This window comes from Sylvia atricapilla, chromosome 8, assembly GCF_009819655.1.
Source record: "Sylvia atricapilla isolate bSylAtr1 chromosome 8, bSylAtr1.pri, whole genome shotgun sequence".
Classification (NCBI taxonomy): Eukaryota; Metazoa; Chordata; class Aves; order Passeriformes; family Sylviidae; genus Sylvia; species Sylvia atricapilla.
The window spans coordinates 19634536-19695483 of NC_089147.1; the positions used below are offsets into that span (position 1 = coordinate 19634536).

The following is a 60948-nucleotide window of genomic DNA, read 5'->3' on the forward strand; positions in this document are numbered from 1 at the left end:
TTTCATCCAGAGTGGAACATCAAGTTCTCCTAGCTGCAATCTAGGCAGGTAGGACAACATGCACAGCCACAAATCAGCCAGGGGAGAGGGGACATAGGCTGTGAGTAGTCCCAGGCAATGTATGTTACAGTGTTCACTAAATGCTGCTTGTGTTTCAGATACATGATGGTGGATAGTGCAGATGATCAGAAAACGCATCGGCCAGCTCCACCCAAAGAGGTAAGCAGGCCCAGCTGTAGAGCAGTTTGAATGTCCCAAGGTTGGGAAAAAAAAAAAAAAAAAAAAAAAAAGGCTGCAAGTCCAAAAAAAACAACAAGGTGGACCAAAGGCAGGTCCATTCATAGAACCTGTCAGTCAAAGAGAGAAGATTAGCTGAGCTAAGGTCCTGCAGGGACTGTCCGTTCTAACCTTTCCTGACTACCATGGCTCTTGCTCCCTCCCATCAGAGAGCACCCTTCCCAGTTTTGGCCAAGATTCCCAACACAGACAATGGCAAAGCAGCCAACCCACCGACCTCCCATAGTGCAGCTCTGCTTTAGCTTGCCCCCTCCATTTCTCTATCAGTGTGGCTGTGCATCCACTTGGTGTTACTGTCTTTCCTCTCCAGGCTCCCAAGAAGCTGATCCGCTATATTGATAACCAGGTGGTGAGCACAAAAGGAGAGAGGTACAAAGACATCAAGAAGCCTGAGAGTGAGGAGATGAAGAGAACCTACATCAGCCTAAAACCAGCCAGGAAGTACAAGTTCCACTGACAACCAGGTCCTCCTGCTCTTCAGGCTTCCACCTCACTGCTCGGCATGGCAGGATGGATGTATGGTGCTAGGAATGAGGCAACTCCACCTGCCGCTAACTTGAACTAACCTGGAATCCAGGACATTGCTTTCAGCTTCCTTTCAACTAACCTGTCTGAGGAGACTTCACTCCTTGTGTGGCTATCCCTCTGCCCCCAGACGCATACTGCAGTGGCTCTCCAGGACCCAGGCATTCTCTGCTATTCCTTGCATGGGACATTTTTAGATCTAAGATGTGGCATGAGCTTTTGCAGCAACCTTTTTAACAAGTCTTTGTGCACTGTTGCTTTAAGTGCCAGTATTAATAAAGATGATGTGAGTTGGTGTGTAGTTCAGCCAGAGCACACACATGCTTTACAATACTGCCTTCAGTCCTTCTGAGGGCCAAAGACAGGAGCAGGGTCCTCTCTTCCTCTAATTACTCTCTTCATCATGTTCTCAAGATGCAGCTCCTGTTTGATTAACTGCCTAGTGGATAAAAGGGCTTAGGCTCAACTCCAGAACTAGGCTCTCCCTGCCAACACAATCTACAGCTCTTTCCATAAACTCCAGCTGATAGCAGAGTCAGTGCTCCTGCCATTTCTCACCACTGCTGAGAGCCAAAGCTCCAGCCACACAACAGGGAGCAAAAGACAGTAGCAGGCCTGGGCACTACTAAAATGTTAAGTCAGATGCTGGAAGAAACAAATGACAATGACCAACTGCTTTCAGTGACAGCATAGCTAGGTTTGGCATTTTTCTCTTGGTCAAACTGCCATTAGGAGCATGTACCCCCTGAAAACAACTCCCACCTTGCTGCAGCCTAAACCAGCACATTGGCCTGGGCAGACACACTGCCTGCATTTGGGCCATGCTAGTCCTTCGGTGCCAGGCTGGCCAGTGGCTGTGGGCTGGAGCTAGGCTCACTGCCCTCCTCCCAGAACCCAGAGGGGCCTGCCCTCTCCCAAGAGGAGGGCTGGTAGCTATTCTTTCTGCTCCAGCTGGTCCGGTTTGTTCCACTGCTCAGCTGGCATGCCCTGCACACCCACCCCAGGGGACAGTCCCCAGGAAACACTCCCCTGCTTTCTGGACAGCTGCCGCCTAAAGATTTAAAATATAACAAATAATAAATCCTATCTATTGGCTGGCCTGACCAAGGCCTGTTCAGCACCATGGCGTTCCTGCAAATCACTCGCTCTTTCCACGCCACTGCAGAGGGAGCTACTTTCCCCAGAGGCACCAGTGAAGTCCACTTATGAGCACTCAGTGGCTGCTAAACAGCCCCGGAGGAAAGAGTGAGCCCCACTCAAGCCAGCCTCACCAACGGGACTGACCTCTCCCTCTGCACGTCTCCACAGCAGCCAGTTCCGGCATCCTTCTGGGATCCCAGCATTTTGTCAGTCCCCCCCTCCCCAGCAGCAGCAGTTCTAGATCTGAAGGTTGATGAAAGGGGCGAAGCCAACCACATCTTGCAGCAGAACAAGAGCCCTCTGCAGCGGAGGCTCCACATCCAGCTCCACCCCACGGCTTCGGAGGATGCTCAAGCTGGACTCTGCCACGTTGTGGCAATGCTTGACCTTCAGCGAGCGCAGTTTGGGACAGTACTCAGCCAGGACCCTGCCAAGAAAGAGAGCACATGCAAGCTGCAAGTCAGGACTCCTAAGTGCACTCATGCTCTTCTCTACTCCCAGCAGACTGCGCCATATATACACTATCCTTTGGGGACAGCACCATGGTGGTATGAGATAAAGTCAAAGGACATCTGGATCCCAGACCTACCTGCCATGATATGCTGGGAAATTTGTTGTCAATAGCACACAGTGCCTCCCCTGAAGGGCCTGCTAGTGGCTTCTCTCCCAGACTAAGCTCTCATTGCTTTCAGCATGATGAAATCTGACTTTCCTCTCTGGTTCTCTTCCTCTCCCCATCCCAGATACCTGCCATCCACACCCTGGCTCCCCACACTGCTCAGTACCTGATGGAGTCATTCTTGACTCGCAGACACCCCGTAAGGTCCAAGTGCTCCAGCTCTGGGCAGCACTTGGCAGTCTCCTCGACTGCCACATTGCCCACATTGGCATTGACAGCCAGTGACAGAGACTTGAGCCTGCCGCACTTCTGCACCAGGTAGCAGATGGCCTCGTCCTTCAGCTGGCGACAGGCCGTCAGGTCCACAGCCTCCAGCGCCTTGCAGTGGTCAGCCAGGCTGCGCAGGGACAGGCTGTCCACCCACTCACAGTGAGCCAGAGAGAGCTGGCGCAGGTTGGGGCAGCTCAGTGAGATGGCCACGAGCGCGTGGCGGCTGAGCTGGGCGCAGCCCTTCAGCTGGATCTGGTGCAGGTGGTGGTTCTGCCCAATGACTGGGAGCAGATCCTGGTCCGTCAGCCAGTCGGAGCAGTTCTGGAGTGCCAGCTGCTGCAGAACTTCGTTGTCCTTCAACAGGTTAACAAAAGCGGCTCGAGGGATGGCAGGTCCAATCTGCATGGGGAACCCAGGAAGAATGAGGCATCCCCCCAGGGCTTCAGATAAGCCTCATCCTCACCAAATACTCTCTTCCCTGCTCTCTTCTTCTGAGACAATAGTGACCAAAGCCATCCCCTGTCCTCATCCCAGGAAAAACCCTACCCATCAGACTGTGCTCACCTCATGCCAAGGCTACTTGCCACAAGCTAGATGATTCTGTGGTTTCTCCATCCCACATCATCACTCCTCCATTTATATACTCATGATGAGCTCCACACCTCTGCTCTCCAAAAATCTCTCTGCTAGACCACTCTGTGTCCTCACAGAATGGCAGTTACTCAAATCTTTCCCAGGCAGTGGCTCCCAGGAATAGCACAAACTTTCCCTGAAGATCATGCACAGAGTTATCTCCCGACAGGTCCAACCTACTGCACAACCTTAGTAAGGACATGCTACTCCAAAACTTGTTTCTGCCAACCAGTGCCCCATAATGGCCTGGGTGGAGTTTCCACGCTTACTCCTCCCAGGGCCTCTTACTCAAGCGACTGGCATTGCTTGGCCCTGAGTCACTGCCTCTCCTCCCTAAGCCCATCTGTCCAGTTTGACACCTAAACCATTAGCCCAAGCTCCTGAGCAGAAACATTCCTTGCCAAGGGTTTCTTCTCCCCACATAGATGCTCGTCTGTTAGTTCCAGAGCAGTAGGACATCCGTGTCCTCCCCCAGCCTCAGAGCCATCCAATACCTGGCTTGAGTCAAAGCAGCGCATGTTGGCCAGGTACAGCTGGATGAGAGACTGGAATGACTTGCTGACCCTCTGCAAGCTCAGGAGTTGCTGCAGCGGCAGATGACAGAGGATATGTGGAACCAAGATGTCTTCCCAGGGCAGGTCCAGGAGGCATCCCCTGGTCGGGGTCACACTCATCATCAGTCACCAGAGAGCCAGGCTACTACAGGAGCCAGGCAAGATCAGCTCACACCTACTGCCGAGTGCCTCTAGGAGGAACAGCAAGAAAGACTCAGACCCAGCAACATTTTCCACAATCAGCCCACAGAGAACAGCCCCTTGGCTAGGCACATCAGCAGGGCACATGCCTGCTGCCTGCATCACCACCTCCCTAGCCCGGGACGTTCACTGCTCAGGCATCCGAGTCTACCTGCCCGCAGTACCCTCCAGGAGAGCCTGGGTGCGGCTTTCCATCAGCTGCTGAAGCAGGCCCTGTCCCTCAGCGAAGCAGCAAGAAGCTGCTGCAGCGTTACCGCACCAGTCGCACAGTAGCTCTGCCCAGCATTCATGTCCGACCATCGCTCTACCTCTCAGCCACTCCCAGCATCCAGTGCTGGGCCACCCGGGCACCCTGCAAGGGGGAGAGATCAGGCACTTGCTCCTTCCCGCGAGGGGAAACAAGGCTCCGGGCTGCCCCCAGGGAATCTCCCTCCGAGGAGTGGGCGCTCAGCATCTCTGCGAAGACGAGGCCTCGGGCCGGGAGGGGGCAGAGGGGTCCCGGCAGCCCGAAGCCCCCCGAGCTGCGGCTAGAAAACAGCAGCAGAGCCCACACCCGGGAGGGTCCTCATCCGAAACCATTCCTGCCCCACCGCCCTAAGGGGCCTCGCTCGGCCCCAGAGTCGCCCCCGGGCTGCCCCGCCGCCGCAGCGGAGCGGCCGCGAAAGCGCCGCCGGGACCAGCACACCGCCGCGCTGCCCGCCGCAGCGCGCCGTGGCGAGGCGGCAGGGCGGCCCGGGGCGGCCCAGCCCTGCCCCGGCCCCCCGGTACCTGCGGCCCCGCCGGGGCTGCCCCGGCCGCTCCATCCGGCGCCGCACCCGCCCTGGACACCGGCGGCCGCTCGTGACGTCACGGCGGCGGGCGGAAGTGCACGCGCCCCGCCACCCCACCTTCGGCCCCGCCCCCCGGCCGCGCCCCGGCGGCGGAGCGCCGCAGGGACCGGCCCACAGGCCCCGGGAGGGCCCGGGCCGCGGCGGCGAGTGCCGGGCGGGACAGCGGGCCACGCCGGTCACAGGTCCCACTGCAGCGACTCCCGCAGGTTGCTCCCAGCGGCGCGGCGCGCACACCGGCCCTGGTGCCCCAGCTCACGGGGCGGACCCGCTCCCCCGTGCACAGCGCCTGTCCCAGTTCCTCAGTTATCCCAGATTGCCAGTGCACGCCGGATCCCCGTGGCCCCAGTTCCCCGGCGTACTCCGGTGGCTGCAGCCCCGCAGCTATCCCTGTTCCCTAGTGCACACCGCCTGTCCCAGTTCCTCACTTATCCCGTTTCCCCAGCGCACACGAGATCCCAGCGCACGCTAGCTGCTCCAGTTCCCCACGGCCCCAGTTCCCCGGCGCACACCGGTTGCTCAGTCCCGGAGCTACCTAGGTTCCCGAGCGCACACCAGCCGCTGCCATTCCCCACGGCCCCAGTTCCCGGGTGCACACCGGCCGCAGCCGTTCCCGGTGGCCCCGGTTCCCGGCGCACACCCCGGCCCCGGCGGGCGGCCGCGCATGCGCAGCGCGGCGCCGCTGTCCGTTCAGCACCACGCGGAGCCGGGGCCCGCTGCTGCCGGTGAGCGACGGCCCCGCCACCCCCCGCAGCCACCTGCCGGCTCCGCAGCTCTCCCAGCGGGCAGTTCCGGCCTTGGGATCCCTGGGAAAGGCCAATCCCGGGGGCTCACAGTTCTCACAGCACCCCCGACCGCCAGCCACTGGGCCCCGCTCCTCCGCCGGTACGGGGCCGTCCCCGGCCCAGAGCTGCCCGCGGCCCGCCGCTCCCAGCCCGCATACTCCCACGCTGCCAACCGGCTCCTCCGCCGGTGCCCCACCTGCCTCCGCAGCCCCGAGGGCAGAGCGGGATCCTTTCCCCTTGCCCGCGGCCCCCGCGGAGAGGCGGCCCGGGCTCCTGTCCGCGCAGTTGCCATAACGACCCCGCAGAAACGGACGCTGCTCCTTCCTCCCCGCTGTCGGTTTGCGGAGCGGCCATCGGCGGGCACCCGGTCCGGGTTGGTGCGGCACTCGCTCCCCGCACCTCGGAGCCGGCACAGGGCGTGCGACTCCATCTCTGTCTCGGGTCTGAGACCTGCTGACTTGTGCAGCATCAAGCTGCTGATTACTGCGGGCATAGAAACCATAAAAAATCCACCTGGCAAAAGAGCAGGGCCCACAAACAGTAAATAAGTCCCAAATCCCTGGTCTCAAATTCCCTGGAAAGCAATGACCCATCTGTCCACCCAGCTTTGCTCATTTCCTCAAAATGTAGAATCTGGTTTGTGGAAAAGTCTTGTTTCCTCTGGGGGAAATTATCCACTCTGTCTGCCCCAGGACACATAGCACCAGCTCCTCGAGGATTCCAGTGGCTCTCTGAGTTAGCACAGTGCATTTCTCATTTAAAGGACGAGTGATGCAGAGTTTAAAATTTTCTGTTGTAGTTAAGAATGCCCCTGGCCATGTCCTGGGACAGCTTTTTCTTTCCCTGTGATGTTAGCACTCTGTTCTTGACTTCCTGCTGTGAAATAGAAAAGTGCAGAGTCCCTTAATATGTAGAAGCACTGGGTTTATGGGCAGGAGTGATGAAAACTGGATATGAGACTAGTTAGGGCCACTAAGATTTATAAGTGCCCCAACAGCCTGACAGCTGTTTGCCTGTGAGGGGTTTGGCCAGTTGGCTGGCTACAGCTACTGAGATGTATGTACAAGGTACTAGAAATTATGGATACTTTCCAGCTGTGAAATGTTCATAATGTTCTCTTTTTTATTCACAGGTTGTTTGCAGATGCAGAAAGAGCATCAGAGACTGGTAGTGTATTGTAGAGGTGTGTGCTGAGACCCAGATTTACGCCATCAAGATGTTCAGTGAAGCCAGCAACCTAGGTCTACACCAATGGTAAGGATCCCAAACCAGTACTGGTTTTGTGCTCATGTTGATCAAGTTTTCCTATATGCAGAGCAGCTGTGAAATGGCTGTACAGCACTGCAGTACAGGGCTTGAGGGCCTGTTATCCACTGTAGCTTTGTGGTGAAGGGACAGATCAAAGCAGACAAGCTTGAAAAACCAGAGCTTTGTTCTGCTCTGCTCAATCAAGATTTGCAGCGAGCTTCTGCCTTTCTGTTGGAATATATTCTGCCAAAGTTGGGTCTGCATTCTTCTTGAGAGGTGGCTGTAAGTCTCCTTTATATGCTTCAGTTGGATGCCCATTTTTAGTTGATCGATAATAGCTCAAACAGGTCTGCCAAAATGTCTTTCTGAGTTGGGCCTGGTGAATGCTGGGCTGTGACACCTGCAGTTCTTGCAGGACAGCTGGAGGAGTGTATTGCACATGCACCTTCAACATGCAGGGGACGCTGTTCAGTTCCCTGGTGCTCCTGTTATCCCAGTGGCGACTGATGTCCTGTGGGGGAAAACAGGGTTACTGCGTCAGGCCTTGAGCTGATCCATAGTAATGAGAGACCAAACTGAGCCCCAGGGGGAGGAAGCAGATTAGCTCACAACAACTGCTGCTGCAGCAGCTTTCCTGTATATTCCTTGGAAGCATACGGTGCTGGCAGCTTGCAGAGCCAGAGCATGGCATCTTCACCCTTATTAATATCCCCTGAAGTGAACAGAGACTTCAGCCAACTCCACTGCTACAAGGTGGTGCTGATGCACAGCTGTACTTCTGAAGAGTCTAGAGAAGCAGTTTGGTCATCACTTCACCCTTTAGGAAGTGGAGATGAGATTTAGGAAACTGGACCCTGAAGGAGGGGAAGTTTCATGGTTAGAATAGCCCCCAGAGATGCTCCTGATTTGGTAGCTATAATTGGCAAGTCTCCTCCACTTATGCCTTTTGACTTGCAGTGAAAATTCAGTTATTTCCATGTCAGAGGTGTATTCAGAGGTGGGCTGAGTTTCTGCAAGCCTGCTGGGGTTTCCAGAAGCTAGTGCTGTCCAAGGGTACAACTTATTTTTAGGAGATCAATATGATGCCAAGCCAACATTATTCCAGTGTTCTAGGATATGTCACCTCGTATGATGGCTTGGCACCTTGCTGGCTAAACATCTGTAGATGTAAACATCTTACAAAGACTTTGGGGCCATTTTCTTTATAGTTTTCTGCTACCCCCACTGCAGTATTCGCTCCTCCAAGATGTGAGACCTAGGTGAATGCAGTGCCACAGAAGTTCAGTAAAGCCTCTCAACACTGTTTTTTCTTGGACTCTCACCAGGGTCTTTCAAAGGGTCTGGCTCCATCTTTTCTCTGGCTGCAGGGTAAGTCTGACAGCCTCCATCACACTCACGGTTGGAGTGGACCACAGCTGGACTTCTTGGTTGCATGGGAGAAGGTATTGAGCTCACAGGGTAAGCTCTGCTGTCAGTCAGTGCTGAGACTGCACAGTGTAACCAGAAGCCATTTCTAAGCTGGTGAAACAAGAACACATGGTGACTTCTGTTCAACCCTTCCCTATACATACCACCTTCCTACTTCTTATTCAGAAAAGAATTTGACTATACAGTCAGGGCTAAAAAAAAATAAATACAAATAAAGCAAGACCAAGTTCTGCAAGTCAAGGCTGAAAGAAGATTATGCATGAGAAGCTCCCAGCTAAACGGAAATACAGGGCTGTTCTGCAGCATCCCACTCATGAATCGCCTGCATTCAAGCTTTCAGTGTGTCCTTTGCATTTGTCTCCACACATTTCCATGACAGCCATTTTTCTCAGTTTTCTGGATATATTTGTAATTACTCCTCTATAACTGACCTTCAAGGCCTTTTTACACAATCCTGTATGTGACTCTGTTCTTCCTGTGCTTCATCAGATTGTGTGCCTGGGGCTTACTGTCTCTTTTCTGCAAAAAATACTCTGTATTCGTTGCACTCACTTCCCTTTACACCCTTTCACCTTTCCCTATGTGAATCTTGCATCTGAAGGTATGGGGAGGGGATCACATTTTATTGCTGCATAGATTAACTGAAGAGCAGTCTGAAGATCTGTGCTGCAGCACAAGCCTTTCCTTGGAGGCTACACCAGAGTACGGGTGATTTGGGTTGTTTCAGACTAAATTTGTCCCTTTGTTGCAGTGACTCACCGTGGTGAGGTAGGTCTGGTGAATGACCTGCTGGCACCCAGGAAGCTCTGTCTTCACTGGAGAGCCTACCCAGCCACTCAGAAATCCCTTGCTTTCCTTCAAGATCATCTTTGCCTGAGCATCTTTTTACCAAGAGATACTCCCACACAATTGTTCCCCTAACTGCTGTGTAGGGAGATTATTTATGGCTCAAGCTGTGCTGAGGCCCCACCTCCCACATCCCCAGGACAGGTTTTATCATGCTGTCATTTCTGCCTTCATCTTGACAGAGCAATGCTGGTGGAGGAAGCCCATTCCCTGTGCGGGTGCTGCCTGGCACTGGAGCAGAGTCTGAGAGGATTTCTGTAATAGCTGGTGTGCCTGGGGCATTACAGAAATATTTTGTTACAGATCATTCTGAAGCCCAGCACACAGCATTTGCTACCACTTCTTTACAACTCCACTCTTCCAGGCCCCTGTTCCGCCTGCAAGAGGGAGCAGCACAAGGTAGGGAGCTGGGACACTGGCCAGGGCCCTGGCAGACAGGCAGGCAGCAGCTATCCCTCATGTAGACTGTAGTCTGCATGGGCTCTCCTCTCTGGTAAGACATTTTGCAGTCTGTATCCTCTTCTAGAATGTCTTTCACCCTGAAAAAAATCCTGCCATGGTCCCACATGAGTGTCCCACGCAAAGGAGCTGCAAGAGACAAAGGACACTACAAGTTTGCTCTCCTCTGTTCCAGCTTTGGGTGGACGGGGCTTCAGGAAGGTCTCCAGAACTGTCTTTTTGCCCCGACTAAGCTGCCAAACAGCATTTCTATAGGACTGTCCAAGGGAGGGTATTTTCTCCATTTATCTTTAACCGCAAGCCTAGTGGAATAATAGATAAATGCATCAGCCCATTAAAGACTTGGCTTGTTCTGCAATGGCATTTTTAATATATGACTAGGATGTGGTTTGGTGTTGGCACTGGAGGTAGAAGGCATTAATTAGAGCCATGTAGTTATGCCTAGGCCCTGAGGGAACTCATGCAACCTAATTGGTTGCCCTGGAGCCCTCAATGCAAAAGTGAGTTTCCCTTGCTTTCATTGGGACTCATCACCTTGTGGCTGGTGTTCCTATTTCCATGATGCTTCCAGTCATTTGGGTGAGAAGAGCCCATCTGCTGATGGAGTGACTGTCACCCTCCTTGCAGACCTACAATGTGCCCTGAGGCTACAGTATAGCCCCAGTGATTCTGGCAGCAGTGAGGCAGAATATGCCCTTGTACCCTTTGCAATACCTTTAGCACAAAGCACACCAGAGAGGAAATGGCTTTGACAGCCCCCCCTAAGCTCTGAGAAGCAGCCCTGGGGTGCAACACAATGTCTATCCCAAGTGGAGCTGGAGCTGCAGCTGCAGCACCTTTCTAGAGACTGATTCATGTGCCTTAGGGCAAGCTGAGCATGAGTGTCTCCTGGAGCCACCTGGGGGAAAGAGCTCTTGTCTAACCCCTCTTCACCCAAGTTTCACCTAGATCTGTACAGTTGTTCAGACACTATGACATGGCAAGTTGATCTCTTTCAAGCTGGAAGTTCATCGTTATGCTGCCCTGATGGTACCCAGACCCTTCTGCTTTTGGGAGGGAAAACTGTATTGTAGACTTAGGAAGATGACCAAGGACATTGCTGGCAATATTTAGAAAACTCCTGGAAGCTCCCTGTTGGAGGACCTGGGAGGTTGAAAGGGATAGCATGGAGTTGAGTGGATTCTCATACAGGAAGGACATGGTACCTGCAGGCAAGGACTGGAGGTCCTGAAGTACCCAAACAAAAACAAAGAGGGTTCCAAGTGCACTGCACTCCCTCTCTAGCTAAGCCCACTAGACTGGTGCTTGGAGGTGAAGTGTGGGGTGAACCTTTTCCCCCTTCTGTCATCTGCCAGAGGGGTTTTCTGCTCCCTCTTGTCCTTCATCAGCTGGAGAGGGATTCACAGCAGGAGGGATCAGGAGGGCCACAGCTAAATCCTGAAAAATCCTGATCCAAGTGAGGCTTATGTCAGTGCTGGCCAGACCCATGTATGTGGACACATCTTTCATGAGTTTTAGGGCTGTGGGAAGATGAGTGAGATATAGAGCAGGACACAGTAGGGAGAGCAACAGCTACTGCTACAACAGGGAGAACATTTCTGTTTTGGACAGAAATGTGTTTTCTGTGAATGGTCTGGATCTCCAGTCAGGGTGGTAGGAAAAGACCTCTCTCTTACCTTCTGCAGCTCTCAGCAGGGCTGCCTGCAGGTGCTTGGATGGCACAGACATGCCTTGTCCTGGTATGGACACACTGGGAAAGCTCTGAGCTCTTCCACTTGGTTAAATTTGTCACTCTGGCTGTGGCTTAGAGAAAAGCCTTCCCCCTCCCCGCCCTCCTGCCATCAAGAAGCTGCTGAAGGAATCAGGTCGTTGATCCTTCAGTAGTGAGGCCCCTAATTAGCCCAGCTTCTTGGAGTCTGCCAGAAAAGCCGGCTGTGTGTAAGGCAGCTGGGTCCCACAGTCCTCAGTGTGGGGGAGAGAGGCCCTTCACAGGCAGGAGCCTGGAGAAGGAAAGGGAAAATGGCAGCACTTTGATGCATTAAATATGAGGAAAACCTGCCCCCCGCCTGATGCTTTTTCCCAATGCCTGGGAGGACAGAAGGAGACCCACTTTCTGGGTGACAGTGGGGGCAGGTAAGCTTGGAGCTGGGCTTGCTGCAGTCAGGGAAAGCAGCAAGGAGAGGCAGCTCTTCCCAAATTCTCTTGCAGACACGATGTGCACATGAAGCTCCAGCTCCCCTGGGCTTCTTGTCTCACACACATTTAATAATGATTGCTGGGCTAGGTAATAAAGTGCTGTTTAATAGCAAATCGATCTGGCAACCTGTAAGGGCACAAAGTGCTGGCTGCCAGTCCCAGTGGCTGCCACATGCAGACCCAGTGCTCTGGCAGCATAAGGCCCTGAAGCCCTGCCACAGCAGCCCTCACCTTGGTACCCAGCTGTCCATATGAGCTCTACTCACATGTGCCACTGGTGCCAGTGGAGTCCCCATGCCTAGGCAGGAGACAAAGGATAGGCAATTTCTCACCCCCTTGTATCTAGAAGTGGTTTCCTGAGATTCATGTGGCATTTACCATCTTTGGGGTGCCTAGTGACACCATGATATCAAGTTCCTGGTGGCCTGAGACACCTTGGCACCCACGGCTGTAGTGTGTGTAGGGTGATGACCTTTGGAGAGATAAGTCCCTGGCACAGAGCCTGTGCTCTAAGGCAAGGACTTGCTGATGTTGTTTGGTAGCCTGGACCACACAGCAGATTTTGTCTTCTCAACCTCGTGGTTCTTAAGCAATGGTGGGGCACAGGGGAGGCCTGTACCCTTTGGCATAGGGCACAACACACAGGCCGTGCATGGTCATGCATGACACGTGCCAGTGGTCACATAGGAACTCGCATGCAGCTGAGCACGGACAGGCCGTTCATGTTGATGTGCACGCTGAAGAACGGAGAAACGCACGCCAGGACACGGGGACTGAGGTGTGGCATTGGAACAGGCACATCGGCATCCGCGGTGGCTCTGCCAGTGCTGCCAGCGCACAGGTTCGCACTGGCACAGGGGCTGTGACACCGGGACCCGAGCATGTGCAGGGTGCCACGCGGCCGGGGGACCGACCGAGCCGCCCACACGCGGGAACGCGGACCCCGGTGTGAATTCGGCCGCTCCTCGTGTGCCGGTGCCACCGAAAGGGGCGGGGCGCGGCGCGGCGGGGGTTTTCCATTGGCTGCCGTGGCTGTCAGCGGGGCGGAGTGACGGGCCCGGGCCGGGATTAGCGCGGCAGGGAGCGGCGGGTTGCGGCCGGCGGCATCGTGCTGCACGGTACCGTACCGGACTGTGCTGTACTGTACCGTACCGTACCATACCGTACTGTACCGCACCGTGCCGCGCTCGACAGGGCGGGCCGGGCCGGGCCGGGCCGGGCCGTGCCGGCAGCGGCGCGGAGGAGTGGCGCGTAGGATGCGGTGGCGGCGGCACTGCCGGTGAGACGCGGGGAGCGGAGCGGAGCGGGGCGGGGCGCGGCGGGGACCGGAGGCCGAAACGGGGTGTCGGGCGAGCGGGGAAAGTTGCAGCAGTTGTTGCAGGGACCCGGGCGGCTCTGAGCCCTCCTGGAGGCGGTGACCGGCGGGCGGCGGCACGGGGCTGCGGTGGCACCCGGCGGGGCCGAGATCCACTCCGGTGCGGCGGGACGGGCGCGGGGCCGATGCTCAGGCAGGGAGATCGCGGCGGGAGGCTCCGCCGGCCCCCCTGGCCGGGGGCGCTCCCTCCTCATCCGGATGGATGTCACATCCACTCAGGGCTGATCCCGCCAAGACGGGAGGTGCCGGGTGAGGGAAGCCGAGCAGGGGGGGCCGGGTAGTGAAGAGCATGTTCAGCCTCAGCTCCAAGGTGGGGACACGTCCGCTGCCTAGACACCACACCAGAAAGAGGTCACCGGTTTGCCTCAGGGCCTCCAGACATCCCACTTCGGTCATCACTTCATCCTCTCAGACTGCTCTGTGTCCTTCTGGAGGGCAGAATCATCTCCCAGGGGCCGTCCTGCCATAACCCTCTCAGGTAGCCCCAGAGCCACAGCCTGGTTTTCCCCGTTCCCTGCCATGGGTTCCATGTCCAGCACACAAATACGGCCCATCGTGTGAATTTAAGCCCAGCCCTGCACCTTTTGCCTCTCTCCCTTCTCTATCCCGTTCTTTGCCCAATCTCTTCTCATCCTCCCCCAGCTCCTACGCCTTGTCCCCACACTCCCGTGGCGTGGGTGTGTGCTTCCCCCGCAGCTTAAGCAGTTCCTGCTGCCTGCTGCTACTTTGCTCCGCATCACCCCATTCCGCCAGGCAAGTGCTTGCATGGGGAGCAGCCATCCCCTGTTGCACTGGGTATGGCTCAAAGCAATGCCCAAGAAGCATCCCTGGACATTCTTTTGGCCGCTAAGAAGAGACAGCCAGGAGGAGCAAGTTTCCTGTGAGATGTTTTATTGATAAAATTTAATCCCCCAATGATGAGCAGCCCCTGGCTATCACACTGCAGATCCTGAGTTTTTCTCTTTGAATGCATGCCCAGGGTTGCCCAGGCAGACACCCTGTGAGATTTTCTTTGCAGGACTTCTCCTGCCTTTAGGCAGAGGGACCAGCAAGTCTTTCTCCAGCCCACCAGTGCTTTACAGCCCAACCCATTCATCACAGTGATTTAAGGAGCATCCGTTTGATTCACAATTGAAATCAGCAAGCAGGAAGCTGCAACTCATTCCATCACTGGGTTTTCATCTCAGTTGCATTTTGCTTTTTACCTTTCATTAATAAAGAAAAGCTTATTCCACTGCATGCTGTAGTCATCCAGCTTTGGTGGGTCAAAGGCAGGCATGGCCTTTACTCTGTATTTGATAATTCTGTTTTAGTAATCAGGAGGACATTCTGCTTATCCCATTTATTCCAGTAAAAACTCACATGTTTTGAGATAGACTGTTTTTTGTAGATTTGTTATGTTACAGTGAAAGCAAACTAATCCTAGAGATAAGTTTTTTCCTTGGCATATGTGTCAGTCTGCATTGAGATAAAAAGAAGAATTAATTTGTAAGCCCCACATCTTTATTATTTAGCAGTTAACTTCAGCAAACCAGAATGTGAACACAACCATAACAGGAGAAAAATATTGTAAAAACAGTACATGATAAATTAATCAGGAGAATAAAATTTGCAGTGAGTCAATTAGAGATTGCAGTTGCTCAGCAGGACAGATTTTTTCAGCAGTCTGATAGTGCAGATAAATGGGCGCCTACCCACAGGTGTGGTTTGGGTTATTTCATTAATAGTTTTGTCTGTGCATCTCTGGAGCCTAAACACTTGAAAATTCAGCCCCACTTCTTTTAGGAATTTAGTCCTGTCTGGTTTGCACTTGGAAACAGGGAGAAGAAAATCATGCTTTCCTGTTTGCAGCTGGCATATGGTTTCTCACTTTCAAATGATCAAAGTGAGGGGCTCAGTATCTTAGCATCTGTCAGAAGGCACAAGCAGCCAAGGCAAAGTCTTCTCTGCATATTAGGAATTGGAAGAAGCTCAGGAAGGATAAGGACAAGTTTTAGCTCCACTGGGAGAAAGAAAAATGTCAGCAGCCCTGCCAGTGCGGTTGGTGGGGGCTCTGTGTCCTGCCTTTCCTGTAGCCACCCACCTGCTGCTGTGGGGTGGCTGGTCTCATCTCCAGGTAATATGGTCTCTGGGCAAAGACAGGCAGGCGAGTGAGCTATGTGCAGGACAGGCTTGCTCTGTTCCCCCAGGCTGGGATTGTCTGTTACCACTGCTTTTTCAATCTACTGGTGTTGACAGCTCTGTCTGCACCATCACTAGTGGCTGCGACATGTACTGCTGTGACACAGTTTAAACCCAGGCTGACCTCTAAACAGAGTGGCTCCTTGCCCTTGCTGCTCATATTAAACTCCTTGAGTAAGTATAATTGGAGGATGTCTCGGTGATACAGTAGATACTTTTTTTTCTCCCCTTACTTTAGTAGGCTGTAGGCTGTGGGTAGTAAATATATTCAGCCTAAAGCAGGATGAATGAAACCTGTTTTATAATGCATTCTTTCACAATGTCTGGGGTGCTGAACTGTGGGGAAAGTGCCTGAGCATCCTGGCATCCTGGGGAGAAAGCAAACACTCTGGGTACCTGGGGACCAAGTAAAGGGCTGCCAGCATCCCTGCAGTGGTGCTGGTGTGATGCCCTTGATGAACCTTGCCTCCTTCTTACAGCAAGGGGGGATTTGCTGGGGGTTGTCTCACCTAGAGCATATCTTTCTTCTGCCAGGAGGGCAGGGCACCTTTGACCTGTTGTCCTCATGGCCCTTCTTCTTCCCTTCCCTAACCAGCCCCTTGCCCTTGTTTCAGGGCTGCCTGAGGATGCATCGCCTCTTTCCTCAGACATCTCGGGGGTGCTGGGAACCTGCCTTGTTGTGCCTGTGCCGCCCTGCTGGGCTCCGGACCTGACACCTCTGTGCCCTCTTCTGGCACGATGGCCCAAGCAGGGGCACCTGTCTATTTCCACGCCGAGGAGGGCTGCGCTGCCTCCCCCCCGCCCTTTGCCCACAGGGTGAACCGGCGGCCCTGGCTGGCGGGGGGAAGCCCCGAGGTGGGGCGGTGCAGCCCCCCACCCTGCCTCAGCCCCAACCTCAACGCCGGCCGCCTCCACCTGCTGCGCAAGGGCCTGGCGCCCGACGCCCGCCGCTGCCCGCTCGGCCTCTACAGCAGCACGGGCTCCTTGGCCCGCCGGCCCGCTGAGGCAGCGCCCTTCGGCGGCGGGAGCTGTCCAGGCACGGGGCGGCTGACCGCCCCCTGCACCCCGCGGTGGGGCCGGCCCGGCCCAGCTGTCGCCTCTCTGGGCAGCCGCAGTCCGCCGGCCCCAGAGGGACGCAGCTCCGTGGTCACCTTCCGCTTCATTGAGAAGGCCAGCGTGCGGACGCTGGGTTGCCCGACAACCCCCCATCTCCGCTGGGAGAACGGCCCCTACAGCCTCAGCCGCAGTCTGGAGCTCGGTGGGGACGTGGGATCCCCCGCGCCCCAGCCTTTGCCTCAGGAGCGGCTCCTGCGCACGCTGAAGCTGGAGGCCTCCGCGTCTGACCCGCTCCTGGCCGGGGGCAGGACCCCAGCGGGGACATGTCCCTGTGGGAAGGAGCCCTGTGCCCTGGACACCAGCTGCCTCTGCCGATCCCTATCCAATGGGCTGCCAGAGGAGTTCCCCACCTTCACCAGGAGTCCCCTGAAGCCAGAGCCTCGACATCAGGTAGGTATCAGAGTCTCGCACACTGGACACGGGCTCTGCCCTGAGGGTGCATTGCCCACTCATTTCTCTCCTCTCTGCAGGGCAGCACCTGGCTGTATCCCCGGCAGAGCTCTGCCCATGCCCAGCGCATTGCCAAGGCCAAGTGGGAATTCTTCTATGGCTCCTCAGATACCCCAAAGGCAGGTAAGAAGTTGCAGGCCGATGCCATCGGGTTGGCCCACCCCTTCTTTTAGGTCTGTATTGTTGGCCGGACTCACACTGGGGCTGCCCATCCCTTGGGTCTTCTCAGTGCCCAACAAAGAACTGAGATTTCCCCAAGACTGATCAGCCTATGTCCTCCTGGGGTCAGATCGTGCGTGTACCAACCTCCCTGTGAAGTCCTCTGTGACCATGCAGGAGAGATGACAAAGAGCCCCTGGCTGCCTCTGCAGAAAATCTTTTGGGTTTAGATGGGGTCTCAGGACTGGCTGGAGATGCACTAGCTGGAAACCTGTCTCTGCTTCTCACACTCTTTCCTCCTTGTGCCACCTCTTCAGTTTTCCCCTGTATCCCTCAACATGGTAGAGTCGTGTTCCTGGAGGTGTTCAGGAAACAACTGGAATGGCACTTAGTGCTATGGTTTTGTTGACATGGTGGTACTTGGTCAAAAGTTGGACTTGACAGTCTTGGAGGTCTTTTTCAAGCTTATATGCTTCCATGACATGTGACCATATTCTCGGGTGGGGGTGTGGGGTGGGAGGGAGTGTGTGTGTGTGTGATGCTGCAGGAGCAGCTCCTCAGAGCTCCCCATTGCAGCTCCCTGTAGCTCTGAACACTTGGGCCTTCCCTGCAGGCTCCTCTGCCCCCGACTCCACTCCCCTGGCTGAACTCCCCCAGAAGTCTGTCTCCCCACTGCCGACCGAGCCACCAGCATTGGTACCTGAGCACAGCCTGAGCCATGTGGAGGTGGAGATAGAAGTGTCTCCTTTGAGCAGCCAAAAGTCTGGCTCCTGTGAAACTGGAATTATAAGGAGGACAGTGAAGTACTCTGAGACAGACCTGGACACTGTGCCACTGAGGTGCTATCGTGAAACCAATATCGATGATATCCTGGCCGAGAAGGAGGAGGTGGATTCAGCAATTGAAAGCCAGAAGGACAGTGAGAGCAACCCAAGTTTTGTGGGCACACCAGGCAGGAGGAACAGCACACCAGAGGAGCCACCCGCCCCAGGCAGCAGCTGCTCCAAGGATGGGCTGAAGGACAGGGATGTGGATGAGGACGATGAGGTGTTTGAGGCGATGAGGAAGGAAAACAGGGAAAGGTGAGGCTCCGTGTGCAAGGGCAGAAAGCTCTTCTCAGCTTCCTTATTGTACCCTGCATGGCAAAACAAGCTCTGCTGAAATGTCTGAGACGAAAATCCCAGTAGCAACGTGCAAGCTGTGCATGGGGGTGAAATGGGGTCCTGGGGCTGGGGGCAGGACTGGGAGAGGGTCCTCACTGCCCTATGGAAAGAGTAAGCCAGCACAGGGGATCCAGTGCTGGGCACTGGGCTGTGGGCCTCAGTTGCCTGAGGTGAGCCAGGTGTTGGGGTGGCCAGTGTCAGGACCCCAGAGCACAAGTTATGTCCTGGAGCTACTCTGGGCAGCCAGGTGCTGCTTGGCTGTCCTTCTCCCCACAGATGACTGTGCTTCATCAGCGAGAGCAGTTCCATTTTTCTCAGCCTCATTAGGTATTTGCCATGTTCGGAAAAGCTTAGAGGATACATTGGGATCAAAAAAGCATTTTGTTGCCTTCTGTGTCATTTTTCACATGTGTGACAAAACACCCTGTGCTGGGAGGCTGATGGAGTGGGTGGCACTAATATTACCATTCAATTGTGCACCCATGGGCTGGAAGTGTGCTCCCAGCTGCCCCGGGCCAAGCACTGACAATTAGCACATGTGAGATGACATTTTGGCTTGGCAGCATGAAACTCTGCCCATGGAGGTTCTGTTGGAGTGGTAGTTTGACCATGAGGAGTGATGGGCATCATCAGGTCCAGAGCACTGTGTAGGACAGCCACCTGGAGGGGGAAGGCACTGTGCAGGCATGTTCTGACATGTGTATTCTCAAGAGTCTTGAGTGAGGTGAGGAGGTTCAGCATCATCAGCAAACCCTCCACAGGAGTAACCACAGGTCTCATCTGGGAAGCACAAAACCAGGGTGATGCTGGGATGCCACGTGGCAGCATGAACTCACCTAGCTGTGCAGAAGGTAGGTGGGGAGCATTTAGGTGGAAGAAAAGAAAAGGGAGGTTTTGATGTCAGCAGAAGTTAAAAATAATGAAAAACATACATTAATAATACATTAATACAGTAGTGCCCCTGCACTGGGAAGGAAAAGAATGAAGGTGCTGAGCTAACAAGGAGGGAAGGCATGCATCTCAAGGGGAGCTGAACTCCTGTCGGTTTGTCCAGCCCTTGCATCTCCTTTGGAGGGGACAAATATGTGCCAGCCACCCTGTTCTCAAAAATGTGGGTTCTAGAGAAAAGCTGAAAATATGCCGTTTGTAATGTGGGGGTTTTTCTTCCAAATTAATGTTTGAGTAAGGTATAAATTTATTGTAAGTTCTTCAATTTGCTGTAACAATTTTTTTGCATAGTATTATTTTGTTTCCAAATATCTTTGAGGCCACTGTGAGTTGTATGAGCTGTAAGCCTAGACCTATTTTTGGTCCTTTGAGACACCATACTGTAGCTCCCCAGCCAGTGCTGAAAGCTTGGATGTGTAAACAACCACTGTTGCTCCTAAAAGATGGCACTCCCAGTGTAATTACCAAAGTGTATATGCAGGTGTCATGTCCATTTAGCATGGCTTCTTGGTAGACCAGTTGTTTTTTTCCCCTGCAGCCCCCTGAATATTTCCTTGGTAAGTGCAGACCCTGTAGACAGTGTCCTGAAAATCACAAGGCTCAAATTGCAAGCTTGTTCAGTCCCTGCATCACAGCCCTGGGTTTTTGCTTACACGTTGTTTTGAGCTCTGCAGCTGCAGTCCTTATCCCTGTTTAACAGTCACCAGTATTGATGTTTTCTTCTTCAAGCTTTCTGCTTTGCCTGCTCACAGGAGGGGTGAAGCTGGGGGGATGAAGAAGCCACCCTGGGTTCCTGGACATGACACCATTCTGCTGCTGCAGGAGCTGCTGAACCCCAGGCCTGTCCTGGTTGCTGGGAAGGACCAACCCCAAAAAAACCACTGAAGTGCCTTTGGATGCTGATTTTCAGCTTTTAGACATGTATGTCCCTTTGAAAATCTAGCTTAAGGGTTTAGTACCCTCTGCAAGGGGGACTTCGGGTTGGTACTACCTTGTTGTGCTTCATATTCTGGCCAAAGTTCAGAATCTTCTTTTGATTTACTCTCCCAAAATAAGAGAGGATACTAACAGAAGAGAAAAAAAACACCCCCAAAACAAACAAACAAACAAACAAACAAAAACCCACAAAAAAAACCAAACCACAACAACAACAAACCAAATAAAAACACCCAAATCAAACAAGACATGAAAAGCAATGGAAGAAATGTTGTCTTCTTCCAGCAAATCTCCTTTCTGAATATATTCAGAGTTATATCTACTGACTCTAATGACTAGTCTGAGCTTTTACTGTCTTTATTCCTATTAGTCCCAGAGAGCTGAGACCCGTCAGCGAGAGCAGGCTCAATTCCCTTCCTCCCTGAGCATCAGCAGACATGATTGCTAAGCTATAGAAAGAGACTCGTTTGGCCCTCAGCATGAGTGCCTTGGGGTGATAAGAGAGAAGAGGCTTTGCTAGGGAATGCCCTGCTCCCCTGAGAGCACAGGCGGCTGATGGGAGGCAGTGATGCCTTTTCTCCCTGCAAGCCTTGCCTAGAAAAGCCCTTAGATCTGCTGCTTGGGAAGCCTTTCCAGAGCCTTTGTGCTTGCTGCTTGTTGGCAAGGAAATAGCCACAGGGCAAGCCTTGTTGAGGATTAGAAAAATGGTGATGGTCTGAATCTCATCAATTGCTTAAGCATGTGCTTAACCTGTATCAAGCCTCTGATGTGTTGTCCCAGAGCCCAAAGTGGCCATAGAGCCACAGCTCGGGCTGATGCTCCTGGATGGAGCACCAGGCTTGGGCTGCAGAGAGGGTGCTCAGGGTGATGCTGGCAGGGGCCTGGCAATGAGCAGGGGAGGTGCCCGCAGCTCCTGTGGATGGGCAGGGGACAGAATGATGGCGTGGATGTGGCAGGGGAGTGTGGACAGTCAGGGGAGACTGCAGTGCCTGTGGTCAGTAGCTGTGCCTAAGCATGGGACAGACTGAGGACACTGAGCCCTAAGAGCAGGCTGCTGCCACACTGGAGGAATACTGCAAAGGAGCCTGGGAGGCTGCAAGGAGCTGCTGAGACAGGTCTGTACAAGAGCTTTGTTCAGAGAGGAATAAAGCTACAGGCTGGTGGACAGTGCTGAACAGTCTCACTTTCTCTGAGCTGAGCTGGGATCCTCACACAGCAGCTGCTATGCCTATGCAGGCTGGAGGAGCCTGGAGCTGGAGGAATGGGGCATGGCTGAGTCAGGGGTCTGGAGGGTCACAGGAGCATGTAGCAGAGAGTTAAAACCACTGAGGGCCAGAGGAGAGATTTTCCTGTCTTCTTCCCCACTGCCAGGGATGGCATGTCTCTGCAGCACCATGTCTCTGCAGGCAGCAAGAGTGGGGCGACCCCCTTCCCCTCCATCAGCCGTCAGATGCATCAGAAACCCAGTTGTTCAGATCCCATACCCAGAGCCTTGCCTGAGGCACTGTTGGCTCCCAGATCTGTTTCCCTTCCACGTCTGCCTGGAACTCTGCTAAGGAAGGCTCACTGCCTCTTCTGCACCAGCTTAAGGCTGGAAACCTTTGCGTTCCTGCTGCCTGTCACCCTTGCACAGATGCTCGATTACAGCTTCTGCATGTCCCTCTGTCCTCTGCTGCTCTCAGCTGGGAAACAAGATTCCAGGATTTGGAATTTTGATCACAAAAATGAGCCCACCTGGAAACAAGATTCCTTCCAAAATGCCCTGGCCAATCTGCTAGCATTGTCTTTCCTGGCACAGTTTTCACCCTCCTCATGGAATCAAGGTGCAAAATGGTCAGCAGCATTAGCTTGGTTTAGCAGCATGTGTCTGGGCAGGAAGAATGGAAAATTCACATTTGCATCTATAAAGCACATCTGGAGTTATTAAAGAGGTCTTTTCTGCCTTGTCCTCACCAAAAGCCACTTCAGAAATGGCTGCTCCTACAGGAATTGTAAGAGCATCACGTGGTGCTGCAGAGCCGAGGAAACACTGGTGGATGGGTGAGACCAGCCTGCACTCTGCCTTGTGTACCTGTGTCTGGCTTCACTGCACTCCCCTTGAAACCAGCTGGCACTCTAGGGGAGTCAAGCTGCCAGCTCTTGGCCTGCTGAAGTAATTGGGGTGAGATTTTTGAGTGGCATGTGAAGGCTAATGAGTGAAAATAATTTAGTGTGTGTTACAGCAACGCATCTTCTGAGCCCTCTGTAGGAAGCTGTTTGTTCATAACAAATGTTATGACAGGCTGGAGCAGTTCCTCTCCTTTAATCAGAGAAAAGAGTGGCATAACAAGTGCTTCTCTGCTGCTTCAATAAAATGATAGCAGCTTATGAGTAAAGTAGGCTTTTAGGGCTGTGTTTGCGCTTGTACTGCTGAAGCATTTCTGTTCTCTGGGTTGGAAACATCCATGTTGTCACATGCTTAGGTAGGTGGGCAGGCTGTACTTCACCTCATTTACAGGACAAAACACTCAGGGCTTCAGGGTTTAGAAACTTCTGTGTTGGGCTGGATCCAGACCAGCACTGGAGACAGGCTGGGCCTTTCTGTGGGGCTGATCCCTGACAAGATGATGAGCTAGGACCAGTCATGGCCTCTAGGGCATGGGTCAGCTCACATTCCCAAGCCCAGAGAGGGTGTGAGGCTCCCTCTGTGCTGTCTGGGGAAACCTGGAGCTTAATATCACTTTATGCTCAGTCACACATGTCTCCTGGGACTCAACATCACCTTGTGGAAACAGCCAGCAGACCTCGCAGGTGAGTGTTGGTCATGCTCGGAGCATAGTACTCAGTGACCACAGATGCAGTGTTCATTGAGGACAGTCATGCTGTCCTGAGCAGCTACAGGAGGAGTCTTCTTGGGGATAGAAGCTCTGAAGGCTCATGAAAAATTCAGCCACTTCAGATTTGATTGGAAATGGAGATGAACCACATCCTGCTTCTCGTACTTGAGCCCTTTATTGGATCTAAGCTCAAGTCAAGTGATTGGGAGCAGTAGCCATCTCATAAGCTTCTTATGAGGATGAGCCACTAAAGGAACAAAAGTCTGTGGCGCATTAAAGGAGAAGCATATGTCTGGAGGGAGGCCAGCCTAGTCCTGCTTCCCATGGTGTCTTGGGCAGGCGAGACATTTCCTTGGTGGTCTACAGATGTTCAGAAGAGATTTCTACCCTTCTCAGTTCCCTTATGAAGCAGTGTGTGGGCTTTTGTTTGGGAGTTTTGATTGCTTGCCCTTCAATGATTAGTTCTTCTCACTTTCTTTCCCTCTAGGATCGTGGACCGAGACACACAGGGTATGCTCAAGTCTCCAGTGCCCTTCCTTCTAGGGCACAGCCTCTCCAAGGATGGCATGGACTCTTTCAGCAAGCATTTTGAGAACATCATGGAGTCCCATCGAGCCAAAGGCACATCTTACACCAGCCTGGACTCCATTGACATCCTTTCTTCCCCAGCCCGTACCCATGGGACCTTTTTCACTTTTGACCTCCCAACCCTCACCCCAGAAATACAGGGAAAAATCCGAGACAGCGCCAAGGTGATTGAGGAGAACTTTGCTCCTCTGGCTCACTTAGAGCCAGACTCTGGGACCAGTTCAGCCACAGATGCCCCCTGGACAGAGAGGGAGGAGGAACGGGGGAGACGAAGGAGGGGTACTCGGCACAGCCCTTGCCACTCAGAGGACAGCTTTGGCACTCCCTTGGCCTCCAACACAAGGTGAGTGACCCAAGTTGCTTGCTATCCAGCTAGGCCATTAAGGCTTGATGTGGAGTCTGATGCTGTGAGGTCTGGTTTGCAGCCAGAGCCTAACTTGTGTTGCTGGGGAAGGATCAGGACTGTGTGTGCTAGATTTTCTAGGCAGTGGCTGATCAGGCCAGTGATCACCGTGGTGTTGTGGTAGGTGTATTGATGGGAACACAATTCCTTTTTCATCTTTGCTGGCTTTGTAGGTACTGGAGGACTGTGAAGTTTCCTTCAGCCAAGCAAGCAGGGGATGCCAGAGCTTCAATCCTGTGGTGGTTTTCATTGCAAGGCAGTCCAGAATCTATGATGGTATGGGGAGAGGCCAGTCGGAAGTTGACTACCAGTAGAAATTTGACGTTTCCCTGCTGGGGACTTTGTCTCTTGTCACCTGCACCACAGCCACTTGTTTCTTACAGACAGAAGTTCCACAGACTTGTGCCTGTTCTGTCTTCCTGAACCTCCTCAGCCTTGTTCATGTTGGAAGATGGAGGGCAGAGATGAGCGTCCTGAATCCCTCATCCACTTTCCAGGCTTTGGTATTTTCCACACCAAACCTGTCACTTCTGGTCACAGTCTGTGCCATCTTTGTAGGCTCAGCTTGGGATGGCCAGGTGGAGATCTATGCTCTGTGTCTTCTCTGGTGTCTGCAGTCAAGAGAGGGGGGTGGGATATTGCATCAGTTCTGTGGCCCTTGGGTCAGTCCAAGGGCTTTTTGGGGCAGAGGTGAGCTGGGTTAGGCCTTCCCTTTCTTTGGGACACTGAAGCCAGAAACGCGGTAGCACAGATGTCTGACAAGATTAGTGCAGTAAAAAACTGTGTCTGGGAGGCACATGGCAGTGAAGGGTGACAGTATCCAGCCATGATCAGTGCTTTCTGCAGGAAGAATTGGCTTCCTATTCCGTGTGCCAAGGCAAGAGACTGAGACACAGCACTCTGGAGAAACCAAAAGAACAGTATCTGACTAACTGTCCATGGGATGCCATTGTATCACAGCACAGCAATGCAGGGGCACAGTCAGGTGTGAGGGTGCAGAGACACAGCTGGCAGCAGGAGCAGCAATGAGGTGCTTTACAGAGATTATTCGTCACTGGTTTGTTGCCAGTGGAGCACAGAGCACACTGGCAGTGCCGAGGACACTGGCACTGTACTCGCCTCCTAGCTCAGATTTCAGAGCAGAGGTGCAACACAGGCTGTGGAGAAATGTTGTATATCCCCCAAGCTGCCCCAGATCTTTGCTGAGCCTCTTGTCATCTCCTCTTCCAGAAGGAGTACCTCTGCTTTGGTGACAGAGGAGCACAGGGGAAATGCAACTGCAGCCCCCACTGTGCTCCCTGGCTTGGGGACCCCAAGACCTCGGCTTCCCATGGCACCATGACTGCCAGTCTCACCTTCTGTTACACATGCATGCAGAGTCCCAGGCAACTACCTTTCCCTGCTTAGAAACTATTCTGTTGGTTATCAGTAGGTCCCTGCACAGCACTTCTTTTTGTCCAGTTCAGGCCCTGTTTCTTGCCCATGTCCTGGACTGTTCTCATCTGCCATGCTGCCCTGCAGCAGGTGAGCAGGTGCCCTGGCTCCAGTGGTGGCCTGAAGCAGAGACTGCAGGAAAGACAGTGACAAATGAGGTGTGGAGGAGCAGGGTCCTGTTGCAGGCCCCCAGCAGGGAGCAGTCCAGTTCTCTGCTCCCCAGTATGGAGTGAGTCTCCCCTCATAGTCCCACAGACAATAGTGGACAGAGAGGCAAGTGTGGTTGGAATCTGCCATCTGGTGCAGGAAAAAGGAGTGGAGATTGGGGCTGGAAGCAGGAACTAGGTTGGGAAGCAGGGAAGGCATGTGGCACCAGGGTCTGAGACAGCCCATCCTCTGCAGGATCAGTCCTCAGGAGGCAGGGGTTTCTGGCAAGAGAGAGGTCGAAGAAGTTTCCTCTTCCCCATCACTGGTGCTACCAACTTTCTAGACTCTCAGTGGAGTGGACCATGAAGCTGAAGATCCCCAAGTAGTTTGAGGAAGAAGTGGCTGGGCTGATTGCTCAAAGGTTTTCATGAACTGGAACCAGCAGATCCTGATGCCTGGCAGGGTTGATCTTATCGAGCAGAGCTTATCCTTTTAATTCTTCCACTAAGGGGTATTTAATGGAAATTGATGGGGAAAGGAGCTAAGGAACATCTGCAGTCACTCTGGTGCATCATCACCTGTGCCAGCAGGGCCAGAGCACAGCATTCACCACTGTCCACGGTCACAAGCAGTACAGAGTGACTGCCGCCACAGGTAGACTGGGGACCCCTGGCAGGGGGATTCTGTGGTGGAGACTATGCTTTACACTGTCTGGCAGTCTCAAGGTTGGCAGAGGTGGCCTCAGGCTGCAGGGTGTGATTGGTGATGAACACCAGTGGGTCTAGACCTGCATGTGCTACCTTGTGGCTGTCCTTGTGTCCCCAAAAGCTTTAGTACTAACTGTTGCAATAGTTGGGGTCAGCATCTGGGCTGGAGACAGCCTTGCAGCCTGTGACTTCCCACCTCCCTCAGTGGCAGGAATGGCCAATCAGTGATGCCTCTGCATTGCTGGGCTGATGTGGTGCCCCCCACAGCTAGTGGCCTTGGGTCATGCAGCCTTGTTGGTTGTTCCAAGGCTCTGGTGTACCTCAACACATAATAGTTAAGACCACGTTTTTATCTTGGCCTTTTTATCTTGTATGTGGGAAGTATGTCTAAGTGCAGACCTACAAAGGCCTCTCCTGGGCTGAATGCATCTACTCCAGCAGGCCTGGTTAAAAGGGACTGAGCAGAGACTGAAGTCCCTCCCTGTCGTGCCCACAGCAGTGACATCCCAGCATAAGCTCTGTTAGTAGGTGATCACCTGATTTGGGCAGGAGGTGAAAGTGTGTAGCTCCCTTGCCCTCAGTGGGCAGAGAGCTGCAGTTAAAGCAGGTTGTCCCTGTGGCTGTGACAGACCTCTGCAGAGCATGTGTGGAGGCAGAGCCCCCCAGGGCTAGAGAGTCCTTGTGGACCCAGGGAGGCCAGCCAGGGACAGATGCAGTGCAAAAGGTGGGCAGGAGCTGGGGCAGTGCAGATGCTGGCTAAATGGTGGGGCAGGAGCTGAGGCAGCCCTGATGACTGCAGAGAGATTGCTTCAGTGATGGCAGACAGACTTCTGCAACTGCAGGTCCAAACTGCGGGACTTGGCCAAGCTGCTGGGTGCAAGCAGGTGTCCAGAGGGACACCTGGCTTGCCCAGTCCTGTACAGGTAGGCACCGTGGGGCATCAGTCCCGGAGGAATGTACATTGGCAACCTGCATCTCTCGGGGGGTGCAAGCCCTCTGAAATCCAGCTCCCCAGCTTCCCTGCAATCCCACTCTTCTGGAGCCAGCCTTGGTCCCGGGCACAATCGTGCCGGTCCCTGAGGTTTGTCCGCGGACGGAAGAGACGTGACTCGCCTCCTAGGCGAGGCAGGTTCTGCTGGGACCTCATCGGGGCTGGCCTGCGCTGGGACAGAAAGAAGGGTAGGCGGCAGAAGCGACATCAAAGGCGGGGCTGCAAACCGCCTGGTGGAAATGGCCGGAGACCGCGGCGAGGGCAGCGCTCCTGGAGCCTCGCTAGAGGGAGAGCTCGGCCCTGGAGCTGCGGCTGTGTGGAGGAGCGGGCGGCCCGCGGGGCTGGCAGCCGCCCCGGGCGGAGGATGCGCCGGGAGTCCGGGCTGTGTCCCTGCCGGAGCGCGGCTGCTGGCGTGCGCTAGAGAACGGGGCTGCCAGCCAGCTCCGCTGCCTTTCTTTATAAGGTTCCTTTTGTTACTGCAGCGGTCGGGGAGCCGCCGCCCCGCCTCTCCCGGGGCCAGCGCAGTCTCTCAGCTGTTCTGAGCTCCCAGGTAGCGCTGGGCAAACTGGTGAGGATGCCCTGAAGGGCTGTGCCCAGTTTGGGTCCCCGTGATGTGGATTCGGGGTGTAATGCAGGAGGTCGAGGCTGAGAGCTGAGCAGAGGAAGGTGGACATTGAGGAAAGGATGAAGATAGGGGAAGGGAGGTATGGGGTGGGCTGGGGTGATAGCACAGTAGGGAGACAAGGCTAGGGTGCAGGATGAAGAGGTCTCCCCACAAGCATTGGCACAGCAAGAAATAAAAGACAAGCCTGGGGGGAATTTTCCCCTATGCATGCCATGAAGAGCAGCAGGAGCCAGGACATAGAACACATCAGCCCACCATGGCATAAAGGACAGTGGATCCCAGGGATGGCAGGTCTGTCTGCAGAGGCATGAGCAGCAGCATATATCTGTGGGATGCAGCCCTATGTGTCAGGCATTAATTCCAGCTCTCGGATCTGACTCAGAGCCCCTAGAGGGTCTTGGCCCAAGGGTCCATGACAGCCAGATTTTCTTGTGTTGACCCTATGGCATCTGTGTCTCTGAGGGACAGGACCACCCTCCGTCCAGCAGGTGAGTAACTGCATATTTAAGGCTCTCAGCTGGCACCAGAAATTGTTCAGTGGGATTGTAGTGTCAGTCCCTGTCCTCTGCAGGGCCAGTTGTGTCCCTCATAAGAAGAGCTGGTGGGATGGGGTGATGGAGGACAAATAGACATCTCCAGAGGATGCTGGTGCTGCAGGGGAGATTTCTGGCAGTCTGCAGAGAAACAAGACCGAGGAGGGGCACAGCTGCCCAAAGTTCATTTGTATCTGGATCTGTCAGCAGTAACGCTGGTGGGTGCTGCTGTGGCTGGGTAATTGTTGGACTCCAGAGCTGCCAAAAAGCACAACCAGCCGTGCCTGTGGTTGGAGGCTGGTCTAGCTGACCTTCAAGTGTCCTCCTAGCCCTAACTTCAATTCTGTGAGGAACAAACCGGCCCAGATTTTTGCTGTCATAAATCAAAGTCGCTCCACTGAGACCAATGGAGGGTGCTGCATTCATTTAGCTCAGCCAAAGATCCGGTCTGGTACATTCTTAGCAGCAACATTAGGCAGGCTTGGTTTGCTTGGCAGAGACAATGAGCATCTAGCTATGCATGTGGACCTTCCAGAATTGAGGAGGGAGTGCTACTTTGCCTCATGCACCTATCCCCTATGGACATGCACCAGGCTCCTTGCCATGTCCCTTCATGGTGTAGGATGAAACCAGCCTCATGTGGGGAGCAAGAGGTACTTGAATTGTGTTTAAAGGTCTGGAGTTTCCTGCAGCAGGTGTCTCACCTGGAACTGTGTCAGGAGCGACCTGGACAGCGCAGAAGCTCAACTGAGCACACCCCAGCTCCTTGGGAACAAGTTGTTGCTGCAGGAAGGGTCCCACCATGCAGATACCTCTCTGCTGGCATCTGGGAGGTGGAGGTCAGCCCCTTGGGCATGGCTTTGCAGAACTAGTGCCTTCTTGGTGCTCCACATCCAGGAGAGAAGATTTGCTCCTAGTTGCTGGAAAACCAAGTGAACATGGTGCCAAGTAAGCTTGGTTGATAGTGGCAAGGTGGAGAGGATTTCAGGACTCCTGCAGTGACACACTGCATTGCAGTCAGGGAAGGTACTGTGGTCTCTGCTTCTGGGCTCCAGGTAGTCAGCTAGAGGAGGAACATTGGGGTGAGAGGATGATCCAACTCCAGGAAAGGAGTGTTTGGCCCTGAGAAGGAACCACCATCTGACCTGGAAGAAGCAGTGTGTTTGGGATGGTGGCTCTGAGCAGGACTGTGATTCTGCAGCAGCTTTCCAGGGTAGGGAGCACAAGAAGTCCTTCTGCTAAGCTGGGGTGGGAGGTGGTCAGTGAAGAGCCTCTGTCCCAGGGTGAGCCCTGAGCCCTGTGCTGGATCACAGGCCTTCCTTGCAGAGATCCCCAGATGTGCCTCACTGCAGCACACCGGGCTCTAGAAAACACCTCTGAGGTGACAGGGGGAACCTGTGCTCCCAGTGATGTGAGTGGTGGCAGCAGGGAGAGGGATGAGCTAACATTGTGTCTGCTAAGGAATGACTTATTTCAAGCACACCGAGGATACTTGCATAATATCAGATTTGATCTTTATTCCTTAAGCGTGTATTTAATGTAAAAAATATTGTCTCAGTGTTTCTTCAAGCCAAACTAAAATGTCACTTTACTAAATACACCAAAAAACCCTCACCCTGAGACCTGCAATTAGCTCATTGGTGAGAAAATTAGCATAACCTCAATTACCTCAGACATGGACATGTCTCTTGCTCTGCTCTCCATTTACTTGAGAATTGGGCTCTTGTTTTTCTGTTTTTAAGCTGCATATTCTCCAAGCCAACTGGGGCTTTGAGTGGTGGCAGATATATGCCACAAAGGAGGCATACTGAACCTACAGAGTCTGACTGTTTATATTTGACTGCATGAGAGTGCCTTGAGTGCTAGAAAAAAAACCATTTCATGGCATGGTTGAATAGTGCCTCATCCTGAGGGCAAGGTTGTAAAACACCAAATCAATACTGGGACTTGGTGAGGGAGGGAGCAGCAGATTCCACTCCTAGAGCTACTTTGAGACGCAAGGTTTGAGATCCCTGCATGCCCACTGCAAGAAGCAAGGCAGGAATTGTAGTCACAGATTGGGACCCTGCAGGGAGATACAGGTATTGAAGGACAAGAGAGATTTTGTAAATGACCCCATACCTGGATGCTCAGCACTAGATAGGAGAGCTGAGAACCACAGATTAGGAAGAGAGGTCATGGGGGCAGATTCAGAGCTCTAGGTTTGTCCCCAGACACTTCAAGAACTGGCCACGTGAGGGAGGACAACCTCTCAGCAGGATAGATGAGGTCCAGGAGGATATCAGGAGTTTTAGGGATGGTGCAGAGAAGAATTAAAAGATTTTGAGAGGGTAAATGAGCGGGCACTTGCTCTGAAGATGCAGTTAGAGCATAGGGAGTGTTGGAGGGGTGGCTTTGCATTTTGTAGCTCAGCCTGTGGCTGGAAAAGCACCCTTGGAACTGCTGGGCTGCAAAGGGGACAGTGTCTGTGCCCCTGTGATAACAGATAAGGATTTTAGCAAAAAAAAAAATTCAGTCACCACAACCCATGGCTGGCAGGTGCCAGCTGCTGGGATGGATTAATCTCTGCCTCTGGGAATCAAAGAGCCTGTGACCTCTGTCCTTAGTTGAGGTCACAGTTATTGTAGCCACAGAAGGAGCTGAAGTGGGGCCCAGGTGCATGCCCAGCACTGGCCCAGCAGCTCCCAGCCTGTCCTGCTGTCGGGCACCCCTCAGAGCAGCTTTGACCTTGCCAGACAATGAAGGCACAGCCAGGCACCAGGGCCCATGCCAACAGCACCTTTGGCTGTTTTGGGAGAAGAAGAGCTTTTAGGGATGTGGGAGATTTGCCCACAGGATAGGGTGTGCTCATGATGCGGGCAGTGATGCTGGAAGCTGCCTGCCCAGCTCCTCAGAGCTGGTGGAGTCAGACCTGGTGATCTTATGGTGACCTTGTGACCACTCTTGTGGCTGCTTCCACCAGGGTGCATTGGAGTGATGGACAATCTTTCTGGGGAGGACTGGAGCCAAGTGGGCACAGATCTGCCTCAGCCACAATCACCTCCTGGCACCACTGAGTTCAGCAGTGGTCTGAGCAAAGCACATCACTCCAAGGACTTGCAGCGTTGGGCCTGCTTTCACCAGGGAAATGTCTGACCCACAGGTTTGAGTGCAGAGCAGCTTCTCACTGCTGCATGCTGGCTGGGGGTGACAGGAAGGTGGAGAGGATGGCACCCCCGGGGCATGAGGCAGCCTGTCAGTGTTGTGCAGGGCTCCCTGGGACAGGCAGTGCTGAGCAGGAGGAGGCTTGTCCTTCTTGAAAAAAAGCAGAGCCTCAAGGAGATTGGCCTGGGTAATTGGCTCAGGAGAGCAGGCCTCTTAAAACTCAATTAGAGACTTTTAAAATAAATCAGACTGGAACATTGTAAGGCTGCCAGAAAATTTGGGCGAGGTCAGAGTTGCTTAACATTTGTTGTTGATTAGATTCAACCAGCTTTTGGTTGGGATAACTTCTGCACAGCTGAGTCAGATTGCTTTGGGGGCCAAGCCAAGAGTGTCTCCTAACATGGCCATTTAAGGCATGGTGGGCTGAGAGCTGATGGGCAGCCTGGAGAAGACTGTGTTCCACTGTGAGCTGGGAGGCCAGGGGGGTTTTCCTTCATCCTCATGTTCTCTGCCTTGGCTTTGCTGTCTGTGTAGTGCTTTGAAATCGGTGGGTGGGCAAAGGTGGACAAAGGAATTAGAGTTTCTTGTCTCGGGTAGAATCTGCACTTGACAGCAGCATAAGGAGTTTATCCAGATTAAAAAATGAGTACGGAGCTGTAGGACAGCATGTGATGTGTACATGTTTCTGCTCCACATCTCTGCTACAGCTTAGCTTGGCAGAGCCTAAGCCCACACATACAGTTTCATAGGTTCAAAGTGGGGGACTTTGAAGTAGTTGTCCTTTCCTTCCACATCCAGTATGGATGTTGGTTTGAGTTTGAGTGCCTTGGTCCCATCAGTCACTGGTGCTGTTCCATTCCCCCACCCCTCCTCCCAAACCTGCATTCCCTACACCTTCCCTTAGCTGACCTCAGAGTGTCTTTGACTAGTGCAATTCATCCTGGGTCGCAGCAGTGAGTAGCTAGTCTCCAAAGCAGGGTGAGGAACATGCATTTCCTGAGAATCTGAACAAGGAGGGGATCTGTAGGCAGGCTAACGTGGAGTGTCCCTTCCCATTGCAGCGACCGCCCCCAGAGCCAGCTGGTTTCAGACCCAGAGTCAGAGATGGACAGTGTGGAGCAGCTGGCCCTGGGCAGCACGGACACCCTTTCCAATGGACACAAGGCTGACCTGGAGGCTGCCAAACGCCTGGCCAAGAGGCTCTACAACCTGGATGGCTTTAAAAAAGCTGATGTGGCTCGCCACTTGGGGAAGAAGTACGTGTGGGTATTTGGAAGGAATGTTCCATTCTGCAAGGAGCTCACTCGGACCCACAGCGTACCTGCAGCTGCTGCCCTTGTGGGGCACCAGGCTGGCAAGGGACTGCTGGCAGGACCTCAAAACCCACTCCTTGTGACTGGTATATTTGCACCAGATGTTCCCTCTAAAGGTCTTAAAACCTAGGAGACATCCAGATTTTCGTGCCTTCCTACCATGGCTGCATCTTGGATGCTTCAGTAAGGTGTTGGGGCATGGGGGTGGCTGACTCCTACTGAGCCCTTCCCTCTATATCTTATTCATTTTCCCTTACATGCCCAGTATTCGCAGTGAATTTGTGGGTGACTTCTCTGAGTTTCATGGAAGCATGGGGTGTCTCTGTCCTTGGCATGCATCTTGCAACCCTGGGGAGCTCCCAACCTCCTGGAATCCACCCAACCCCTGTGTAGCTTTGGCTGTCCCCACAGCCTAGTCGATCCCATTCTTACCCTTCCCTTTTTCTATTTCAGCAATGAGTTCAGCAGGATGGTGGCAGGAGAATATCTGAAGTTCTTCGTGTTCACAGGGATGAGTCTGGATCAAGCTCTCAGGTCAGAACTGAGTATGTGTACATGTGTTTGTGGTGGCCACCGGAGTGGGGTCCCAACAGACTGTGCCCTCTGCAGCTCTCCAGCCACACAGAGATCTGCAGGAGCAAGCAAACCTCATGGCTGCCACCTGGAGATCCTTTTACATCTTAAATAGGAGAGGGTGATTTCCAAGATGGTCTCTCAGCCATGCAACCAAGAAAAAACTCTCCTGGTCTTAACTCAATGGTCAATGCAGTTGAATGACAGGTTCACCTAGGCCTGACCTTCCAGGTCTTGAACTCAAATCCTTCTGTTGTTACAACTTCCTCCTTTCTCAGTGTAGCTCCTGGGATTGGTTGTAGGTCTCTTCGATGTGCCAGCAGGATATGGTGCTGTGGGCTTGGAAGAGAGTCCCACGGTGGGTTTGGAGGGAGGGAAGGATGTACAAGACAGGGCTTCATCCAGCACACAGGAAAGTCTCAAAACCAGAAAGCACAGCTTCATTCCTCCACAGGGTGAGTTGCAGAAACTGCAGTGGGCTTCATGTGTGACCAATGCTGCTGCTGCTTTTTCAGGTCCTTTCTAAAAGAGCTGGCCTTGATGGGAGAGACGCAAGAGCGAGAGCGAGTGCTGGCTCATTTTTCCCAGCGCTACTATGAGTGTAATCCCAATGCAATCTCTTCAGAAGGTAAGAAACTTCGTGTCTGTGAGGGGTGTGTGTGCATGTGTGTGTTTCAGGGGAGCCTGTGTGTCAGCTCAGTGAATGTGCTCAAACTGAAACTAGAGAGCAGGCAGAGAGCTTATGCTGATGCCTTAGAAGACAGCCCCAGCATGTTATTTCTCTCAAATGACAGATTCTTTACATTGTTTTTTTTTAAACCTTGTCTGGTTGGATGATAATTAGTTAGGGTTCAACCCATTCTTAATTTCGACCTTGAGCAGATTAACACAAGAGACACACTTAGCACACTCCTCACCAAACAGACCCCAGCTCTCAGACCCCCAGCTCAGGGAATATCTAAGTGTGCCTAGCATTTTGGGAGCACAGACACCCACTTTGTACTATTTCATGTCTTTGCATCTCTTCTGTGTGCATTCACACAGAATGGATCTGCTTCTGGGTCTGCTCTGAGCTGGCTCTGGGACAGGTGGGGCTTGGGCTACCTGGCTGGCAGAGGCTGTGACAGTCCTACCTTGCCATGCTAGGAGCTCTGCAGGATTAGCTACAACATCACTGCCTGGCTATAGGGGCAGCAGGCTTGGAAGGGAATTTGTATGCTCACGTTTGGAGCCAGCAGCCTCCTGCCTACTTACCTGCAGGCTGTCAGCGCTGCAGTGACTGCTGTGTCCCCTTGTGTCCAGGGTGGGAGGAGGGGGCTCAGTGCTGTCTTGGAGGCTCAGAGACCCCATAGCCTTCCTAAGATGCTGAGGCACTGGAGCACCAGCTGCAGGGCTGGGCTGGGCTGGGAGCTCTAATTCCTGTCCTGTGCTTGTGCTGCAGACGGAGCCCACACCCTCACATGCGCCCTGATGCTGCTAAACACAGATCTGCATGGACATGTAAGTTACCACTGCCATTGTTCCAGTCTGTCCCCTGTCTGACCTCACCACTCTGAAACTGTAGGTGCCCAGGGAAGAGTGAGGACAGTGCCACATGTGCAGGAGGCATGGGACCCTGGGCCCTTAAGTGCTGGTCACCCCTTATGTATTTGGTGAGGAGAGGCAAGAAAGGCTAAATTAGAGGAGGGGCTGATGAAGGAGAGAGCAGGGGCTTTGCAGGAGACTTGCTGAGCTGAAAGATGTAGAAGTGGAATGAGTACAGAAAAGAAAACTGAACAGGAAAAGAAGGTGGGAATGAGACGCCAAAACCAGCTGCTCTTAGTAGCAGGGAGCACACAGTTTTGAAAAAGGAGGCTATTTAAAATTCCTGGAGTCTCTGCAAAGCCAACAGCTTCTCCATACCCGCAAGCAACCTTCCAGAGACCTGGCTGGTCCCTCACCCCTCTGCCGAGATGGGGTGTTTGTTCCTGGGCTGTGGGACCTGCTCCAGCCAGCAAAGACCTCTGTCCCAAAGGTAATTGTGATGTTTCTCTCCCCCTGACTCCCCCAGAACATTGGGAAGAGAATGTCCTGCTCCGACTTCATTGGCAACTTGGAGGGACTCAATGGAGGCACTGACTTCCCCAAGGAACTGCTCAAGGTAAATTGGGTTGGCCAAGCTGCAGGAGCAGAAGTGAGAGCTTTGGGCTGGATCACGTGGAGGGCTACATGAAATGCTATGAATGCAAGATGCATTTACATGAAAGAACAGTGGTGGTCCCTGAGCCTGCAGTTGTGCTCCTGCCTTGCTGAGGGAAACATGGGCTGCTCCATTCCCCCAGAACAACACTGGAGCATTGCTTGGGGTTCTTATTCCCTCATTGTTCTTGCTGTGCCTGTATTGCAGGCAAGGGAGCACACATGGGGCAGCTTACTAGGGCTGATGTACCAGCTGCAGCCACGGGCTTTCTGGAATCAGTCCTGTGGTACTCAGCCCTTTCTGACTCCCTGAAGCACTGGGGCCCAAAACTTTGGCCTGGCCCTGGGACTGGAGCCATCTCTGGTGGCAGGGGTGACATGGGCAAAGCACTGCAATGGGGAGAGTGAGCTGGAGGTTAAAACCTCAGAGCATGGAACTCACCACACTGGTGTGATGGAGGGACTCCTGCCTTCTCCCTGCCTCACCCAGTTCCTAGAGGGGCTTGGCCAGGGAGAGTGTTCAGCAAGCACCTCTGGCCTTGGACTGCTGTGCTTCTCTGGCATCACCTGCTCTCAGGAGGGTTTTCTGAGCTGCTGTATCCTCGTTGCAGGCCCTGGGAATAGGCTTAGCTCCCATGGGGTCTGCCAGGCAGAAACCACTACTGATGATGAAGCACTACAGTTGGCAAATACTCCTGATGTGGAAGATGGGTTCCCACAGTGTGCTGGAGCCACAACGTGGGGGAGGTGGTTGATGAAAAAAGGCAACAGAGGATGAAAAGCTGAGCTCCGTTTTCAGCCTTTATGGGTCTATTCCTGGCTGTGTCGCTCACCCCATCATTAAGGGGTTACCAACAGTTCTCAATAGGGCTGTCCTCCCTCTCAGCCCACACTTCGCCAGTAAAAGGAGTTACTCAGGAAAAATTCTCCTCTAATTTTAAACCCAGCTCCAGAAAAGGCTTTAAGCACACAAAATGGATGGAAACATATGAAATGTGAACCCCGACCCTTCAGTGCTGCTGTACCTTGGAGTATCTGAGCTCCACAGACTTTTTGGTGTGCCCCTTTGCATTCCTCACTGCCCTGTGGTTAAGTGCCCACACTTGAGGCATTGCCGTATTAAACTTAGCTCTCAAAACACCAGCAGTACAAACATAGGAGATGAAGTTACCGCATCAGATCCTAGACAGAGGGAAATAGGACAGTGTGGAAGTTCTATGAAGCTACAGGCTTTCTCTCACAGGCGGGGTCCAAGACCTTTGCTGGGTGTAAGGAAGTGGAGGGAGGCTGCAGTGCTGCAGCTCAGCCCTGCACAGCTCTGCCGGCAGCCCAGCAGCTGGGCGGCTGCTCTGCTAAAAATGGCCTGCTCCCTCTGCAGCTGCGGTGCTTCCCACCGACACTTTTCAGCCGCCTCTGTACAGGAGCCATGCTGGGGAGGGGGAGCCAAAGACAGTGTGAGGAACCTTAGGCAGGGTGGGCTGCAGCTCTTCACCTGAAGCTCCACTCCAGTTTAGAAATCCCCTGCCCATGCAACGGGGAGTAGGTTTCTGGGGCAGGTGAGATGGAGAAAGTGCTTTTGGCTTGTGCTGGGGGGAGAACTGGCAAGGGGATCTTGTGCCTCTCCTGGGCAGCCTTAACCAGCTCATCTAGAGAAGAGACTTTCCCTTCTGCCCACTGCTTTTGGCTGTTTGATGCTTTGTGGTCCCTGCACAGGCTCAGGGGCAGACAAATGGGAAAGTCCCTGCTGCCCTCCCTGTGTCAGCCTGCATTAGCCCTGTTTCCCCGAGCAGGATGCTTCCTCCTTGGCAGACCTGGCTGGCAGGCTGTGCTTGGGGACTGAGGCTCCTGTGCAAGCGTGCCACACAGCTGGCTGGCTAATTTTAGCGCTCCAGGAGCACACGCGTTTCCTAAGGGAAAGGAGAGGGGAAGGGCTGGCAGGCTTCACAGAAGCTTCCCAAAGCTCTAGGCCAGATCTTGGGCAGCTCCAGCACCACAGAAGAAAGGTTCTGGGGGCTCTTCCAAGCCTCCTTGGGTAGATAGCACAGGCTGCTACCCCATGGACTTCAGAGCTGGAGGGTTGGAGGTGGCTCTCACCCAAAGCACTCACTGCGAGGGAACTGGGGCAGTAGGGCATGACCTAGGTGGCTGCAGGAGCACAAGGCCACTGTTCCCTGTGAATCTGAGGACAGCATCAGGAATAGACCCACGGAGCCAGAGCAGTGCCCTCGTCTCTGGCTGCAGGGAGTCCCAAGATAAACGCAGCATGATGCCTGAGAGCATGTGGCAGCTTGAGTCAGATGAGAACTTTATCTGCTACTAGATAATACATGTAAACAGTCCCAGTTTTATGCAGAAGCAATGAAAACATTTGAAGAGCTTTCACAGCTGAGCATCACATCCCCCTCACTGCCAGTGCCTCACTATGCCCTGCATAGCACTGCTGCTGGAACTAAGGCAGTGCTGCCTTACCAGCACTGCTACTGGAGACCCTTTCCTCTGTCTCTGAAAGCCCCCCTGCAGAACTATACTCTGCAGGCAGGGCCGCCAGCTCTCCAGCTGAGATGTCCCCCTGATCAGGCATGGAACCATGCCAGGGATATAAGGACCCATATAATGCTGTGCCCAAAGATGCCCACATCTGCAGGCTTGGACCTGAACTCCTGTGGCCATATGACGGCAGCTGCCCATGCAACAAGGATAGAGGTGGAAGCAGGACATCCTGGAGCTGGTGATATTTTGGTTAGCTCTTGAGATATTGCTTTTCTCTTGACAGCGTGATTCCAGCCCAGGTCCCTCGGGATTTCACTCACCATCACAGATTGTCTGTTACGTTTCAGATGTGGATTTGACCTTTATATGATTGATCACTTTGTGGAGCCTTAGCTCATCCGCATCTTCCTTACTCTCTTAGCTTAACCTTGTGCTTCACTGGCTGGCAGAAACAATAGTAGGGCCAAATCAGGCCCCATTTCTCACCAGCACTGCTTAGCAATTGCAGGAGTGAGCCAAATCTGTGCTGCCTTCCAGCCTAGGAGCCCAGAGGACGTCACAGATGTTAATGAATTAAGCCTGACAATGCAGTCGGGTCCTCGGGGGAGGAAGGTAGGATGGGCCCCCACCTTCCAGCTTGGAGGCACAACAGCAGGGCTCAGACGCTCAGAGTGCTGGGTAAGTGATTAGTAATGTGGGAAGAAAGCCCTGGCTCCCACCTCTGAGCTATAATCACAGGAACGCTTGCTCAGTCTAATCCCCTGGGCTATTTTTTTTTTTTTTTTGCCTCTTTCCCCGGGGAGCAATAGGCTGCCCTGCCCCTGTCTCCTGTGGCTCCCCTGGGCCTCAGAGGCAGCCCAGTACATCTGATGTTCCAGACATCCATGCCCCGTCTCTCACAGGCTGGGCCAAATGACCACTATGCCGAACAGAATAGAGTGGAAAATTTCCCCCTCTCCACTGGCTGCATCTCCTGCTCAGTCAAGCCTAACTAAATTACGCATCGATCCTCGTGCTTTCTGCAAGGATGCCCAGCTCTTTGCTTCTTCACAGGAGCAACTGCCTGAAGCATCTCTGTCCTGCCCATAATCAGCTGGGTGACTGTAGCTACTGATGTTTCCGGCCTGACCTGGGAGAGACAGGCAAGGGGCGAAAGCGTGGGGTGGGCACTGAAGATGGAAAGTCTGCGAACATCTCCACCGGGCCCATCTCCTATCGGCTTTGTAGGTCCCTGGTGTGGGCCGGGCTGCAGCAGCAGCTCTGAAGCCTCCCCAGCTGGAACCGAGTGGAGGTGCCACCTGGCCCCTGGAACTCGGGAGATGTCACCACCGCGGGCCCCCCAGGAGGGCACAGCCACCTGCTCCCACTCTCCACGAAAAGGAGGCAGGGGCGGCCAGCTGGTGCACCGGAGGCAGCTCCGGCAACTCGTGCGGCATCAGCGTCAGGGATGCTGTCCCCCAGGTGGGACGCCCGCCGCCGGCCCCTCGGCGGGGCTCAGCGCGGCCGGGCGCCGCGGGTCGCCATTGGCTGCGGCCGGCGGGGCGGGGCGGCCCCGCCTCTGTCGGGAGCCGCCGCCGAGCGCGGCCCGGCCCGGCTCCGCTTCAACAGGCGGCGGCGGCACAGCGGCCGAGGCGGGCAGGGCAGGGAAGGGCAGGGCCGGGCCGGGCCGCCGGGAGCCCCGCCGGTCCCTCGCCGCCGCCGGCAGGATGATCGGCGTCAACAGCATCAACAGCAGCGCGGGGCGCATGCGGTCCCGCTCCATGTGCTCGGTGCGCTACGGGCGCAACTACCGCGGCGTGGAGACCTTCTGCTACGGCTGGCCCCAGCGCTCCCGCACCCTCAAGCCGGTGCTCTACACCGACCTGGTGGTCAGCCGCATCCAGAGCCGCCGCAAGAAGAAGCCGGTAAGCGGCGGGTCGGGGGAGCGGGGTGCGCCGCGGGGGGATGCGCAGCGCCCTGCGCTCCGGCGGGGACATGGGCGGGTGAATGTACCCGGACAGTCGCCGTCCCGCCCGCTGCAAGAGCCTCAGCCCTGATATGGATGTAGCGAGCAGCCAGCCCCATCTCTCTCTCTGCCTGCTTTCTGCGGAGCCGGGTCTCCGCCGTGCCCTCTCCGCCCGAGGGTCTTCGTCCCCAAACCTGGATTCTTCCTCCCCACCATCTCACCCCGATCACGGGGGTGGCGGGAGCGCGACAAGACCTGGGTGACATTGCGCCGCTTACCGTGGTCTGGCAGCAGTGCTTGCTCGAAAACATCGCTGCGAGAGGAATCCAGGACAGAGCCGTAGCGCTGGGACCTGCCCTACGGCTTAGCGTAAGTGACAGGCTCTGCGGGCTCTCTGCCAGGGGTTGCACTGCGCCGTGCCCTGGCCAGCCCAGCCAGGGCAAACTGGCACCCACCTGAACGTCGGGGAGAGCTGCAAGGCAGCGCGGAGGGGTAGCGCCGCAGCCCCAGCTCCCAGCCGAGCAGAGTTTGAGAGGAAGGAGTGGCTGGCTGGACAAAAAAGGGCTTTTCACTGCCAGGAGCTTGCTCGCTTTGAGCCGGCGTCCGTTTTGGAGGTGTTAGGCTGGTGCGCATCTGTCCTAGATGGGAAGAAGCGAACAGGCTGTCTCTGGGTGCATCGTATCTCGGTCGGGTGCCTGCCTCCGGTGTAGTAGCGGGAGAGGAGCCCACACCGGCCCCCGCCTCGTTGGCAGGCTGGGGCAGAGCTGTCAGGGTTACCCCAGAGCTACTGCCCCCGTGGCCAAAACCAGCCCGGCGGGGCCATCGGGGCCATGCCAAGCCGCGGTGCTGTCATAGCGCAGTACGGTCTGGGGGCAGCATTAAGTTGTGACGCACTCGGATGGAAACGTGCAGTTGGGAGATGCTCGGTCGCAGCTTCTCGCGCTGTGGGGCTGCACTGGGAAGGGTCTGCTCTCCTGGGGGTGGTAGTTGCCTGGGCAAGGAGTGGTTTAAATATTTTTAAAGAGGTTGATGCAGTTTGCAATGTTACTGAGTCAAAAGTGTGGGGCCGGGGTGGGTAGCTGTCATTTGCTGCCACCCATGACTGCAGCAGGGTGGAAGGTGATGCACAGGACATTGTCCCCGTGGCAGCCCACTCTAAGGGAAAAAAAGTCTGTCCCCAAGTCAGTCTGCTCTGTGTGCACACAGGAGCCCCTCTGCAGCAGCGGGAGGGGACACGGCAGTGTACGCAGCAGGGCTGGTATGTGCCAGGTGATGAGTTGTTCTTGGGCATGGGTTGTGCATGCTGTGGAGGTGCACGAGGTGCAGGGAGGAGGGTGGGCTGCCAAGGTGAATTAGGGACCTGACGTAGGTACAGTTCTATCTGACATACAGCCCTGATCTTACCCTGCTGTTTGGATCTGTGCAGCTGGGGCATCTGCGTGCCTGGGGGCCCTCACAGAGCTTTGGCGCTGGGTGTAGAAAAGATATTTTACTAAGGAAAAGTTGGGGACAGACAGCAATTGAGCTTTCATATTTAAATGCTGTCAGTTACAGGAAGATAGAATGACTGCAGGGAGGGTGCTTGGTGGCTGTGAAGTCTGTCTTGAATGTCATGAACCCATGGCTGGTCACAGGGTGGACAAGAGGAAGGGGAGCCTTGATATGCACAGGGCATCTTGCTGCACGAGAGCTGAGCACTGTGTTTAGCAGAGGAGCTACCAGACTGGAAAGGGGACGTGTCCATAAGAGTTATGATGCATAAAAGAGGCACTCCAGAAAGGGTTAAAACCTTCATCTGGATGCTGAAATTCCTGCCTCAACCTTCACCTGTTACTTGAGTGCTGGGCTCCGGCCCTCAGTACTGTCCTGTGCCAAAGCTGTGTTCAGGCCAGCTTGTTGCTCAGTTCCACAGACCATCACTGGATCTGGTCTGATCTGAGATGAGGAGCTGAAGGCAGGTGTCTTCTCCCTGCCCTGCTTACGTAGGCTGTCCCCAGCAGGGCTGGCCCTATGGCTGGGCTAGAACATCAGAGCCACCTGCCTTTTGCCAGCGCAGCCCCTCAACTGTCCTTGAGATGTTTGGTAGAGCAGGACTCACAGACAGCCTCTGAGCCTGCTTTTGGAGGGCAAGCACCAAAGAAAGATGTTGATTCAGTTAGAAATCCCACTGGGACAGTACATTCCTAGGTCTCTTTAGCGTTGCGCATGTCTAGGACCGAGCTGGCTGATTGGCCTGGCATGCTGCAACAGTGAGCTCATAACCCAGCGATGGGAAAAAACCCCAACCAGGCTTGGGGTCGTCATCCATAGTGGCATGTGGCCAGTGCCCAGCTTTCTCTTGGGTAGTACTTGCAAGCTCAGAGATGCCAAAGAGTTGCTGTACTTCCGGCCCAAGGGAAGTGAATCCACGGAGCAAAGAGAGTCTGGAGAGAGGGACCTGCTGAGAGATGAATTTGGTGTCTCTGGTCTCTGCTGATGTGGCTGTGAGTTAGGCTTCAGGAACTGCGTCACCTGCACTTCCCCAGCAGAAATGATCTGTGCACCAAAAAGCCCAGAATTTTGTGGACTGACAGGCAGTGGCACTGCTACAGGACCAGACAGCAGGATGGGCTTTGTGGCTGGAATGCATATCCTCAGCTAGGACTTGGGCTGAGTCTACCACCTTTGTACCTGAGATTGGTCTTGGTTGGGGCTGGTGTTTAGCCAAGCAGAATTTTGGCACATTTTAAGTATAGATGTAAAGCTTTGTGTTGCCCTCTCAATCCCAATTTTCCTGTTTGCCTCTTACTGTCCCCTTGCACAGGAGTGTTGAGCAGCCCCTGCTTCCTGTGTCAGAGGTGGTTATTTGGCAGCCCCTGCTGGAAATGGGCTTGGTGGGATGCTGTTGGGGCTGGTAGCAGGGCAGCTGGAACCTTTTGAAACCGTAAGGCAGTTCAGCCATTGAAGTATTCACCCAGAGTCCCAGAGCCAAGGTTTTGTAATGCAGGCTGTTATCCAGCACTGCCATCCTGAATTACTCCTTGAGCATCTCCTTCTATTGGCTCATTCGCTCACCATTTAGCTGCAATCCTCCCACAAGCCCTGCACCAGGCTGGGGTCATCTCTAGTTATCCAAAATCCTTGGTCAGCTGGTTCACATCTCCCTTCCTTGGGGCAGGGAGATGACACTTCTGTGTATCACCAGTGACCCAGATGGAAGCTGAGCCATGTGTGCCATTCTGCCCGCTCTTCCTGAGGTGCTTTTCTGCTGTTTCCAGTGCCCACTACTCTGTGCCATTTTTTTAGTCTCCTTTTTGTGTCTGTTGGTTCTCAGCATTTTTCAGCTCCTCGGCAGTGAGTAAGATCCCTTCCCTTCTGTTTCCCGTAGAGACTCCTTATCATCTACATTGCTCTGAGATCCTGCTTATCCCCCTGCTCTGCTCCCAGATTATGTTCTGCAGGGCTTTGGATTGCTTTTTTTCTCCCAGATTCTTCTCTAAGTCTCTTTGCTCCTCTGGCTGCCTTGCTGCCAGCACACTGGTGGCTACCTCCTGCTCACAAGTTAGCATCATGCCCCTCTGGCACTGGGACTGCATGGGTCTGGGATCAAATCTTCTCTCAGGCTCTGAGGCCATTACCACTTTGTAGGTCTCCTGTCTTCCCAGGAGAGAACTGAACCCTACTTTCTGCCTGCTAGATTGAGACAATCCTTTCCCTCCTCTGAGAAACAAGCTGGTGCTGTGCCAGTGTTTCCCCAACAGAAAAGTGTGGAAGGAGCTGGGTTCCTGCTTCATCCTGGCTGCTGCTCCTCTTGGGAGTGATGGATGTCTCTTCCCCAGACACTGCTGGGGCCTGTCTGCTGGCCAGCATTCCCGGGCCCCTGCACGCCTCCAGCTGTACTTTCTCAGCCACCAGCAAGATTTCTCAGCAGCAGTCTCCGGCCCAGTGATGGATGTTGACAGCTGCATGAACAGCCTGTGCAGGACTCGATTATTTTCCTCCAAGGATGATGCCTTCCAGATCTTGCTCTGGACCCTCTGCGAGCACTGTATTGAAAGCCTCTCTGGAACCTCCCTGACTGCAGGGCTGTGCTGAGCACTGCTGGCTTGCACCCAGCTCAACCTGGACAAACACTTAGGACTGGGACCCCTGAGTATCCTCCTGCAGGCAGGCTTAGCTTGTTCCTGTGCAGAAATACAGGCGGCAGACCCTGCCTTGCTCACATGGCTGGTGTTTGGGTCTCCAAGGAGGGAAAAGTGTTTGGGAGTGCTGGGGAGGGGGTAGAGACAGGCCACAGCCACTCCAAGCACCTGCCTTGACCAGCCAAGAGGACAAGGTCCTCTGAGGGCCTCATGAAGGACATGCCAGGGTCTCTGCCAGTGCAGGGCCAGCACCATGCTGAAGTCTCTCACAGTGTGCTCCTGTGGGAACAATGCACTGCCAGGGAGTGCTGGCTGCTGCCATGAGCTGGTCTCTGCCAGCCCAGGATGGGTGGCTGACTGCAGTGAAATTGTTGGCTGTGGTCTCTTGTGGCATGGGGCTTCTGGAGGCCCTGGAGCAAGCTGAGGTCCCACTGAGCAGAGGGAAGGCATGTACCAACGAAGTCTGTCCCAAAAGCTTGCTCTCCTTGGGCCCAGGCCTCCTGAAGGCTGTCATTTTTACCTGCCTGCAACACCACTGAATAGGGAGAGACGGCTCTCCCAAGCACTTGGAAATGTTAGGTGTGCCTCACCATTATGCTGCTAACACTGTGGCACTGTCATGGGCAGGTAGAGACAAAGGGTAGGAGAGGGCAAAAGGCCAGGGCCAACCCCAGCATTTCTTTGGGGTGCAGGGGGAAGTTTATAGATTCTGTGCTCCCCAGGATGAGGTGTCTGTAACCTTAAATTGAGGTCAGCTGGCTAGCCTAGGCAGAACAGGGCTGAACTGGAACAAACTGACATGGCATTACCTTAACCTCCAGTGTCCCTGAGCCAGTCTGGCATGCCTCCTCTGTTCCATGGAGCAGATCCCTGGCCTGGCACCACTCTCCTGCTGATCCCCCACTCTTCTCTCTGCAGGCACTGTACGGCTCCATCAAGAACGAGAAGCTGCAGTGGGCCATGTAAGTACCCCTGGGGGGGATGCTGCTGCATGGCACTGGGTGGGCAGTGAATCCACCCGGCCCCAGAGGCCGCACAAACCACGATGCTGTGAGGCAGGTGCCCCTGTGAGGATGAGGGAAGGGGAGGGAGCTTGGGATGGGATGGGCTGGGTGCAGGCACTGTACCCGTTGACTGCCCTCAGCACTGCCATGGGGCCCTTCCTCCAGCGTGATGGGGGAAAGCCACCTGAGGCTGGCTTCTTGCAGCTTCAACCTGGGTTTGTGCCTTTGCGGCTGTGCCCGGGGTGGGAATAGGCAGGCTCTGGAGGTGCTGTGGCTGTGCTGGGGCCCCACGGGGTGCCTGCACCTTCGCCCACAGCTGCCATCTCCAGCAGCAGGAGTGGCAGCGCCTGCGCTGCAGGGATTAATCAGCCCCGTGCTACCCAGCGCTGAGTGATGTGCTCGACCGCTGCCATGGAGACGCCGGCAGATGCTGAGGGGTTTAATTAGCAGCTGAGGGAGTGAGGAGGCAGCAGCTTTGGGCTCCCACATCTTCCTGCAGGCGGGGGGGAGTGACACTGTTGCAGCCCGCCCATAGTGAGGGGCCGTGACCCGGTGGGAGCGGGCTGCCTACATCCTGCCCACACCTGCTCCTGCCCTTGGATGGTACTGCCCAAGGCCTTCCCACCACAGTCTCCCTGCACCCCTTTGCCTCTGGCTCTGGGCCCTGTGGTCTGGCTGCCACTCTTAAAATGTGAGGACCAGAGCCTCGGTCTCTCCTTGTGGGGATGGTCCATTCTATACCCTCCTTTCTACTAGCTGGGGACCTGGGAGCCTGTATGTCATGGGCTGGGGGGCTGTGGTAGTGCCAAGCTTGGGGTACTGCTCCTTCATCACTCCTGGCTCATCAGCCTGGCTGGCATCTGTTGCACCCCCGCCCAAAGAAAGGCTTCTCACTCCTTGGGGCAGGCAAGGGTCCCACTCTGAATCAGCAGCAAAAGCCCAATGCCTTGTTGTTCAAGGGACCAGGCAGCATCTCAGCTGTCTAGAGAGACGCACACATGGGCATGGCTAGGTTTGGGATGCTCACCTGTGCTGATGGAAGACTGCTCATCCTGGCCTGCTGCTCCTAGCTTCCGTTGCAGAAGCCAGGCCTAAATGTAGCACCAACCAGTGGGGAACTTCGTGTTTGCTATCCCCACAAAGGTAACCAACTCTTTCCCCACCCAAATGTGATTGCAGAGATGAGGAGGAGCTGAGAAAGTCCCTCTCGGAGCTGGCAGATCCCAACCCAAAGTCCATCAAGCGCATCAGCAGCTGCAGTAACCCCTTTCTGGACTTTTCCCAGGACTCCAGCATTGCCACTTACAAGCATGGGCTGTTAGTCCGCAAGATCCATGCTGATCCTGACTGCAAGAAAAGTAGGTGCCTGGGAAGCCCATGGGGGGCATTTGGGGCAAGAGGGCACCAGTGAACTCCAGAACTGAATGGGAAGCAAGGCAGGAGTCACTATGTGATGTCCGTCTGTAGCTTCATGTCAGCGTCTAGCATCAGTGCCCTGTCTGGCTGGCTGTGCCAGGCATAATTCAGCCTTCAGACTGGGGACCTGGAAGGCCTCTCCTTGCCCACAGAGCTGAGAAAGGGGAAGGCAGGGTGGTGGGGTGGGGTCTCGGGGTTGCAACCCTGCCACGGGATTGTGTGGATGAAGGGAAGTGTCCTGTGGTGTGATAGACAAGGCACACAGCGGTCTGCAGCTGGTCGGGCACTGCCAGGCATGTTCACTATATTCCCCATAAAGTCCCTCCTAAGCTCTGGCCGTCTAATGCTGCCTAGATGTGATTAGATGCAGCCGCCCTTCAAAGCCAGCGTTACCTGGCAGGCAGCACTGCCTTGTCCCCGTGCCCGAGCACAGAGGCAGTGGCGAAGCTGAGCACAAGCAGTGAGGCAGGGAGTGCAGGGGGGGCAAGGGGGGAGCACAGCACAGCGCTGGCCCCAGGAGGCAGCAGCAGCCTCCCTGCCAGCAGCACCGTCTGCCAGCCACGCGGCCTGCACGGGCTCAGGTGCGCAGGGACAGTCCTGGCGTGCTGCCCGTCCCGGGGGTGGGGTGGGGTGACGTGCACTGTGGCAGGGCTGACTGGAAGAGGGTGGGGGGATGGCTTTTCCCCCCGGCTCTGTTCTGAGGCTGATGTCTGAGCTGCACTCTCCTCCCCGGCAGCACCCCGAGGGAAGCGCGGCTGGAAGCCTTTCCACGCCATCCTGAAGGGAATGATTCTCTACCTACAGAAGGTAGGCAGAAGGACCACCCACATCCACACCAGAGGGAGAGGGATTGTCCCCAGTCCAGAGAGAGGGTCACAGCAGTCTCCACAGCACTGAGAGAAAGCCTAAGCAGACTTAGCACCCTGCATGCCTGAGCTCTTGGACTTGGTGGCATCCCTGTTTCCAAGGTGCCTGGGTACAGCTTGGGCAGTGAGAGGTGCTAACTGAGAGCACTGCATGCAGGGGGCTTGGCTGGGAAGAGACGTGCACCAGGGTCTTTCCCCTGAGTGGAGGGCTGGGCTGCACATCCAGTTCCCTGCAGGCATGCACACAGGGAACTGGGAGCAGTGGGGAACAGCCCCCTGAGCTGTTGCCAAGCCAATGTGCCTGGATTGCGCATACTCTCTTTCCAGGAGTATAGCATGAGCTGGAAGCAGAGTCCACAGCTGCCTGGTGGAGGGTGGTCTCCAAGCCCTGCCACAGCCAGCATTAATCTGCAGTTCCTGAAAACTCACAGAGCTGACTCATAGTGGGGTGCATCCCTGAGCTGGCTCTGAAACACCCCATGATTTGCAGGAGGAGTATAAGCCAGGGAAGGCACTGGCAGAAGAAGAACTGAAGAATGCTATTAGCATCCACCATTCGCTTGCCACACGAGCATCTGACTACAGCAAGCGACCCAATGTCTTCTACCTCAGGACAGCTGACTGGAGGGTCTTCCTTTTCCAAGCACAGTGAGTCCTTCAGGATCCCTGGCTGGGTCCCACACTGGGGCACAGGAGTTCCCCTGATTTGAGTGTAGGATGGGATGGGGCTTAGGGCCACCTTGCTCTCTCCTGTCCTGGCCCTGTCTGGAAGGAGAGGGACGTGGTGTCACTGCTGAGCTTTGCCCAGCTCCTCTTTTTCCTACCCTGCTGGGTTCAGGTTAGCTGTGGGTAGTCTCAGATGCCATGGTTGGCCAGGGCCAGGCCTGGGGGTACCCAGACCTTGTCTGCGGAGCAGATCCATGTGTCTTTGACAAAGACAGCCCGTCTGTATTTTGGCCTTTTTTCTCAGGAACCCTGAACAGATGCACTCGTGGATCACACGCATCAATGTGGTGGCAGCCATGTTCTCTGCGCCCCCCTTCCCCGCAGCCATCGGCTCCCAGAAGAAGTTCAGCCGCCCGCTGCTGCCCAGCTCCTGCACCAGGCTGTCTCAGGTGGGCCCCAGTGTGGGGGCAATGGTGAGCCTGGGACAGACCCCTGGATCTGCCAGTGGCACATTCCTCTGTGGAGGGATCTGTGTAGTGCAGTGAACTCAGCTGCTTCCCCAGTGAGGTGAAGGGCCAAGGGGGAGACAGAGAAAAGGGGTACTGAGACTGGGGGCAAACAGTGAGGTTTTGTTCCTGACAGTGGGGCAGGAGTCAGGTGATGGTCAGACCATGGAGGAGAAAGTGGTCCCATATCATGGCTTGCAAGGTCCTGCCAGGGACCTTGAAAGGCAACTGACTGGGGGGATTAGCTGGCACTCGTGCATACCAGGGCAGTTATTCATAGAGCAGAAAGGATTTAAAAAAACACCAGCCTAGTTTTAGAGGGATTAAATTCTGCTTTAAGACTGCAGTCAGCCCCGCTATGAGGTGAGAGCAAATTGCCCCCAAGAGCCTGTGATTTTTGCCTGCCATTAAAAAAACAAAACCCAAAAAGCCAGCAGCAGAAGCTGAGATCCTGGCTGCATCTAGAAAGGGGTACAACCTGTTCTGTCCCCGGCCAGCTCAGACTGCCAGGGAGGACAGAGCAGGGTACTGACATGGTGCCACCCTTCCCCAGGAGGAGCAGGTGAAGAACCATGAGACCAAGTTCAAGACAATGTCAGCAGAGCTGCTGGAGCATCGTTCCTCACTGCCTGAGAAGAAGGTGAAAGGCAAGGAGTACGAGGAGCTAAAGCAGAAAGAAGAGTACCTGGAATTTGAGGTGAGCTGGAAGATGCCCCCCTCTGCCCTCAGGTCCTCTGCCCCTACCTGTTTGGCTATCCTCAGCGATGGGACCAACCTATCCCATCAGCTGAATTACACTGCCACTGCCGTGGTCTCGGACCACGAGCATTCCTCTGCCCCGGGATGCTGGCTGGGTTGGAGGGACCATGAGCATCCCCCCCTGCAGGGATGCTGGCCATAAGACAGTACCCAGCTTGCCAACCTCTCTCTCTGCTGCACTGTGCTCCTCAGAAATCGCGCTATGGCACCTATGCCATGCTGCTGCGGGCCAAGCTGAAGGCTGGCTCCGAGGACCTGGCAGCATTTGAGTCCACCCTCTTTGACACAGCGGGTGGGGAGGACGATGGCCTGAAAAAGTCCCGCTCCAGCCCCTCACTCAACGCAGAGCCCTCCAGCACGACCACCAAGGTGAAGCGCAACGTCTCAGAGCGCACTGGCCGCCAGCCCCCTGGCCACCCCCAGAAGTCGTAAGTGTGGGGCCTCAGCTGCCTGCACTGCAGCTCTGTTCCTGTTCCCCCGGCACGGGGGTGGAGGCCGTGTGCCTGCCGAGACCCTGCATGTGTCCATCTGTCTGCGGCACGAGCTGGAGGGGGTGACAGCCCTACTGCAGCTGCCAGCACCAGCCATGCAGGGCCATGGCCCCTCCACTGGAGACAGTGGCAGAGCAGGACGGTCCCCAGTCCTTGCCTGCAGGAGCTGCCTGGCGCCACAAGAGTTGTTCCTGCCCCTCCTTGTCCTGCGCTTGGCTGCAGGACCTACTCTTGCTGCCCTGGGGAGAGGGAGCAACTGAAACCTATCTGCTGGGCTCAATTCTTCAATGGCTTTAAAAAAAAAAAAAAAAAAAAAAAGGCAGAGAAACAAAGCCAGCAGCTGCTTCTCCAGCTCCATCGTGCCATGGGGGTAGATGGGAGAGGGCCAGCCCTAAGACTGTCCCCTCTCCTGGGGCTGGTGGCCAAGGAAGCCAGGGCAACAGCACCTGGTCCCTTCCCTGGCACCTCAATCACCTTTGCACCCTCCCCGCTTTCTTACAACTTTTGAACAGTTTTTGTGATACAGTTTTGCACTTTTTAGTACCAGATCGAGCTGACCACCAGGGAGGTTTTTTGGGGGGGCTACTTTTGAAGCTTTTTGGGAACTGTTTAAAAAAAAAGAAAACCACAAACCCAGCCATATCTTGTAGGCACTGCACTCTGGGGGAAGTAGTTTTTTAAAAGGACTCTGGGTGATCCAGCTCCCCACACCCGCACTCTGCAGCAAGCTGAGCATGGTCTACTGTGTGTACTGCTGCTGCCTGCTCCCCAGCTCCACTTCAGCACCAGCAACCCTTCGGGGAGGCAGCCCTGTGGCTGCCAATACCAAGGAGGCAGGCTTGAGATGGCAGCACCCATTGCTGCATGTGTGGCTGCATAGGAGGCTGATGTACCGGTGCTTCATGACTCCCACTTTCCACCCCCCACTGCTGGCAGCTCGGACTGGCCCCGTTTGCAGCAACCTGGGTGTGAGCATCCTACCCAGGGCACGGTGGGCAGTGGTGTGTAAGTACTCCCCATGGGGTGGTGACCCCTGGAGCCAGGGTTGATATGGGGGTCCCCCTGCCCTATGGGTCCAGCACAGGCTGGAGCCAGCTTTTCTTCCCATCTCTTTTCCGATGCATGGCTGGGGCCTCAGATGCTGCCAGCAAAGCCTGTCTGCTGTGCTGCAGTCCTCGTGCTGCAGCAGCAGTGGTGCAGCCCCTTCCTCAGCAACAGGCTCCCTCCTTTCCAAGGTGAGGGGCAGGCTGGGGCAGCCCTCACCACTCCAGAGCGGGCTGAAGGATGCGTACCCAGAGCAAGGTGCAACTGATGGAGCACGGCTGCAGGATTGTCCAAAAAGGCGTCCAGGTACAGTGAAGGGCTGTGACCAGGGGCTGGCACACATGCAGTTCTCAGCCGCCTGGGACCTGGCTGGTTTCAGCACTGACTTTGCGAATGTGTCAAAACTTTTTATTCTGCTTTTTTGAGTCTATTGCAAAAAAAAAAAAAAAAAAAGAAAAATCCACCCCTGCCCCAGGTGGCGGGGTGGGGTGGGGGGGGGGGGAAACCTTTGTACAGCTTCTCTCAGTTACTGAAGTAAAACTCACTCTTCACTTCTTGGGTGCACTGTGATTTCTTCCCCACGGCTGAGGACAGCCCCAGCACCAAGGGATACTGAGGAGGAGCTGGCAGCTGTCTCCTTGCTGCCAGACTTCCAGACCCAAGCAGGGTTCAGAGGGGTGAGTGCCCAGCTCATGGCTGAGGCTGGAGAGAGGGAGGGCAAAGACTAATGGAACCTGTGTCCTTTTATTCAGAAGAGGGACCATTAAATAAGAGCAGAGACGGGCAGGAGCCAGCTGCATCCCATCCCTGAGTCCAGGCAGCCGGACCCCAGGTCCAGAAGGCACTTGTGTGGGCAAGGCAAAGGGCAGTGCAGCTCCCTGTGTGGTCACAGGGGCTGCTGGCTGGCTCCTCAGTGCACCTGTGGCTGCTGGCTGGGAGGCAGCTCACCTCCTGGCTTCAGGGCTAGTGTGGGTGCCTGCTCCTCCTCCACCGACTCACTGCCGTAGGCGCTGTCTTCCTTCAGCTCTGCAAAGCAATGCCCAGGTGCTCTTAGTGATGGGGCAACAGCGGGGCAGCAGACACGCCCTGCCCACTAGCCCCAGCCCTCCCTCTCTGTACCTATGCTCTGCAGCTTCTCCAGTGCCTCGGTTTTGTGGAGCATCCTCACGGCGTTGTGGAGCCCCATGGAGTCCAGTGCTTCCAGCAGTCCCCCCAAGCTGCCACCTGCCAGCTGCAGAGAGAGAGCACTGAGTAGGGCTGATGGCCAGACAGGCAAGGGGGACAAAGGCACCCCAAAGAGGACTGACCTCGTAACTGCGCAGGAGGCTGACACTGGGCGAGGGCGTGTCCTTGTAGGTCTCCACGAGGCTGCACAGCCCCAGGCGCTTGGCCAGCTCAATCCAGTCTGACCCACTGCAGTCCTGGTTCAGCAGCTGCTCCAGCCCCTGCAGTGCCTCACTGTCCAGTGACAGGACCTTCCCTGTGTGAAAGAGGTGCCCCCATCACAGGCTGCCCATCCTTGCTGCTGGGAGGATGTTACCCTGCCTAGGTGTGGTGCTTTTGAGTTGGGGGGATGGGAGGCGAAGGGGCTGCTCACCTGGCTGGGGGGCAGTGGGCAGTTCTGCCTCGGGCCCCTGCTGGGATGCCTGCAGCAGGATCTCCCGCACCTGCAGACAGACATGGATGTCAACCTTCCAAAGCACTGCCCAGATCGCCCACTGCCTCCTCACACCTTTGATCTCTGCAGGACATGGAGGAGCACAGGCATCCTCACAGGAGCATCTCCTGGAGCTCTGCCCCATCCATGCTGTGGCCTGCACAGAAACACTCCCAGCACGTTTGTTGTGCTGTGCTACGGACCTTCTGGCTCCGAGTCAGGTCCAGGGACGTGTGGCAGCGGCGCTGCCTGTGTCCTGCCTGCCAATGCCCCTGTGTGGAGAGCTTGGAGTTGGTGCTGTGCTCTGCAGCCAGGGCTGGCTCCCCTAGATCCATGGCCAGCTCCTGCTCCTCAGGGTCAGTGTCTGTGTCACTACTGGCCTCTGACGAGGATAGGCTCATGGGTTCATCGTTCTCACACAAAACATCTGCCCCTGTCGGGAAAGGGAGGTATGAGCCAGGCCCACGGGTCTGACCTCGTGCCTGGCACCACCCAGCACAGGCAGCCAGAGCTACAGGGAGGGAAGGAGGAAGGGTAGTGCCTTACCAGCTTTAAGGAGCAGTTTGGTGAGGGTGGGGGAGCCCAGGCCAGCAGCCAAGTGCAGGGGAGTGTTCCCAGCGAAAGTCCGGCTGTTGATGTCTGCTCCCAGCTAAGAAAGGTGTGAGACCGTGAGAATGGGCCGTCTGGGCACTGCTTCTCCTACACCCTGTCGCTCCAAGGCCTCAGGGGAGCCCCCACTTCTGCCAGAAGCCTGTAGGAGGCTGCATCCCATCCCTGTCCCACAGCCACCACTACACCAGCCACTCCATACCTTCTTCACCAGGTGGGTGGCCATGTTCAGGTTCTCCATCTCCACAGCCAGGTGCAGTGGGGTCCTCCCACTTTGCCTCTCCACTGCATTCACATCTGCTCCCGTCCTGACAAGCAGGTCCAGGCAAGCCAAACTCTTTGCCTTCACAGCCAAATGCACAGGCAGGAGGCCTGCAAGATGGGGATAGGCTCAGCAGCCTTCTGGCCAAGCCCATGATGGCACCACTGGGGTTCTGCCCATCGTCCCTGAGCCACACTCACCATGGAAATTGGGCAGGCGGAGCAGATAAGGGGCAGCTGAGCCCAGATGAGCCAGCAGTGTCCTCAGCATCTCTTCATCACCAGCCTGGAGTGCCAGGTGCAGCAGGGAATTGCCATAGCGGTCCAGCAAGGTCGGGTCAGCGCGGGCTTGCAGCAGGAGCTGGACCACTTGGGGCTGCTTGGTGATGACTGCCAGATGCAGTGGTGTCTGCAGGACAGCAGTACATCCTCAGCAGCGCTCGTAAGAAGAGCCAAGTCATGCACCACCATTCTCTCCAGTAGCTGCAACTTGTTCAGATCTGCAGCCTCCCCTCAGCCAGAAGCAGCTACAGGAGCCCCCAGGGTTGGAAAACAGGACTGAGGAACTACTCCCAGGTAGAGGAAAACTGGCTACTCTGAAAAACATATACCTGTTGCAGGTTATTTGAGATGTTGATGATCTGCTGGCTGGGGATGCTAACAATGACATCAATCAGCTGCTTGATCACAGCTGTCTGTTCATGGATAATAGCGAGGTGCAAAGGCCTGTAGAGAGAGTGGGATAGCCCCTAGGTCAACTCCATGCTTCTCCAGGTACTCCCTGTTGCCCTCAGAGCCCCCATAGTGGCTCTGACAGACAAGACCCCCATGGTCTCCCTTCAAACCCCTCGTGTGCTCACGTGTCTCCGTTCTCATCCTGTGACGCGGCCAGGTGCCTCTGGACCGCCAGCAGCATGCGGGGGTCGGCGGTGACCGAGTAGTCGAGCAGGGCATGGGCATTGCGACGGGCTAGAGCCAGCATCCACAGCTGGCACAGCTGGGCTGGGGGGCAAAGCAGCACGTCACCTCCAGGAGCAGCAGCTTCATCCACCCTTCTGCATCCACCAGGTGTGGAGAGCAGCACACAACCACAAAAGGTTCCTAGTCCATGTCTCCTCTCCTAAGCAATGTGTCCCAGCCCTCCCTCAAGCTCAGCCCCTCCTACCGTGCTTCTGCAGCTCCTTGCAGTACGTGCTCTCTTCTGCAGGTGCCTTCCTGTCGCTCTCAGGCCCCTCTGCCTCGGGGCCCTTCATCTGCACACCCCCCTGGTAGCTCCCCACTGGGTGGGGGCCAGGTGAGTAGATGCTGTTGTATGTCAGCCCAGGGGAGTATGGGAAGCTGAGGTTCCCACCTGTGGGGCAAGACAGAGGATGGGTGAGCAGAAGGGAGATCCCAGGGCAAGACCTCAGCCACGTGAGAGGGGAGAGGGAAGCGGCATCACCACTCACCTCCTCCAGAGCCAAAGCCCCCGGCCCCCCCGCCAGCCCCTCCCATGTGTGAGCCACCACCAAAGTGCTGAGGAAACTGAGGCAGGACTTTCTTGCGCTTCCTTTCCACTTCTTCCTTATCTGTGGGGAGAGGGACAACAGGGTGAGAGGCAGCCTCAGCAGCAGGGGACATGCCAGCCTGCCGGGGTGGTGCTCACCTTCCACCACTGGGTAGTAGGTGAACTGCTTGGAGTCACTCACATCCCCTCCCCGTTTCCGCTTCAGCTGCAGGAAGACGGTGACAGGACGGTCGATCTTGGGCTTGTGGTAGGGGGGTGTGCGGAAAACAATGGCATACTGTGGGCAGGACATGATGGACATGAGGTTCTGCTCATCCCTGGAGCTGGGAATGGGGCTACCTCACCCCACAGAGCATTCATCTGCCTTGAAGCAGAGCAGGACACTCCCCACCTCCCCTGTACCTGCTTGTGCACATCCGTAGGAGAAAAGTCGCCGAAGGCCTGCCAGCCGTTCTCATCATCCTCGTAGAAACGCACCTCAATGTCATCTGGGGAGACAAGTGGCACTGGCACCGCCTGACTCCTTGCCCCAAACAGGTTCCAAGGACACAGACCCCTGACCACCCAGGAGCCCCAGATCACTCCTGCCACAGCCGCTCCAGAAGGTTCCATCTAGAGAGAATGGCTTTTACCTTTCTGAACTTTATCACACAGCAAGTAGACTTCATCTCCTCCCCGCACAGAGCCTGCTGTCTTATCCATCCGTGAGATCTTCAGGTTGGAAGCTCCAGGGGACTCTGCAGAGCAAGAGGTGTTGGGAGTTACTGTGCAGAAGTCCTTATCCCCTCCTGCTCCATCCCTTTCCTGCACTGGCCCCACACTCACTGCTGTCATGGATGGGGTCCGAGATGACAGGCTGGAGGGCCAGCGTGAAGTTCCCACTGCTGTCACGGAGGTAGGCGGTGAAGCGCAACCGCACAATGCTCAGGTCCATCACCTTCTTCAGCTCCTTCGCCTCCAGCTCGATCTCACGCAGCTCCACTTCTGCCAGGGCAGGGGGACAAACCGTCAGGCTGTATGGGAGGACAGTGCTCCAGATTCCCTTCCTACCCACCCCAGCCCCATGCTAAATCAGCCCCCAGCTGTCAGCCCACGGTGCCGAGGCCCACTGAGTCCCCAGGCTGCCCTCACCCGTCAGCAGTTGGCTCCTGTTGCGCATCTTCTGCTGCTTCAGCTTTTCCTTCATGATCTCCATCATATTCTTCTTGGTGACATGGAGCACACCCAGGTTGCTGAACCTGGAGAAGAAGGAACCTGCTGGGATCTGGGAGGATCAAAGCCAGGAGCAGCAAGCCCCAAAGGGCACATACTCCTGCAGTTGGGAAGGACCTCAGCACAGAGCGGTGCCACTCAGGCAGCAGGGAATCAGTGTGTGTGCAGCAGAAGAGATGCAACCACAGAGGAAGGAAAGGAGCCCAAGAAACTCTGGTCTCCCACAGGTGTCCAAAGGGATGTCAAAGACAAGACCAGGAAGACTGAAGGCCAGAGGGATGCAAATGGTACTGAGCTGAGCCAGGGATGGATACATGAGAGCAACTATAGCAGCTGCAGAATAACCCTGTGACTCAGGCTGTCTTCAAAAGTCATCTGCAAAGGTGGGGAGCTGCAATCTCAAGGACAGAAGCTCAAAATAAGCTGCATATGTCAAAACCAAGGGACAGGCAAAATGCTCAGGGAAAAGACCTGCAACAATGAACTTGTCTGAACACACGCCTGACCTCATCCAGCAAACCCAGCTCCAGGGTGCACTAACCCCTATCTTCTGCCCATCTCATAAGCTGCAAGCAGCACCCAGAGCAACCTCACACAGGCAAGAAGATACCCTGGCTCCTCCTTGCACATACTGAGCAGTCATGTCCTTGGGTCCCACAATTGTGACACAGTTGCCAGCCTCGTTGCACTGCTTGCCCACCAGGCTGTGGGCATGTACACGGGGAGGGTCACTGTGCGTCACCAGGTCTACCTCGATCCGAGCCACCCCTGTGTAGTTACAGATCTGCAGGGAAGAAGAAGATGGGGGTCAGCTACAATAACCCCAGGAGCCTGAAGGATTCCCTACAAATCCCTGTTATCCCTCCCCATGGCCACCACTCCTTCTGCTGCAGCCCTCCCATCGCTCCAACACCAGGAGACACACAAGGGCTTATAAATTTCCTGTCCTTCCTTCAAGGCTCCCCTCTGATGCTCATGCACTACTGGCTGAAGACACTGCTCCATCCCCTTCCCATGGCAGCGCTCACCTTGACAGTGGGATAGGTCTTGCGCCCCTTCTCACTGGATGCTCCTGGCAGCCCCCCGTGGGAAGGGCCCTCGCAGCCGTACCGAAACCGGAAACCCCGCTGTGGAGGCAAAGAGCACCTCAGCCAAGGGTGGCCAAAGCCTGATGCCATGTGAGCAGGAGGTGCCATTACACCTGTCTTTACCTGGGTGACGTACTTACCTGCTTTGGCTGCTCAATAATGACAAGGTAGGGACCTTCCACTGGAGGACAGAAAGGAGAGGTACCAATGAGAAACATGGGAAAACCAAAGTGTATGTTCTCACTAAGGATGCTGGAGATACAGGGACAGCACTGAAGAAGATCTGACCACTGTCTGTCCCATGGGGGTCCTCAGAGCCCCTAAACCCTGTGCTGTCACAGCCCAGCTGGGAACAGCAGTCAGAGTAGCTGGAAGAGGAGAGGGCCAGAGGATGCTTTGTCACTTGGGAAACAGGGACCTCCAAGAGGTCACAGCCCAACCTAGCAGTGCCTGGCAAACTAAGCAGCAGGGCCAGATGAAACAAGCCCCAAACTGGTGGAAGGGAACAGGGATTCCCAGACAGCCCACAGTGGGACCAGTAAGGACAAAGCCTGCGGTGCTTCTAGGAACTAAGAGGCATGAGTCAATCTGCCGGGAAACTCCACTGCAGCTGGGGACCCCCAGAAGGGTACAGCCAGAGGGGCCCTTACCTGTCTCCATCAGGGGCTCCTTCTGCTCCATCATGTGGGAGCCAAAACTGAAGTCATCATAGTCAATCCCATCCAGGCACTAAATAATGGGAGGGAAGGATGAGTGTGATGAGTGTGTTTGGGTTGGAATTCCCCAACTACCCTGGCAGAATGATGCAGTCTGGCACAGAACCCCATCGGGGCAGGCACAGATCCCTGTCCCTCCGCGGGAAGGGAGGCGGGCAGGTGCAGACCCCTCAGCGCCCACCCTGAGGGCTGACACAGACCCTCGCACCTCCCGCCCCGGAAGCAGGCACAGACCCGCACCTCCCGCCCCACCCCACCCCTGGGGTCGGGCACTGCCCCCTGCCCCGCTCCGGGGCCGGGACGGGGACCAGGCAGCGACACCCCCCGGGCCGATCCGATCCGATCCGTGCCGCACTCACGGGTGGGAATTGCTCGTCCATGTCGGCGCGGGGCCGGCCGCCGGCCTGCGGGGAGAGGGGGGGTTGAGCGGGGAGCGGGGCTGCAGGAAGGCACCGCCGCTCCGGAAAGTCCCTAGAAACCCCGCCGAGCCGGGAAATGACGGGACCGCGCGTCACCGGCCCGCCCCGCCCCGCCGCGGCCGGGACACGGCCCGACCCGGCTCGGGGCACGGGGCACGGGACCGGGAACACGGGGCACGGGACCGGGAACACGGGGCACGGGACGCCAGGGTCGGCCCAGCACGGCTCGGAGCGGGGCTCTGCTCGGCACGGCTGCTCCTGCGCCCGCCGGCGGCCGCCCGGGGCAATGGGTCGGGCTGTCCCCTCCTCGCCTGGGAATTTTGGACTCGGAGCCCGGGGCGGGCTGGAAATCCCGGAGCACTCCCGCCCGCCTCCCCCCGGCCATTCTCGCCCGGGCGCTGCCTGGCAGCTCCGGGGCGCCAGATGTGCCGTATTTTCCCCCCGGGAGTACGGAGGGATTTACCCCGCACCGTCCCCGGCCGCCTGTCCTGCTACGGGTGCCAGTCCCCGCTGCGCTGCCATCAGCCCTTCCCCAGCAAGAGCTGCAGTGCAGCACGGCTGAAACCACCCGCCCGCGCCATAAAGCCCCGCAGCAGCCCCTGGGTCCCCCAAGGTCCCTACCCCACATCATCCCGTCCTGCACAGGGACGTGTCTCCCGCACCGGGATGTCGTTTCCCAGCCCCTATGGATTGCAACAGGAGTCGCCCCAAAGTGCTGTTCCCTAGCCCACTGGCTCTCTTCTGGGCAGGGGAATCTCTCCAGAACTCTGCAGACCGAAGCAGAGTCTGCAGCCCCTTGCCAGGCACCCAAAGGGGTGTTTTTCCTCTCCCCAGTTAGAACTTACACAGCAGCCCCTGCATCCTTCCCGCGGAGGTGGCCTGAGAGAAGCATTCGCTATCCGTGTTCCCATTGCCTCCTTCCTACTGGCTTCAAAGTGGAAGCGGCAGCCCCACACCTCCCTGTGGGAGCGTCTCCCACCGCTCCAGCACTCAGCACTGGATGCTTCCCGCCGACCCCAACAAGGCACTGCCAGCATAGGGGCCCTTCCCTGCTGCCCACAACGCTCACACCCTCCTACTCACCGGGGAGGAAGAGGCTGGTCTCAGCAACCCGTCCAGCCCCAGCATCGCCACAGGGACTGCCAGTACCACAGGAGTTCCGCTGGGGTCAAGGTCTGCCTGACCACAGAAAACCACCGATGACTTCTAGCAAAGGGGCAGGATCAGGAGAGAGCCTACGGGCATGCTCCGCATTTCTTCTCACTAGGCAGTGAAAAAGAAAAAAAAAAAAAAAAAAACAACCGTATCTGACTCCACGATGCCCTCATACCATGAATTTCTGAATCAGTGGTTGTTGCAGGTCCCACTCAGGGGATTTTGAGTGTGTGGGAGAAGAGGGGAAGGAAGGGGATTGTTCAGTCCGTGCGTGACTCATATTCTTCAGAAGCTGAACAGAGCCTTTTCAAGGAGATCTTTCAGCCACTTAAGTCTTCCAAAGGGGCTGTCCTGTGACCCCAAGCCTCAGGGTTTTCCCGGTTGGCCTGCCACCTAAGCACGGAGATGCATCCCAGGCAGCCGTGTACCCCGGGATGTGGGGTCTGTGGGACCTGCAAGCACATGGGAGGGTGCAAGAAAGGTGAAGGTAGAGATCCAGGAGTGGAAAAATGAGGTGGGGACCTTCCTCCTGCCATTCTGCAGGGGCTTCCAAAGGTGTAGGAACATGGGCAGAACTCCCTGCTGGTCTGTGGGAAGCAGCACAGACTGCTTGCTGTTGGGATCCCACCGATCATCCCACCTGGACAGCATCAGCCTGCCACCATCATCTGCTGGCACAGATCTTCTGGAGAGGTGAACAAAGGGACAACCAGCCTTCCTCAGTGTGCTGGGAACAGCCACCTACCCTACCCACTGAGCCTGATGGGGGAGCCCAGGCCTGAAGCTGCTGGATAAGAACAGACCATGCCCCTTGAATAACACAACTCCCCTTCTCCAGTGGCATCAGCTCCATCTCCTCTTGAGGGGTTTTCACCTGGGACAGTTCCACTTGTTGCAGCAAACAGCATGATTAAAGGATGTCATGGAGTCATGCCTGCATCTCCCCATCCCACACAGCTCTTTCTCTCTCTGGAGGTTCCCAGCCATTTCCCTGCACACTTGTGCAGTATGCTGGAGGAAGCCCACCTTGCTTGCTCAGCAGAGATGGTGTCACCACCTGCTTCCTTGTTCCTGGAAAAGCAACCTCAGGCAACCTCAGACCTGCTCTCAAGGTGGAGTTCTGCTGTCTGTGCCAAGCAGCATGCCTTTCTGGCCCCCAGGACTTGGGGTTTCCCCTAGGCGTGTAGCATACACAGCTTTTATCCCCC

General features: G+C 55.4%; 4 protein-coding genes across 8 annotated transcripts in view; 2 read left to right on the forward strand and 2 right to left on the reverse strand.

The window, feature by feature from the left end:
- CUEDC2 (CUE domain containing 2) overlaps positions 1 to 1123 on the forward strand; it is an 11181-nt gene extending 10058 nt beyond the window's left edge. For all 3 annotated transcript variants that reach the window (XM_066323954.1, XM_066323956.1, XM_066323955.1), the window contains 2 exons: positions 159 to 219; positions 608 to 1123. In XM_066323954.1, coding sequence (XP_066180051.1) covers positions 159 to 219; positions 608 to 754 — 208 coding nt within the window. In that variant the 3' untranslated portion in view covers positions 755 to 1123. The remainder of the gene's footprint in view (positions 1 to 158; positions 220 to 607) is intronic.
- FBXL15 (F-box and leucine rich repeat protein 15) overlaps positions 1 to 5699 on the reverse strand; it is a 6271-nt gene extending 572 nt beyond the window's left edge. Inside the window, exons 1-4 of one of the 2 annotated variants that reach the window (XM_066323953.1) lie at positions 5602 to 5699; positions 3979 to 4229; positions 2748 to 3250; positions 1 to 2389 (exon numbers count right to left, since the gene is read on the reverse strand). The exon at positions 1 to 2389 is cut by the window's left edge and continues 572 nt beyond it. In XM_066323953.1, the coding sequence (XP_066180050.1) occupies positions 2200 to 2389; positions 2748 to 3250; positions 3979 to 4161 (876 nt within the window). In that variant the 5' untranslated portion in view covers positions 4162 to 4229; positions 5602 to 5699 and the 3' untranslated portion in view covers positions 1 to 2199. Of the gene's footprint in view, positions 2390 to 2747; positions 3251 to 3978; positions 4230 to 5007; positions 5149 to 5601 lie in introns of those variants that run through there. The other variant, XM_066323952.1, reaches the window with a different exon arrangement.
- A 10523-nt stretch (positions 5700 to 16222) lies between these two features.
- On the forward strand, positions 16223 to 51612 carry PSD (pleckstrin and Sec7 domain containing). The gene is made up of 16 exons (XM_066323938.1): positions 16223 to 17090; positions 17171 to 17273; positions 17923 to 18391; positions 23660 to 24103; positions 32806 to 33000; positions 33511 to 33591; positions 34146 to 34258; positions 35072 to 35130; positions 35681 to 35770; positions 45283 to 45326; positions 46548 to 46726; positions 47521 to 47591; positions 48141 to 48298; positions 48621 to 48765; positions 49376 to 49519; positions 49774 to 51612. Exons 1-16 carry the CDS (start codon positions 16323 to 16325, stop codon positions 50011 to 50013), a joined length of 3303 nt encoding a protein of 1100 aa, XP_066180035.1. The 5' UTR covers positions 16223 to 16322; the 3' UTR covers positions 50014 to 51612.
- Positions 51613 to 51841: 229 nt separating this feature from the next.
- Positions 51842 to 60535, reverse strand: NFKB2 (nuclear factor kappa B subunit 2). 2 transcript variants are annotated; one of them, XM_066323940.1, is made up of 23 exons: positions 59669 to 60534; positions 58526 to 58570; positions 58101 to 58179; positions 57591 to 57631; positions 57391 to 57489; positions 56995 to 57146; positions 56282 to 56388; positions 55976 to 56134; positions 55783 to 55887; positions 55553 to 55638; positions 55289 to 55427; positions 55092 to 55211; positions 54809 to 54994; positions 54504 to 54645; positions 54255 to 54369; positions 53845 to 54052; positions 53585 to 53754; positions 53320 to 53422; positions 52977 to 53206; positions 52714 to 52783; positions 52424 to 52596; positions 52236 to 52347; positions 51842 to 52142 (listed from the first exon to the last, which is right to left on the reverse strand). In XM_066323940.1, the coding sequence occupies exons 1-23, from the start codon at positions 59711 to 59713 to the stop codon at positions 52027 to 52029; spliced, it is 2802 nt and encodes a 933-aa protein (XP_066180037.1). In that variant the 5' UTR covers positions 59714 to 60534; the 3' UTR covers positions 51842 to 52026. The 2 variants fall into 2 exon arrangements, with proteins under 2 accessions (XP_066180037.1, XP_066180038.1); XM_066323941.1 differs by lacking the exon at positions 58526 to 58570 and having other exon boundaries at positions 59669 to 60535.
- Positions 60536 to 60948: the final 413 nt, after the last annotated feature.

What these genes read in the sequence shown, in the direction of transcription:
- PSD (XM_066323938.1), top strand. Translation starts at nt 16,323, where the DNA reads ATGGCCCAAGCAGGGGCACCTGTCTATTTCCACGCCGAGGAGGGCTGC. An exon ending in AGCCAGAGCCTCGACATCAG is followed by an intron (nt 17,091 to 17,170) that starts GTAGGTATCAGA and finishes TCCTCTCTGCAG; the next exon opens with GGCAGCACCTGGCTGTATCC. An exon ending in CCCTTGGCCTCCAACACAAG is followed by an intron (nt 24,104 to 32,805) that starts GTGAGTGACCCA and finishes TTCCCATTGCAG; the next exon opens with CGACCGCCCCCAGAGCCAGC.
- NFKB2 (XM_066323940.1), bottom strand. Translation starts at nt 59,713, where the DNA reads ATGCTGGGGCTGGACGGGTTGCTGAGACCAGCCTCTTCCTCCCCG. An exon ending in AGACCTATCCCACTGTCAAG is followed by an intron (nt 57,147 to 57,390) that starts GTGAGCGCTGCC and finishes TCTTCCCTGCAG; the next exon opens with ATCTGTAACTACACAGGGGT. An exon ending in TCTCAAATAACCTGCAACAG is followed by an intron (nt 54,053 to 54,254) that starts GTATATGTTTTT and finishes GCTGTCCTGCAG; the next exon opens with ACACCACTGCATCTGGCAGT.